The sequence below is a fragment of the Solanum stenotomum genome, chromosome 6 (genome assembly GCF_019186545.1).
Source record: "Solanum stenotomum isolate F172 chromosome 6, ASM1918654v1, whole genome shotgun sequence".
NCBI classification, from domain to species: domain Eukaryota; kingdom Viridiplantae; phylum Streptophyta; class Magnoliopsida; order Solanales; family Solanaceae; genus Solanum; species Solanum stenotomum.
Window position 1 is genome coordinate 57,427,017 of NC_064287.1, and position 64,302 is coordinate 57,491,318.

At 31.2% G+C, this 64,302-nt stretch overlaps 9 protein-coding genes across 11 annotated transcripts; 3 read left to right on the forward strand and 6 right to left on the reverse strand.

The window, feature by feature from the left end:
- Positions 1-2,936: 2,936 nt before the first annotated feature.
- On the reverse strand, positions 2,937-4,136 carry LOC125869326 (LOB domain-containing protein 2). Its single transcript, XM_049549899.1, has 2 exons — positions 3,516-4,136; positions 2,937-3,015 (listed from the first exon to the last, which is right to left on the reverse strand). The coding sequence occupies exons 1-2, from the start codon at positions 4,129-4,131 to the stop codon at positions 2,954-2,956; spliced, it is 678 nt and encodes a 225-aa protein (XP_049405856.1). The 5' UTR covers positions 4,132-4,136; the 3' UTR covers positions 2,937-2,953.
- A 3,840-nt stretch (positions 4,137-7,976) lies between these two features.
- LOC125869325 (basic leucine zipper 34-like) lies at positions 7,977-10,261 on the forward strand. Its single transcript, XM_049549898.1, has 5 exons — positions 7,977-8,711; positions 8,803-8,893; positions 9,033-9,159; positions 9,687-9,838; positions 9,954-10,261. Exons 1-4 carry the CDS (start codon positions 8,164-8,166, stop codon positions 9,836-9,838), a joined length of 918 nt encoding a protein of 305 aa, XP_049405855.1. The 5' UTR covers positions 7,977-8,163; the 3' UTR covers positions 9,954-10,261.
- A 2,174-nt stretch (positions 10,262-12,435) lies between these two features.
- On the forward strand, positions 12,436-15,036 carry LOC125869327 (ras-related protein RABA1f). Its single transcript, XM_049549901.1, has 2 exons — positions 12,436-12,767; positions 14,418-15,036. Exons 1-2 carry the CDS (start codon positions 12,547-12,549, stop codon positions 14,848-14,850), a joined length of 654 nt encoding a protein of 217 aa, XP_049405858.1. The 5' UTR covers positions 12,436-12,546; the 3' UTR covers positions 14,851-15,036.
- Positions 15,037-15,478: 442 nt separating this feature from the next.
- LOC125868972 (E3 ubiquitin ligase BIG BROTHER-related-like) lies at positions 15,479-16,201 on the reverse strand. Its single transcript, XM_049549528.1, has one exon. The coding sequence runs from the start codon at positions 16,199-16,201 to the stop codon at positions 15,479-15,481; it is 723 nt and encodes a 240-aa protein (XP_049405485.1).
- Positions 16,202-17,565: 1,364 nt separating this feature from the next.
- Positions 17,566-19,565, reverse strand: LOC125869105 (protein ULTRAPETALA 1-like). Its single transcript, XM_049549663.1, has 3 exons — positions 19,391-19,565; positions 18,272-18,578; positions 17,566-17,740 (listed from the first exon to the last, which is right to left on the reverse strand). Exons 1-3 carry the CDS (start codon positions 19,563-19,565, stop codon positions 17,566-17,568), a joined length of 657 nt encoding a protein of 218 aa, XP_049405620.1.
- A 4,807-nt stretch (positions 19,566-24,372) lies between these two features.
- Positions 24,373-29,521, reverse strand: LOC125866994 (secretory carrier-associated membrane protein 1-like). 2 transcript variants are annotated; one of them, XM_049547397.1, is made up of 13 exons: positions 29,166-29,518; positions 28,232-28,291; positions 26,968-27,078; positions 26,798-26,860; positions 26,431-26,464; positions 26,199-26,321; positions 25,559-25,621; positions 25,382-25,475; positions 25,220-25,265; positions 25,063-25,130; positions 24,822-24,870; positions 24,678-24,743; positions 24,373-24,593 (listed from the first exon to the last, which is right to left on the reverse strand). In XM_049547397.1, the coding sequence occupies exons 1-13, from the start codon at positions 29,226-29,228 to the stop codon at positions 24,507-24,509; spliced, it is 927 nt and encodes a 308-aa protein (XP_049403354.1). In that variant the 5' UTR covers positions 29,229-29,518; the 3' UTR covers positions 24,373-24,506. The 2 variants fall into 2 exon arrangements, with proteins under 2 accessions (XP_049403354.1, XP_049403355.1); XM_049547398.1 differs by lacking the exon at positions 28,232-28,291 and having other exon boundaries at positions 29,166-29,521.
- A 625-nt stretch (positions 29,522-30,146) lies between these two features.
- On the reverse strand, positions 30,147-39,503 carry LOC125866993 (protein STRUBBELIG-RECEPTOR FAMILY 3-like). Of its 2 annotated transcripts, XM_049547395.1 has the most exons (17): positions 39,477-39,503; positions 38,847-39,042; positions 37,944-38,073; positions 37,797-37,868; positions 37,377-37,442; positions 37,175-37,246; positions 37,025-37,096; positions 36,868-36,939; positions 36,734-36,799; positions 36,571-36,636; positions 34,943-35,343; positions 33,836-34,239; positions 32,719-32,990; positions 31,934-32,072; positions 31,132-31,268; positions 30,894-31,050; positions 30,147-30,705 (listed from the first exon to the last, which is right to left on the reverse strand). In XM_049547395.1, exons 2-17 carry the CDS (start codon positions 38,950-38,952, stop codon positions 30,610-30,612), a joined length of 2,328 nt encoding a protein of 775 aa, XP_049403352.1. In that variant the 5' UTR covers positions 38,953-39,042; positions 39,477-39,503; the 3' UTR covers positions 30,147-30,609. The 2 variants fall into 2 exon arrangements, with proteins under 2 accessions (XP_049403352.1, XP_049403353.1); XM_049547396.1 differs by lacking the exons at positions 37,797-37,868; positions 37,944-38,073; positions 38,847-39,042; positions 39,477-39,503 and having other exon boundaries at positions 37,175-37,235.
- Positions 39,504-49,277: 9,774 nt separating this feature from the next.
- Positions 49,278-52,908, forward strand: LOC125867983 (uncharacterized). The gene is made up of 6 exons (XM_049548578.1): positions 49,278-50,169; positions 50,254-50,474; positions 50,786-51,005; positions 51,625-51,710; positions 52,018-52,109; positions 52,190-52,908. Exons 1-6 carry the CDS (start codon positions 50,086-50,088, stop codon positions 52,429-52,431), a joined length of 945 nt encoding a protein of 314 aa, XP_049404535.1. The 5' UTR covers positions 49,278-50,085; the 3' UTR covers positions 52,432-52,908.
- A 2,818-nt stretch (positions 52,909-55,726) lies between these two features.
- LOC125867691 ((R,S)-reticuline 7-O-methyltransferase-like) lies at positions 55,727-58,348 on the reverse strand. The gene is made up of 3 exons (XM_049548256.1): positions 58,022-58,348; positions 57,136-57,630; positions 55,727-56,175 (listed from the first exon to the last, which is right to left on the reverse strand). Exons 2-3 carry the CDS (start codon positions 57,439-57,441, stop codon positions 55,876-55,878), a joined length of 606 nt encoding a protein of 201 aa, XP_049404213.1. The 5' UTR covers positions 57,442-57,630; positions 58,022-58,348; the 3' UTR covers positions 55,727-55,875.
- Positions 58,349-64,302: the final 5,954 nt, after the last annotated feature.

Sequence of the window (64,302 nt, forward strand, 5' to 3'; positions counted from 1 at the left end):
TATTTGGCCATTGCATCTACAACTTGATTAGCCTCTCGATAGCTGTCACGACCCGAGAGTACCCCCTAATCGTAACATGGCGTATTTGACCCCGAAGGGGTCTTATACGAGCCACATAGTCATTCATTGCATTCAATAATGAAAATAGTGCGGAATAAAAAAAAAACTTATTTACATCCACACATTTAAATTTCCTTAAAACAACTTTAAAAACACACAGCGGAAGTCTAAGTCTCACATGACCATCTTAGACACAGTCACAAAACATAAGTAGGGACACGACCTTTACAATCAAAAGAAGTCTATTAAGTCTATTACATGAACAAAAGAACTTAAAAGTCTTATCCTCGAATCCATGAGGACATACCAAGTCTTGGAGGAAAACAATCCAACACTTCAAACTAGCTAGGAGAGATCACTTGCCGGAACCTACACTTATAATAAAAATATAAAGAATATGGGTTAGTACACAAAATGTACTAAGTATGATGACCATNATGTAATTATGTATTATAATTTTTAATATATTAATTATTTCATTTTTCTTTTTTTTAAATCTTTTTATTGGTGGTCCCAATTTCTTTAAAGCTTTTTCATTTTTCTTTATTTTGAGTTCTTCTTCTTCTTCTTAAGCTATCACTGCATTTGTCGCCGTTGATTGTTTGATGGAAGCACATCCAACACTCTACCCATAAAAATGAACTCTTAAAAATAGAAAGGGTGGAGAAGATGATGACACTTTCATTGAAAAGTCAATAAAGTTCATGATTTTTCCGTTTGAACTCGCCGCAGGATTCACCGGAGAAGATCACTACCGAAAAAGATTCATGAGAAAGATAATGATTTCTATTAAAAATTTTATGACATTTATGCATAAAATTCATGATTATATTGTCTAAATTTTTCAAAAGTTCACCGAAGAAAATGATTTCTCAATCTTTGTCTTCTCTATTCTCACCGGAGAACTACCAACAACCACCACAATGTTATTTTTATGTCTCATATCATCAATAGCATATTTGATTAATCAATTACACACAAAAAATACTAATGAATTACATACATACTTATCATGATTTTTAAAAATTTTTACAGATCTTAAAATTTTTATTTGTTCCATTGATCATAATGGTGTTGCCCATCGCCTATCACCGCTACCAACATCTCTATACTTCATAATCGACTTATTGACTCCTATTTTCTCTTTAAGTTTTTATCTTTTCCTTCAATTTATGAACAATGGAGAAGAAAGAAGAAATAGATTTTAAAAAGAAATATGTATGGTGAGAGAAGGAAGATGTCCAAGTTTTTAATTTTTTGCAAAAGTTAAAGAAAATATCAAGGAAAAATGTTTTAAAATTTTTAAATAATATTATTTATGTGTGAAAACGCGTGTACAACACTTTTTTTTTTTACACAAAACTGAGATTGTCTTCGGAAGGGGGTATTAATATCATTTTGAACAAGATTAGGTGTGTAATAGGTCGCCACAATAGTTCGAGCATGTAACTGACTTTTCAGCACAAGTTTAGGGTGGAATTTATGTCTTTTCCCTTATTAGATACAAGATTATTTTTACGGAAAAGGGTCAAAATTATTTCTGAACTATATGAAATAGATCACTTAATTCTCTGTTATATTTCGGGATCAAAAATACCTCCGTTGTTATCCCAAGAGACCACAAATACCCTCAAGAGTTAACAATATGTCAAATTTTAATGATATCGCAAGCCATGCGGGACTAATCCCTCCACCTAATTGCCAACTAGGATTCCACTAACCCATTCTTATATAACCCATCAATTCATCCCCTAAACTTAACTAACATTCCCACTAAAATTATTAAGTCGATAAAGAAAAAAGTTTTTGAAATCATTATCATATGCTAAACTTGTCACTTTTAACGTTGTACTAAAATACTCCATTTTGCATGAAACTTATCATTTTTAACGTTGTAATAAATTTGTTAGGTGGGAAAATTACTTATTGCTTGATTTATTATTTAGGCAAAATATAACAGGACTCTTCTTGATGAGGATTTTAATTTGTAAGTCAATACATAATTAAAAAAAAGAATGAATTAAATTTTAATGAAGTTTGGGAAAAGAATTAGATTTCAGATATGACTATATATATTTTTTCTAATATTTTTGCTTGTTTTGATTGGGTTAGATTTTGACTCGTTGAGTTATACTTTTAAATTTTTAAGAAGCTAAAAGTGCTAAAAAAACAAATAAATTAAAAAAAAGTTATTTTAGAAAATTAAGATGCTTGGAAAAATTTATAGGAAATAAAAGTGTTTTTGCATAGTCAAAAATTGTGTTTCAAAAACTAAAAAAGTAAAAAAATAATTCAAAAGAACTTATGAATTCTTGGGAAAACATAAATTACTGAAAATTTGACAAAATTGCTTTTCTAATAGGTTACCTAAATACAAAATACTACTCTCCAAAAATACTTTTTCCAAAAAACACTTCTAATAAAAAATAATTTTAAAAAAGAAATACTGGTTGATTTGATGTAATCTCATTGTATCATTTGTCTTCAATTACTTATTATTCAATACTCCTGTATTATATTTTATCTTACCTTTTGTTAGTAGCTTTACCCCATATCCTACTTCTCTTATAGATTTATCCTTCAAATCACCAATGCACAATATTAGATAACAACGAAAAATGACACAATCTATTCAAACATTGAATTCATCAAAATATTCAAACACAATATGATATAATATAATATAAATACGATATATTATGAAATAATATGTAATAACAGAGCGTAAATGTTTCACAAAATAACATTTAACTTCTCATTGAAGAGACCGTAGAACATATGATATTGTGCAATATTTTTTGTATATATGCACACATCAAATGGCTAGAGAAAACAACAAAACATTATAAAATCAAAAACATAAACAAAACAAATGGAAAAACTTTGAGGATTTTCAAGAGTTGTCTTCCCACAGCATGCTTTCCCTTGGCTTTGAATTAATTGGATTATATTGACCTGTATTTATACCAAAAAATAAAAACAAATATTTAGGTTTTCCCTTAATTATAACATAATTCTATAACCATATAAATATCATGACATGTTTAATACTATAAGTTATAAAAAAAATTTAGCACTATACATAGACGTGCCCAATCAAACATGACTTAAAATAAAGACATTTTAACATATTTGCCTGCTTGATTAAAATAATTACAATCACTAGCTAAATATATATTAATTATGTATATTCTATGTATATCATCATATGCAAAAAGTATTACTAATATTTTGATTATTATTTTGGTGAGTGGCTATACCTATATATGCATGTAACGATCCCTAAAATAAAACGAAGAAGTAAAAATTAGTTACAGTAACTACGTACGTACCTAGAAAACTTATTTAATATATATTGATAGTATAAAAATCTTTAACACTATATATTGGTCCATAAAAGTTATTTATTTTTATTTTTAAAGAAAAAAAAAAATGTTGCTAGGAATATATTCTACCTGTTAGAAAATATTGCTGGTTGAATTCATTATAGACTTGTTGTTGAGGCACAATAACTATAGAGCCATTACTATTTTCTGTTCTTAATTTTTCAATATTTTGGACATGATGTAAAGGATTTTTAATCTTATTATTATAAGATGACCATGATTCCACATTTGAATTATCATGATTTATATAATTAATATCATTCCTCTTAGTATTAATATTCCATCCATTAATCAACCCTTGTGTTGTTGCATCATATATCATGCCGTTAACGTTATTATCAGTATTGTTATTATTACTGCCCGCTTGTAATATTTGTTGGTATTGACTTTTGTACAACTTTAATTCCTCATAAACCCTTTTGTACTCTCCATATGGGCCTAAAACCGGATCTCTTTGCCTACAAAACGCTTCCCATATAAGCGATTCAATCGCCCTTCTCCGATCATCTTCTTTTAGATTTTTCACGATTTTCGTGATATTACTGACCCCAAACACCTTATGTACCGCCTTGAATTCGCGAATTTTCTCCGCGGGGAAATAAGGAGCTAGTACACACTTGTCCGTGCATTTCTTTCTTTGATGCTTGCACGATGCGCATGCAGCTGTTCCGCTAGGTTTTTGCATATTTTTTATATAGCGCGAATTCAAGTTCAATAAAAAAGAGAGTAATTATAACAACAAATTAAAATAAAATAGGTACTATGGTTTTTAATTTTTGTTGGCTGGAAAAGTAATACAAAAGGGAATTAAAGAGTACTTATATACGTAAATTATTGTAAGGTGCAAGAAGAAAATGTACCTATAGTCAAGAGCATGAAAAGATGGCCATAATTAAAGAATTAGAATAAAAAGGACAATAGGTTGATATATAGGGTTGTATATAGGTAAATCACATGAATAGTAAGTGCATGATACAAGTTAATTATTTTAAAATTTGCAGACTAATCTTGGTTAATTAATATATTAATTAGTAAATTATTTTATAAAAAAAGATTCTTAGTTAGAAGTTCTCATTTGCATGAGACCTGTCAACCGAATGAAATTTTATAGGGAACTTTCCTAAATCCCATTAGTGTAGGAGCTAATTATTTATATACAGGCCTAGTTTGTAATATTACGTATCTTATCAGATTTTGGTGCTTCCAGATACGTCCAGATACATGGGTCAAATTAAGGTGTAATTTATTCCACATACATTGTATCCAAGTGAATTCGCATGTATTTGGGATACATATCAAAACTTGCTCACCACTCTCCCATGTATCTGGTATTAAATGCATGCAAATCACTACAGATACAATACATGTATCTAATGTGTATTCAGTGTGATTCGCATATTGTACCTGGGGTACATACGAATCTCGCTCACCTCCCTCCCCATTCTTGCTCGCCTCTCTCCTATTTTTGTGTATTTGATAGAAAAAATACACGCATTTAAGTGTAAGATACGTAGAAAACTCTTAATTAATGGTAAAATACATAATATTTTATAAGTATATATAGTAATAGTATATATGATAGTGAAGTATGTCTGATTAGAAAGTTTTTTTCAATTTTGTACAAAATATTGCACGAAATTATCTTAAAATAGGATAGTCTTTAATTTTTGTCCCTTATATTTTGCGTTTGCATTTTTTTTTTTCCATAATCGATTGAAGTATTGCCTCCTGGAGCATACATTCTATAATTATATATTATAGTCCAAAGAAGTTCAACTTTTAGATGGCTTGAACAATAAGATTAAATGATCAAACTAAGATGGACAGACACCTAAAATAATAAATGAGCAGATTACTAGATTAAATCAGATAAAAAATATTTTCACGAACTAATTTTATCACGTCTAAGCAAAAATAACATCAGAGGTTAATTAGGAAATGAATTTCTTTGGGTTGACAATGAGATCAAGGCACAAATATTTCAATTAAGGATATAGCCATTTTATATTTAGCATTGTCCTTCCTTTAATTTGTAACCTTTTTTTTTAAAACTAGTAAAATTGTAACAATATGTTGATCTTACATAAAATGTGTAATGAAATATATTTCACCAATATCTGGACCCCTTATCACATTCGTCCATTATTCCTAAAGTGATCAGAGTGATTATTTACATCAAATCAATATAATTTATTACGAATAAGTGACTTAATACTGATTTAAAAAAATATATGTTAAAAATTATGGTTAAATAAGAAAATTATATTCAAACATATGATAATTACATACGTGTATAATGTATTGGCTTAACGTAAACATTCAATATGAATGAGATATTACCCTTTGTGTTTTAGCGTACATTGCTTAAAGGTCAATTAATGGCGACAGATCTAACAATAGGAAGCGAGTTTTCCAGAAGTCAATAATTTTGATTCAATAAGAAATTTATTCCATACGTAAAAAAAAATAAAAAACTCAAACTCATAAACTATTAGGTTAATCACTTAAAAAGAAAACTAATAAATCTCTTGTTAACTATCATGATTCATGACTAGTGCCTCTTATTATTAAAAAAATATATAAAAAAAGACAACTAGTTTTTAATTGGGAATATGGGAGGAAGGTACAAATAAAGAAATGAAATAGAAACATATTGGCCTACATGTGAAGTTAGTTTAGAGCCAAAGTGAGAAAAAATGCATAAAACATTCACATGGCAAGACATAATATCTTCTTCCACATTCCACAGCTCATCTTCCACATTAATATTCCATTACTTTGCTTATATTTTTATATCATTTTTAAAATAATAATAAAAAATTAATGTTCCCAAACATATCGAACATATAGAGTAGATACTCACGTTAAGTGATAAATTAATTATTCCTTCTTGCATGTATAAATTATTCTAGTTGAAATTCGATTTATCTTACTCATAATTAAGGATTTAATCTTATAATACTTAACTAAAGAAAAAACTATGTATATTAGATCGGATTCAAACTATTTTTTCTTAAAATTAAGTAAAATCCCTTTTATTGATGCGAGTTAAATGGACTCGCTCCTATTTGTATATTTATAAGAGAAGAATATTAGTATTCCGAGCCGGCTATCTAAGATATGAATGGACAAACGGATATAAGAGGAACCACATTATAAGTTATGAGTTCGATTAAATCGTGCCGTTCTAAAAATTTTCATTGATCAAGCGGTGCTCAATAGCACGTGCATGACAGCTATGCTTGAAAAAAGAGTATGTAGAGGAATGTTCTTTCTCAATTCCTCTTAATCATAATTATGCATGTTAACGAGGGTGACATAATTGGTTCTTCCTCTCTTCTAATTTCTTTATCGATACTCTTTTCTTTTTAATCCGTTAGAAAAATTATATTCATCTGTACATACATTTTTGTTTAGGTTATCAAGAGTCGATGACCTTTCTATCATTAATTAAGATGTATTGGTTAATATATAATCAGTCTCTTAAATTTATCAGAATTAAACTGTATGTTTTAATTGAATATCTCAATTCCTATTAAAGTGTTCAAATTAGATATTTCTAGTTCAAAATTTGAAAATCATTTTATGTGTATTCTCATTTATTTATCAATTAATTAAATTATCTACATAAAATATGTTTTTTTTTATATGCTTCTTCACCGATTTGGTGATTTGTCCCTTATATTTATACCAAAAAATACAGGGTAAAAATACATTTCCACAATTATATTTCATTTAATCATACACATTCACTTTCAATAGCCGTATAAACTCAAATATTTTCTATTTGAACTTGACACACATAACTAAAGGAGATAACACTTATATATATATATATATATAATTAACTTAAATTCTCAAAATCGAAAGTGTCTTATTGAATTTTTTTAGAGAGTCCTACCTTACCACTTGACTAGTAAGGGAAAAGCCCTTTACTAAACTAAGAAAATAGAATAGATAGGTTTTTTTTCGCTTCTTCGTCAAGCTTTCGAGCAGCTCTTCAGAAGAATTAAGATATTCAATTGAACATAACTGAGTTTGAATATCTTGACAAATTTAACAAAACGACTTTATATTAAACCATTATAAATTTCAAATGCATATAATATGTGTAAAAAATAATTTACATTTCTTAAATTTCATATCTAATCAAACACCGGACAATAATTTATGTCAACTAGAAAAATGCTTTAGATGATGAGTGATGAGCACAAGGGTACATGTGGTGTAAGTCCTCTATATTATTAAACTATTTGCTACTTTCTAGTAATACAGTTAAGACTCCAAACTTCCTACCAGCTGTTTGATAGCTGTCCTAACAATCTCCCCATGTGATACCTTCTTAATACCCCCCTCTTTAATTTGTCAATTTATCATATTGTAGACAAATTTTAATTTTCTTTGCTTCTTAATGAGACAAATATTCAAACTTATAGACATTGATAGCTCATAAGACAATGTCATGTGTATGTTCTCTTCAAAAATCTTTATCTTTTCTTTCACTTCATCACTTTGTAAAAATTTAGCCTTTGAGTTTCTCTGATCGGATCAGATAGCCCTTCCTTCCTTCAGGCAAGTATCTAAACTTGATATATCTAATTTCGTTTCGATCAATAACTTAGAGGTTTGTTTGAATGACTTTTTCTTTATTTATTGGTGTAAAGTAAATTGTAATTTTCTTGAAATTCCATCGATTTTGATAAAAAAAACAAGAAAAATGGCACACTTACCACCAAGGGCGCCTAACATGACACAAAATTGGCCGGATTTTTCGCTTCATCAAAAAATGGATAACTTAGCTCCGTCCGCTCATAATTTATGGGCGGATGAATTCCTCGACATGTCGTCGAGGCGTGGGTCCCACCGGAGATCAATGAGTGACTCCATTGCTTTTTTGGAGTCGCCCATGGTCGAAGAATGCCGGAGGCTATCCAGTACTACTCCGGGATCCGGTGGGACCACTAACGGTCACGAGGAATTCGAGAGATTCGAAGACGAACAACAGATCATGTCCATGTTTAACGACGACGTCCACGACATGTCGTGTTCCAACCCGTCATCGCCGTCCGATTACATCAACGTTAATGAAGATAAAAAGATGAACGGCCCTGATCAGATGATGATGCAGCTTAAGAGTGATCAAAATGAGGAAGTTGAAAGTTCATGCAAGACTAATGAGGAATTAGCCACAGCTAATCAAAATGCAAGTACTAATAATATTGAATATTCTTCTGAAAGAGTTGTTGATCCCAAGAGAATTAAAAGGTACTAATTATATACTTGATGGAATCGTGATTATGACTGGATACGAAGTTTAAGAAATATGAAAAGACTGAATGAGCGGTAATTATGACAGGATACTGGCAAATAGACAATCAGCACAAAGGTCGAGGGTGAGGAAACTACAATACGTATCGGAGCTCGAACGTAGTGTTAGCACTCTTCAAGTATGTGAAATTATTTATCAAATAATTTTATCTTAAATTTCTCTTAATAATAATTTATTATTTCTTTCTTTGAAAATATTTTAAATTCAAATAAAATATTATGCGTACCTCTCTTATTTTCTTGTTTGATTTATTGAAGGCTGAAGTTTCTGTTCTATCACCAAGAGTTGCATTTTTGGACCATCAACGTTTACTGCTAAATGTTGACAATAGTGCCCTCAGGCAAAAAATTGCAGCTCTAGCCCAAGATAAATTGTTTAAAGATGGTAAGTTTTTTTTTTTTAAACCTCATAATCATAATCTTTCATATTTGTGTCTATTAGCTGGTTATTTTTAGTTTGTCCGATTAGTGCTTACGTCAGAAATTTATAATTTACAATCTATATATAATATAATTTTGATGAAAGATGTTTAATTGATCATCTGCGATATATGTGGTGCCGCCATTGTCTCTGATATGCATCAATAATTAAACTACGAGTCCCGATTCAATATGCATATAAAGAGATTAAACTACGAGTCAGGATTCTATATCCATTAAGAATGTCATTTTTCTCATTTTAAAGAAAAATTCATATAGTCAAACGAGTCCGAGATCTCCCCATACATCACAAAAAGGGTGGAATCCCTTAATTCTTGTATTCTACCAGCGGACCAAATGCAATCCTATGCCTTCTGAAGATGCACTCTTTACTATATGCATATATATATATATATATATGTGATTTTTCCTGAAGTTAACGAGTGCACGTGCATTCCGAATTGATGTTCACTATTATATGCATGTATATAGCTCATCAAGAAGCATTGAAAGTGGAAATAGAGAGGTTGAGGCAAATTTATTACCAACAGAACATGAAGCAGCAAATGGACAACAACACTACACCACTTGCTGATTCAACTAATACTCCTCCTGAGATCAAAGTACAACTTAGTGTCAATTAGGTACTTCCTTCGTTTTAATTTATTTATCCTGTTTCAACTTGACACATCATGTAAGAAAATAAAAATAAAAACACTTTTGAATATGATAATCTTAAATTAGCTGTTTAATGTGCAGGAAAGCTAGACTATCTGATGGCATTTAGCAAAATTCATGTGAGAAAATCTCCTTTATCTGACAAGATAAGATCACTGAATTGATCTCTCATATTTTCTGGGACCATAAAAATCTTATTTTACTATTTAGTCAATTTTTATTGTTTTTTATGTTTAATTCATTTTAATTCCTTCAACCACATACAAGAAATAATGTATTATTGAAAGGGTAATAGTGGAAATTTTTATTTGGATGTATGAAAGAAGGAAATTGTAATTGATTTTCACTAATTGTCAAGAGAGAATTGCAAAAAATTAAGTGTTGATTCCATGAAGAATATTTTTTTTTTGTTTATTTCGGTATATATATGTCAAAATAATTATAATGTTAACAAATTGGAGAATATCTTAATAAAAATTTTGAACACTAAATAATAAATATGCAACAAGCATTGATAGGCAAAGCAACCTGAATATTGCAACCTAAATGACAAAAGTTCAATAATCGAAAACATCACTAGCTTATATGCTTTAACCTGAATAGAAAATTTTGTAAAAGTTTGACGTCTCTCCTCATAAATAAAAAATAGTGATACATCAAGAAAATACCCTAGAATGAGTTAATTTTTCTACCAAACAAACGAAAAATAGCAATAGAATTAAAGTAGGTTTAATTTCTTGTCGATACAAAAAGAGTAAATGTCCTTAAATATATGTTGCATGCAAAATAGTACTACGTAACTAGAAAAATAAACGAAAAATAGCAATATAGAATTAAAATGGGTTTAATATCATTTAATTTCTTGCTTGACAGTATTTTCAATCTATATTATTAGTTATACACCCCATCTAATATTATCCTTATACATAGTAAATAGTGGCATTAATAACAATAAGGGGTACTATTCTTATATCTTATACCAAATGATCTTTAAAAGAAATTAGTGAATATATATGTATATCAAGTCTAAAATAATTGGTACGATCAATGGATATGATAATGCAGTGAATGAGACCATTTAATTTCTCTCTTAATAGAAATTTTAGTTTCGAGTCATGGCTATAAAAAAATGACAAGGAGTATTTTCTCGAAATGGATCTAATTGCATGGTGTGAATTCATATTAACGGACTCCAATATAAATACCGAAGGCCAGATAAGAAAAAACCCCCAAAAAATCTGAATAATTTGTAGGTATGCATGTAATACTCATTTCACAACTAACAGTCTGAGTTATACACTGCAAAGAATTGGATACAAGTTGATTTTGTATGTTGATTTTGCACAAGTTGAGTTATACAATGCATTTTAATTATCGACTTGTATGTTGATTTTGCACAAATTAAATTATCGATTTTTTTTTTACAGAAATCAAGCTTAAAAGAGTTTTGTTCAAACTTGTCATGATTCATATATATAACATCAACAATAACATACTCAGTATAATTTCTCAAATGGGGTTGATTACAAAATAGTTCATTTAGCATCAGTGCTTTGGAGTTTATAATAGTATATACAATGTTACAACTTATACATATTTTTTGACACTAGCTAGCTAGTTGTTTTTAACTAATGAGTACTTGTAGAAAAAAAAACTACCAATTGATGGACTTAATTATACATATATTAAAGTTGTCTCATTTGGTCCATTGTTTTTATAAGGAGTGAAGTAACTACGAGTTTGATTGGACTTTGGAGTATAAAGTGGAGATCAAATTAAACAAATGGTACCTTAAAAGAATCTCAATTTTATCCTTTAGGTAACTCAAATGGTTTGATTTGAAATCTTCATAATAGAAATTCAAGTTCGAAAACCTTTGTCTGTTGTCACAAGGGTTGACGTTCAGGGCAGTTCAGATAATTTGGATTGAAACCTCTATAATTGAAAGTCTCGAATTTGAAATTATCCTTTGTCTGTTATCATAGGGGTTGACCTTCTAGGTCAATTTCGTCGCATAGATATTTGAACAATTATAACATCATCCATAATTGACGTCCATCACTTGAACAATGCAAAAGAATTGCTACAATGTGTGCTTTTGAGAAATTTAGATTATGATACATATATAACACATTGATTATTTTGTTCATATTTTTTCCCTTTATATTATAGCTCCTTTATATTGATTTAACAATGACCAACATTTCTCAAGCACAAAACAACCAATTCAAAATCGTCCTATAGCACAAGTTTAATTCTACAAATGTCTGAAGTTTTAGTTATATAAGATCTAAACTTCACGTAAAAAATAATTAAACATCGATTAAATATGACCTAAATATCATACCAAAATGGTTAAATTTTCAATTATATATAGCTTAAACCTAATGTAAAAATGTATTCAAATAAACTAAAAGATGTATATGTCTAAATTCCAAATTTGTTTGTTTGAAATTGATCAAAATGGCTATAACTTAAATAGAAGTCCTATAATTGGCTATTTATAAAAGTCCTTCTTTCTCCCTGCACCACCCCCACCCCCACTCCCTAAACCCACGTCCCCACTTTCTGCATCTTCTTCTCAAATCCTTCATCTCTCTCCTTCTTCATTTTCTCTCTCTATACATACATATATAATATATATATATATAAACGTACTGAGAGACCACCAGTAATGGGGGCGTACAGATCGGACGACGATTACGATTATTTGTTCAAGGTGGTGTTGATCGGCGATTCCGGCGTCGGAAAATCTAATCTTCTATCCAGATTTACACGTAACGAGTTCAGTCTAGAGTCGAAGTCAACGATCGGCGTTGAATTTGCTACTCGTAGCATTCGTGTTGATGATAAGGTCGTCAAGGCTCAGATTTGGGATACTGCCGGTCAGGAACGGTATCTCCATTTTTTCATTACTCAATTCTAAATTTTTGCTTCTATATTGGATAGATTAGCATTTGCGGTAGAAATTAGAATAATGTGTTAACATTTGGGATCTGAAATGCTGATACAAAATTGATTTGCAATAATCGACGTTATGTAGTATAGTTTTCGTGGTAAAGTCAGATCTGATACTTTCGTTAGGTTTACTTATGAGTACAAACTGTACCAGTAGGACAACAACAATGACATATTCGGTGTAATTGCATAAAGTAGGGTCGGGTGAGGATAGTGTACACAGACGTTACCCCTACCTTGTGAGGCAGAGAGGCTGTTTCCGAGTACAATTGTTTCAGAAAATGTTGAAATGTTCTCTGATTGCCATTGGTTGAAAGAAATTTTCTTTCAGGTTTGGCAAAATATTTTTGTTGAAACGAATGCCACCTAAATATTTTGCAGAAATATGCCAATTTCTAATTTGTGTGTTGATTACACTGAACTGTAAAAACTCTAAGATTGTTAGAGTAGGAAGTGCGGAACTGCTAGGAATTTGCTGTCTGAATAATTTTTTGGTCATAGTCATTCTCATAGGAAAAGCCACTGCCTTTTGTTGTTCTTGCACCAATTCGTAATCGGAGGGCAAGAGAATTGGACAGACTGCCCTCAGAAATCAAAGACCGGTTTCTCCATATTTCTTGTCCTGAACAAGTTATCCCCCCCAAGTGTCACTGAGAGCACTTCACAAGTGAACTGTAGATCCAGGCTAGAAAGGAGTTCAAGCTGTGTTTGGCGCTCCTTCTCAAATCTCCCTTTTACTGTATTCTACTGCCCCCTCCAATGATACCCATCGTAGAGGGTTTTCAGTTAGCTGATCTAGAAATGGGCGACGCTGGAAAGCTAAAAAGAATAACAATAGGCTTAAGATTATTACTTATAAAAAACAATTATAGTCTGAAGCTGGTCGTATCTAAAGTGTCATACATTGGCATCTGCTTTGGTGGCTAAGCGTTGCAAGTCTCTTTCCCATATGAGTTCTAAGCTAAGAGAAATTTTGACTTTGCTAAACTCTGAGCATCATATGAACTTGAACATTCATGCCTGCTTTACGAAATAATCATGTAGTTTGATGGCTTTCATGTTGTTATCCTCAAACAAAAGATCCAGGGAATCAACTAGGATGATCAAGGCTACAATAGTGAACTTTTGAGTTTAAAATTACTGGCACCTTACTCATTTTCAAAAATTAAATAGAATTACTGCCACCCTACTCCCAAGGGATCTAGTCTTCATAATTAAGTTAGTGTTCACGTTTTTTTACCATGGATCGAAGATGCAATGTTCTTTCCTAATTTTCATTCATTAGGCTAACATTAATTTTTGAAATGAAATGTGATCATGTTCTTGTTATGAATAAGTTTGGTGTACACACTACTAGGAGACACTTCTCATTCCTTATCTTCTCCCCGATCTATTGTTGTATTATGTTTCCAGTCTTAACTGTCTCATGTTTGTAATTTCTATAAACTTTAACAGTCTTAAAGGTCCTATAAATATTCTTTGTTCATCTTCTTTTTACTGGTACAATTTTCCTGTCACTATGTATCTTATTTTCCAGTATGGAAATGTTTAGAATATTAATTTTCTCAATTGTGCTCTTTGCTTAAGATATCGTGCAATCACAAGTGCCTACTATCGAGGAGCTGTTGGAGCATTGCTTGTCTATGATGTCACCCGTCATGTAACTTTTGAGAATGTAGAGAGATGGTTAAAAGAGCTCCGAGATCACACAGACTCTAGCATCGTCATAATGCTGGTGGGTAACAAGGCAGATTTGCGTCATCTGCGTGCTGTTTCAACTGAGGATGCCCAGGCATTTGCAGAGAAGGAAAGTACATTTTTCATGGAAACATCCGCTTTGGAGTCCATGAACGTTGAAAGTGCCTTCACAGAAGTGCTCACTCAAATACACCGCGTTGTTAGCAGGAAAGCTCTTGAAGTAGGAGATGACCCAGCAGCACTTCCCAAGGGGCAGACGATTAATGTAGGAGGTAAGGATGATGTTTCTGAAGTAAAGAAAGCTGGGTGCTGTTCTGCTTAGAACAAAGAGTAATCTAAACCGCGGACAAGATTCTTTTTGTTTTGAGCTGAATTTCACATGACATTTGTACTTCAACCTCTAACCACATGAATTGCTTAGCACTAATAGCTTTATTCACTGGACAACCCCCAAGATTGAATATCCAAATTAGCTTTATTCATAGCATTCTTTATCCTTGTTTCTGTATTTTGCTTCCATTGGTCAATGATTTATTGTATTAGCTGGCTGCTTATGGACCTCCAAAATAGGTTATATTTGTTTCGAAAAGATTCTGAATCGCGCTATATGTATGAAACTATGAACACATTTTATCATGCCTTGTAATTGATTGTTTGATTAATTGTGAATTGAGGAATATTTTCAATTTCTTATTCTCTGTTTGTGTTAATTTTTACGCATGATTTCAGAGTATTGACTGTTTAGCATATTACTGCCTTACTTTTCGAACAATATAGATGACATAAACAGGTGACAAGGCCAAAAAGTTTCCACATAACTCAATTGAATGTGTTATAGATGTCAATTATAAACAGATTACATGGCCAAAAACTACAATGAAGAATCAGGTAAAAGACTAAAAAAGTGAATTGTGATTGCAATATGAATCATTACAGAATAATGCAGACAGTCATGTGTTTGTGGGCAAAACTGAAGCTCTACAAAAAGGACATGATTTTTCCCTCTGCAACCATTTGTTAATGCATTCAGCATGAAATTCATGGCCACATTGAAGTGTGCCAATATTATCTTCATCTTTATATTCAAGCAAGCAGATAGCACATGCTTCTTTTTCCTCATCATCATCACCATCTTCGTTGGCGTCTATGTCCATAACACAAGTAACATAACATGTACTTCTTTCGAAATACTCAGACATATCTTGATCCACAAACTCATTAATATCTTCTTCCTCCACCACCTCTTCTTCTTCTTCTTCGTCTTCAATTTCATCAGTATAGGTATCATCAAGAATGGACTGTGGCACTTGAATATTGTAACGAATGTAGTTAGTATTCACTTGCATTCGAGCTGTCCTAGTCCTTCTTCCACTTGTTTGCTGATTGCCTTGATCAAGCAGATGTATATCATACTCCATTCCTATTTGTAACTCATTCACGATTTCCTCTTCCTCTTCCTCGTCTTCTTCCATAATTTCTTCATCAGACAAATCCTCTGCATCTTCTTCTTCGATTTCATCAACAATATCGCCAAGATTTGAATGTTCTAACTTAATATGAGACATGAAACTATAATCAACTGGAGGCATGAGGTGTTGTAGTCGATTCAAGAGAGCAGCATCAGGTGGCAATGTACGAGTACAAAAACAGGGAACTTGATCATGTTGAGACATGTTTCTTCCCTGTGTTTTGTGTTAGATTACCAGAAATTAAAAAAAAAAAAAAGTTTTGAATGGGATCTACTGTTGTTAATGTAAACGCATATATATAGGAAAAAAATATTTGTAGAAATTTGATTGGGAAAGGGAAATATTTTCCTATTCACTTTTTTTCCTTTTATGGCTTTTCCCCCAAGTTTTTTTTTTTTAGAATTGGAAATTAATGGAACTCCTTAGCGCATTTATAGGAAAAAATATTTATGGAATTAGTTTTCTATAATGTTTTATTTCCTATTCTTTTCTTGCTTTCCCCCCAAGTTTCTATAAAAAAAATTATTACAATTTTTTTAAAATAATTCCAACGAGATTAGGAGAACAACCAAACACAAATTATTAATTTCATAAACCGCTCAAGCTAAGTTGTTCTACAAATGATTGAGTTTAGTTATTTATGATTTGGACATCATGCAAAACTAGTTGAAATTTAGTCATTTATAACATGAATTTTATACGAAAATGTATGAAGTTTCTTTCTTTTAAATTATCAAGTCCCGAGTCGGGTGTCGGGGTTAGGGTCGTGTCTAGATTAAGGTGTTGGGGTTGGGCCCAGTTTGAATGTCAGGTCCTGAGTCGAGAGTCAGTATCAGGTCCTGCGTCGAGTCTCTGGGTTAGATTTCCGATATGAATAATCTGAATAAAAAAAAAGAATTACATTCGAAATCTCTCAAACACAAATCAATAATACAAATCGATCACAAATACATTTTTTGAACCTGTTGGAATCATCAAAAAACTATTATGGGGTTGGCATGACCAAGTATTGACCGTGATCAACTTAAAACTTTAGAAACACAAGGGATCAAACCCAAGGTCCAAAACACCCCTAAATGTCTCGAAAATTGTGCTTAACCTTAAACTACACTACAAATCGCCCCATATAGCTAGTGAAATCATCAAAACTCACTAGTTATGAGGATAGTCATACAAGGGAAAAGAAGCAAAAATCACAAAATGACCTTCAGGATCGTTACATTAAGAAACTCATTTTCATCAAAAACTAATAATTTTTCAAGACATTCTGACAAGTGAGAAAATTGAGAAACATCTTCATATCAAACAAACCCTTGGAATATTTATCTCTACTAAAAATATTATATATATATTTAGAGAGCCAATGCAAACCATATAGATAGGAGAAATCACTCATAAAGCCAAAATAAGGCCTTTAACTATGAAATGTGAAGTGCAAATTTGAGTTAAATGTCTAAAAAGGAATGTCAACAAAAACATATTGTAAACAAATACATAGGTTCAAATGAACTAAATGTTGGAAGAACATGTCCATTCAAATGGCACAAATACTCAAGCAAAAGGGTGATTTAAGCTTTTGTGTTCTTTCTGAAGTCAATGCAAGTCTGGCAATCGCAGTCTGAGAAACAACACACTTCACATCCAAAGCACACACAAGAAGTGCAACCTCCACATGTTGGGGAACGCAAACATCCCTTACACGCACTTCGACTTGCTCGCTCTTCAGCATCATCACATGAAAATCTAAAACACAAGTAAAACAACAAAAAAACATGTTCACCAAGAATACAAGAAAAAGAAAAGATCACAATAATAATGGTAATATTTTGATAAATTCTAAACATCACTTCTTAAATAAATGATCACTAAGCTAAAAACATTACAACATTTAAATGAATGATATCACTACTCATCTAGTATCTTCTTGTAATTTTCCTAAAACAAATTTTCTATTTCCTAGTTTGTTTAAAACTCTGTTAGCTACTGTTAAGTATTAGTTCCTCAATTTCAACAAGCAGTAACTTAGTTTTAACAAATCTTTTTAGCATTACTTTACAACATCTTAGTTAAGCTACTATGTATTTTTATTTCAGTCTAAATTTATCAATCGAAGATCCTTTTCCCTTTCTCTTCTTCAATCAGTTCTTATTCTCCTCTGTTAAACACGAACAATATAAGAAAAGATTAAATATGGAATAACAAATTAAAAATAACACATTGCATGTATAAAACATACTCATTATTTAAGAAATTAAGCATGAAAAGAAAACATACTTGTCAAAAGGAATATCTGAGCACTTAAAATTAGCATTGGCCAATGCATCATGGTAGATTCTGCATTCCTTCTTAGAGCGTCGATAGAACCTACGTCTTTTATCGCACTTGGTACATTTGATAAATTCATCACGATGAACAAATTTATGTGACCTCTTGGCATGCTTTGGAGACATGTTGTAGAATTTCAGTAGTGCAGTCTTTATCAATGGAACTTTGTAACCATCAATAAAGATCCAAATATTATTTTTCCATCTGCAAGTCTCTTTTCCAGCATGTTTCTCAAATGCAAATGGAGTAAGGTTATCTAATCACAAAAAAATCAACTTTTATTAGTATCATAATTTGTATCAAATTATAAGATAATAAGAAAGGATAATTTTTTTGTTTCATAAAATGAAACAAATATAATAATAACATGCTAAATGATTAGGTGATGAGAAAAAAAAATAGTAGGATATTAAATTACTAAAACAGATAAGAGCATAGTAATAATCAAGTGATTACACCACAATACAAGTTTCAAGAAGCTATATAATAAGAGGTGAATGTGGCTTTGTTTATTGGTTCAAAAATTTAACCTAGCATTTTTCAAATAGAAATGTTGTAGGTTGTTTTTGAAAGAGTGATGAATACATCATTTTGTCATTACCATTATTGTATGATAAATCTATGACTATTTATATATTGAAAAAAAAATGAGCATCTCAGAAATTGCCTAGTATTTTTGTCTCTATTGGGATTTGAAACAGTGACTTCACAGTTCTCAAATTACTTCATTGATCACTAAGTCGCATCCTTCAAAGCCAATCAACTCACTATCAAAGCTCACTTTTTTTTTACCAATTAAATTATCTATAGAGAAAGTCTACACAAGCTTATAAGTTTACTTAAATTGTTCATCATCTAAATAAATTATAATGTACTCTAGCAAACATATAGATGAAATATTAATAAGGATACCATTAGTCAAATTTAAAAAGCACATAACAACATTTCATGATAAGCCAATGATAAAATCAACAACATGCATTTAACACAAACACATTATATTGTACAAAGGCACAAAGAAGGAATATATATATTAAATTGACGATTATATATATATATGGTAAAAACCTTCAGGGCAGCCAGGGTAACATTCACAAGCAATTTTGAGTTCACCAGAATTGAAAATCCTAAGTCTAGCACCAGCATCGCCATGTCTACGACTGGTGCATCCACACACAACCTCCACATAATCATCTCCTCTCTGCAACACACTTATATCCTGTAACTCTTCTTCGCTAAACATATCGCCTCACCGCTTCCGTTACTATTCCCTCAGTCAAAAAACAAAAAGCGTTACGTTTTATATAAAGATCAAATTTTTAATAAAATCCTATAAGAGATCGAAAAAGGTGAGTATTAATTGTGTGATGCAGATATACAAAATTGATTATAAGGGGAATTCATTGGGAGAGAGAGAAGAGAGGAGAAAACTGAGAGGAAGATGGACAAATGAGGTATTTTTATAGAGAAAAATCGCCTGGGGGTGGGTGGGTGGGGAGGGGGGGTATTACACAAAGCATGTAGGTAAGGGGGAATTTTTGTAATTTAGTACGTGAATGGATTCATTGTTTTATATATATATATATATATATATATATACATATCTAGAAATGGGAAAAAAATCTGATACATCCTTCAATTTTTGCGATTCAGAAATGATATATCTGTAGTTAATAAAGTGGCTAACATATATCTTTTTATTACACAGATGACTCAAATATACCTTTTTCGGCGAAGAGAAATGAAAAAATTGATTTTAATTTTATTTTTGATTTGTTTTATTAAACTAAAATCCATACAAAGTATATTTGATCCTTTTAGCAAAGTCTTAGAGGTATATTTGATCCTTCTCACATATGAATTTTTCTGCCTTCATTAATTTAGTGACTAATTTGCATTTATTATTCTTTATGATCACATTTATTTGTTTATTTATCTTCTTGTAAAAGCTACTATGATACCCCAATTTTTTTTCTAGTTACAACGAATAAATTGTTGAGAAAATAGTTTTATCTCAAAAATAAGTTAAATATATTCTATAGGTCAAGTTCCTGAACATCCAAAAAAAATGTATGTTGACCTCTTCGTTAGCTTTTCAAATCAAATGTACAAATCAAAATAATTTGAAAAGAAGAGCATTTCAATAAAGATCTTCTATGAAATGGAAAAAAATTTGAATACGAATGATTACAAAATATGTTCAAAGTTCTGACATTGAAAAGAAAGAAACAAAGATTGCTATGATACAATATCGAAATGCGGAAAATGAAAGAAACCCTAAAACCTAAAAGAAAGAAAGTAAAAAGATAAATAGCTAGATACAAAAATGGAACTAATAGACAACAATGACTACTAAATTAAAGTCAAAACCTCCTATTAAGAATATCAAACAAGTACCTAAACTATAGAGACACCCTCAAGAGGATTTGATACTCAAGCAAGCAATCCCATCAACATTTTCTAGTAACTATGGACTTAGCCTCAAACTCTCTTAAAGAGTACACTCAATTCATGAGAATTTATCATATCAAAATAATCTACCTAATTAAAATGACAAAGTGTATTATTTACACCAAGTTAATTAGACTAAGACGAAAGTCTAATAATAGTTATTACAAAAATACTCTTAATAAATTAAGGGTCTTCTTAGTCTTTTTATTTAAAGAGGCTTCTATTTTAAGAATAACTAATTTACATTTATAACCTCTTTATCCAATTAGATCTTTGTACTTCCACTTTAGCATGTTCTCGAACTTCAAGCCTTCATTCCAAATTCCTTCCAAACCTCCAAAATATTGACTTGATACAGAACTCTTATACTCTTTATCATGGCTTGGTGTGCATGCATTATGCTATGTGGAATTTACTTCAACATTTATAGTGCGAGGATTATATTAAGTCATTAAGGCAGTAAATATATATAGAAAAATTGGCGAAAAAATGTAAAAATATGATATTATGATTGATTGTAATGTAACCTTTCATTTAGGGTCTTTCCACTTGTAATATATATGACTAGTTTTGGTTACGTGCAACAACGTATATTTCTCTTAATTGGTGTCAAAATCTTATATACAATTTTAATTGATATGTTAGATGATAAAAATAGATATTAAAGTATATCGAAAAATACAAGTTTCTAAGAATAATGAATATTAATCTTATATTTTAATCTCCTTACACTTACATTCAAAATGGATTTAATATTTGTAAAGTTAAATATAAATTAAGGTAGTTTTGATACTATTTATAGAATAGTTACTTTATATTAAGCATGCATACATGTTTCTCTATGATGTAAAAGAATACAATATTTCTTTAAAATGTTTTTTTTTATAGAACATTCCACACAATTTTTATATTAGATTTGAGATATATTTATCTACCTATAATAATTTATACGCTTTTCTACCTAAAAAAGATAATGCAAAAGAAAAAAAACTCCTAATTGTGTGTAAATGCAAATCAATTTAATTAGTATTATATGAAGTATTAAGTGGTTATTTGATCTTTTTTCTTAGAGATACTGCTAGTGGAATTTACTTCAACATTTATGGTGTGGGCATTTTATCAAGTCATTAAGACAAGTAAATATTTATAAAAATAGTGAAAAAAATGTACAAGTATGATATTATGATTGATTATAATGTAACTTTTCATTTAAGGTCTTTCCACTTGTAATATGATACATGTTTTATTATTTAATGATTAATTAAATGATTTATAATATTATGATTTAGTGTAGCATTTTAAAGCTTCCTACTTTGGGCACGTGTGTTGCGCATGTACTCCATAACGATGAATATAAATTATTAAAAATCACATAATTTCTTTTAAAATTGTGTTTGAGTTGCAACAAAAATATGAAAAGTAAAATGACAAATGGTTATAGTGTATAGTCAACTCATAAGAAGAAACTCTTTTGTACTTAGTCATCCCCTTATTATAATTTCGATATATAAATTTTATATTTATTTTAAATGACAAAATAAAGTAGCAAAAACAAATATAGAGGCACACTATAACCTTATGATTAACTTCCTTAAAATATCTCTCTTGTCTTATAGAATAGAGTAAAAATATTGAATTTAAATTAATAGTTATACATTTCAGGAAGATAAAATATTTTAGCATTAATTAGTAGAAGATGAAATTCTCCTTCTTATTAAATAGAATGCAATTAAGTAATTCAAAATTATAACTAAGGAAACTTAATTAGAAGGAAATAACTAAAGAATTAAAGTGTAACAAAGATGACAAATTTGTCTTTGGTAGTGGTATATATTGATTTAGCTACAACTCTTCATATTCGTTAATTTAAGATTAAAAGAGGGAAAACCTTGATTCATGTACTAATTTAAAATTCTTGATTGTTCTTCACATTCCTTTTTTAATAAATAACTTACAAGTCAAAAATTAATTAAAATAATATTATTTAATTAATTAGAAAAAAATGAGAAAACCTTGATTCATGCACTTATTTAAAATTCTAGAAATCCTAATTGACTCTTGTTCTTCTACAATCCCTTTCTAATAAATAACGTACAATTCAAAAAATAATTAAAATAATATTATTTAATTAATTAGATGTTTAATTTAGTCTATGGGTAAAATGGTAATCCAACTTTTCATTTTTGGAGCTTCCCACTTTTAGTAAAGACTAAATGTGCTTTGCACATGAGTCCTGTGAAAGGTATGAATTACTGTCAAAATCACATTTTAATCAGTATCGCAAGCTTTTCAAAAAAATACTATATAATTTATAATAGATGAACAATCAATGTATTCAAATAACTTCTTTGTTGTATGTTAAATGATTAGACATTTGATAAACCTGCAAAATTTAGTTTGGTAACTAAAATAATGAGCTACATTTTTAAGTTATTAGATCCAAACATATGATATATTAGTATGTGCAAAGATGAATTAACAAAAATGATTAATGTTTCTCATTTAAATGCACAATTAGAAAATTTCTACATATACCTTAAATTAGTATCTATACTTCAAGTCCAACACCCATACAAGTATGAATGCTTCATGGAAGAAAAATTCTATAATGGAGAAAGAAAGCAAAATCGAAAAGTTGAGGATATTGCAAAGAAAGTCCTCATGCTCTGAAAAGAAAATTTTGTTATTGTTATAGACAACATATCAACATAAAATTGTTCACTGTTTAATACTACACATGTATTAAATTTACTCTCTTTTTTTTCCGCTGCTATTTTTTCTTCTTGATTACCAATTGTTTTTCAGCATTTTTTTGGTTATCCTCACTTGCAACTTCTGACTCTCTTATCCTCTCATGTTGAATTGTGCAATTTCGTTAATTCGATTTCATATTGTGAGCTTCCATCTTTGTAAGTTGGCTCTTAAATAGCATTAGAAAATGACCATTTAAATTCAAATTTTAATTCTGAAATTGATTTCTACATTAAAGTGATGAATGACTTTCCATATCATAACTTTTCAAATTCTTCCATTATGAGATTTATGATTACGATTAAAACCAATAGCAATGTACTCATTTATCAAGAAAATGATAATTTAATTATTAAAGGGCTTAGAACTTCAAATTCTACCATTATGTAATTAAAATATTAATAGCATTAGGAAATGACCCTTAAAATTCAAATTTTAATTCTGAAATTGATTTCTACATTAAAGTGATGAATGATTTTCCATATCATAACTTTTCAAATTCTTCCGTTATGAGATTTATGATTACCATTAAAAGTAATATCAATGAACTCATTTATCAAGAAGATGATAATTTAATTATTCAAGGGCTTAAGAACTTCAAATTCTACCATTATGTAATTAAAATGTTTATATTTAATCAAATTTTAATTTAGTAGAGGGGGCAAAATGGTAATTTAACTTTTCACTTTAGAGCTTTCCACTTATAATAATATATGATTAATTTAGTAGAGGGGCAAAATGGTAATTCAACTTTTCACTTTAAAACTTCCCACTTATAATAATATATGATATATGATATGATATGATTAATTTAGTAGAGGGGCAAAATGGTAATTCAACCTTTCACTTTGTAATAATATATATGATATGATACATGGTAATCCAACCTTAGATTTTATATGATATATGGTGTGAGAAGAAAGCAATCAAAGAACTCAACAGCTTGAAAGCTCAAATGCTGCCTGCCTTTGCTCTTGTGTTGTCATAGTGCCGCCATCATTGTCGATCTTGCAGCCTCTTTCTTCATCTCCGCAGCTTTGCCACTTCCTCGGAAATACATGTACACTTGCTGCAGATCGCACAGCGCGTGAAAAGATGTTCAGGTAAGAGAAGACAGTAAAAGCAATGAGATAGCAAGGATAAATGCTTCAACCTGAATAACCCATATGCTGGTCAGTGATTCAAGACAGAAGAATGCAAATCCTATGAAGTAGAATACCTGCAAGTAAAAAAGCCTTACTTGTTAAGTCAATGAAACGTCTAAAAATACTCGTTAAGTCAAGAACTTGAAGCTTACCCCAACCAAACCATTCCAGCCTAACAGATCAATTGCAGGCAAGATACCACTGTTAAACAAGGGAATACGAAAAGGTCGTTATATTTTAGCATACATACATAGTTAAAAACGTATACATATAAGTCAAAGAGTGAGATTCAGCCGAGCATGGTTTTATGAGGGTAATGCAAAAGGATTTCGTATTCTAGAATCTCATTGTACCAGCACAAATTGCTTCTTCAAATATGGCAAAACAACTTACGCTAAAGATTTTCCTTTGAAGAAGATAGGAGGTGCCACAGTAGCAATGATGCAGAATCCAATGTGAAACTACAACATGAATATGAACAATCAGTACTGTTCTCAATAATCAACTGTAATAGAAGAGGAAAAACTGAAAAGGGTGATGTAACATTTACGAGATAACATAAGAAGAACCATCCGAACTTCAGTGCACTATCCGTCCTGCAGAATAGACATAATGACATAAACATTTTGCGAGGTAGAAGAGCATAATCAAATAAATACAAGAAAGGTAATGTGAAAATTATTTACCACAATGAGGGAATACAAAATAGTACCTCATTGCACGATACAGAGGACGATACCACAGCACATAGGCTCCTGGGACACCAGATATTAAGTAGATAATAGCAAGAAGCCAGATAGTTATACCTACAATGACAAAAAGAAATCTAGCTGGTTAGTTTTCATTTGCAGATAAATTTTTTTTTGTTTAAATCTAGTTCAGCAGCAACCTTCTCCTTTGATCCAAGCTGAGGTAACTGCTATGAGGTTCCATAGAAGACAGGCTGCCAAACCTGCAAATCACCACGTGCAAAGTAAATCGATAAGTGCATTAACAAGAGAGACCAATTCGAGCTATTAAAAAGGAATTTTGATAAGCCTATATCTTGTCCTAAATCATTCTATTAGACTATTTAGCAATGTTTCCCCTGTGCTCTTTTATCTTTAGTTGGAGTGGCAGCTTTGAGATGCAATTTTTCTTAAAACATTACTACCATAAACATGACTTACAAATCTAATCCAAAAGCTATCAAAAAAGCAAGTTTGTATATTCTAGATCCACATTTGAGTGTCATTTAAATCAAGTTTGCTGCCTGAAAAATGGGTTTGTGATTTAGAAATCTCAAATGCAAATGCAAATGCATTAATACTCCTGATAGCTGGAAAACAGTAGTACATATTTTGTTTAGAATAAAGCCAATCAACTATAAGCAGAAAGAATTATCACTATGCATCTTGACCTCCAGTAGATATGTAAACTAAAAGGTTGTAGAATAGTTGCTAGCATGGTCAACTGAGAAGCCTTACGAGTATCTGTTCACTAGGGGGCTATGCAGAAGACATTAAAGGGAGTGAGATCGATAGACATACCCAACCATGTAAAAAATGCAACATACTGCAACTTCTGTAGATGGATTGGAATTTCATTTGCAATATCATGATGAATAATGGGGAAGAAAGGTGGCCAATTCTTTTCCTCTATGACAACTCCAGCTGTAGTGTATAACCAAAAAAATATCAGCTCACATGTGGGGAAGAATCAATCAAATAGCTTAATTTAGTTCATATTTACAAAAATGTATACGTTACACCGGAGAACTACCTCTTGCTATAGCATCTTCCCTCCTTTTCAAATCCTAAATGAAACCAATATAACAGCCAATTAACAGAATATAAAATGCACAAAGAGAAATATAGTCTATGCCATAGATTGTTTTAAACACTAACTTGAGGAATGTAGCTAACACAAAATGATAAAAACCGTCTCCCTACTACTAACACAAAAGCAAATGAGGTATAATAGCTTCCAGAGCTAGACACAACATTCACATGATATTCATACTTGATGAACCTCTGAATTGACAAAAGATCGTTGACACAAACAGTGAACTTAAGTTGTTTCTAATATGTAAGAAAAGCAAAAGCATGATAAGTACCAGCAGCCACAATAGGATGTAACACAAGCTTACCTGTTCTAATTTTTTTAGTTCAGCTTCTTTAGCTTGGAGTTCTTTCTCTTTATTCTTCAGATCCTGAATTGTTATATGAGAGCAGTGTTATTCAACCCTATCCCTCGGCAAACACACCAGTAATGTGGTAAAAAAATGTACAAAAGTTAAAGTTGACGATTCTGTTTCACCTTCGGATTATCAAGAGGGATATCAACTGTTGCACCACGATCATAGTCAGCAGGTTCATGAGGAAGAGGTGAAAGCCTTGAGTTTGTAGCAGGAGGAACACTTGCAGGATTCTGAAGATTTAGAGAATAAAATAGTGCATAAGCAAGATAATACACAATCATTAATTGGTATGAGAACAGAGACATGCAAATCGATATTCTAACAAATTCAGGATTTAAGATCAAGCCCTCACATTAGTATGTAGAAAAGAAAAAGAAAAGAAAAACTCAAGTTCAGTTTTAACATGATAAAGTATTTCTGTTACATTTATATTAAAGTTCAAATTAAAGTAGATCATAAACCAGAAGCTCACAGCAGTCCCTAAATTAGGTCATGAGAAAAGGACGAGGAGGAGGAAGAAAACACAGCCTTTATCCTGAGGTAGTGTGGGTAGATATCTTGATGTTTTGACTAATACAACGGGCAAACACCAAGGTCTCAGAATTAGCTACAGAATACCATAGGAGAAAGGTTAGACAGGCAATACACCGTAGAAGAAGAATACTGACAATAGGAGAAACGGTAGGTGGTTTAAAATTTGTAACAGGACAACATAAAAGACAAATTCTAACTCCCTCCTTTTGTAAACCATTCACCAGTTGTAGCTGAAAAATGAATTAGCATCTTGTGTATGCATTACAAAGAATGCCTGATATGTTTAGAAATCCATTGTTTCTTTCTAGGTAATGGGGGTCCTCTCACAAAACAAAACCCTTAGCCTTTGCCTTTTCGAGCAGGATCCATGTCTTTTCAGGATCTTTACTCATTTACAGTTCTCAGATTAGCAGGTTGTACTACCTCCTTCTAAACTTTCTTTGACATTCTTTCCTTTCTGCAATCTGGGATGTCCAAAAATGCTTGACTATATTTCACTCCTATACATCTTTCACAACTTTCAAATATTCATATACATTAAACTATGTCTAACTATTTTTTAACCAATAACCCTCATCCTGATATTTTCAAATACCATTAAATATAATATATTTAGTACACACACAAAAGTATGGGTAAGGTCTCCGTACATCCTGCCCTCCCCATATCCCACTTGTGGATTACACTAAGTATACTCTGTTGTACTAAATATATATAAGTCAAATTAAAATCTTAAACTCCGCACACCATCAATACCTTCATATAAAGAGGGATAAAGAGACCATTAGTTCTGAGCAACTCAGAGTTCCAAACTGAGAAATCAAACCTCGAGGAAAGTAATAAGCTTACCATCATATAAAATGGACCGCTACCATAATTTGATTGACCCTTTCCTTGAGTTCCTTGGTCCTTAGAGAAAAAAAAAAAGAGATTATTTTATGAAGAAACTTATCTAGAATGCACAGAACTAATCATGTAGGTTATAGAAATGAAACATGCCAAATTTTAGAAAACTTTTACAAGAAAGATGAGCTTTTTGAGACTATAGCACACTAATGACTTTAGCATTCAAATAATAAGAAGAACCAACCCAACAGAATTATGATGATCCTCCCCTCTTTAATTACCAATACTCACAAAGATATGGCACATGCGCCTAACTCAACCCCCGTAGGTAACTCGTGAGGTGAGGATTACTCAAGTCCATATAAGCAGATCACTCGTCCATTCCCCAACAATGTGGAACTCTAACCCACTCTAACACCCCCTTCACGCCCAGTCCCAGCTGGAGCATGGACCGGGAACCCAAACAAAGATGGGTATTGTTGTTCAACAACATACAAATTCTCTCTAAACCTCCAGCAAAATCATTCCATACACTTAAACATGACAAAATAATCCGATTGCAACCAGCTTTCTAGTCAGTAAACGAACCCGTAATGCAATATTCTTTACCCACAGCTCAATTCTACAATATGAATTGCAACAAATCCAGTTCAACAAAATTAAATTAGCTAGTCCTAAAGAACAAAAACCCTCAGAATTTTTCAGTATATTCTCCAGCTAAATGACTCTAAATCAAAACCCAAAATGCAATTCACAGATCAGGAAATTAGACCAAACAAACAAGCTTAAATCAACCCCAATTTTTTCCATGGACAAATACATTGTTTCCAACACAAAAAAAAAAACACATTTTTTTAAACCCAGAATTCAAAACCCACAAAAATTCATCCAAATTACATATACAAAAATCCCCTGAAAGAGATTTAATCGAATTTACCGAAAAGGCGTTATCTTCCTGTCCTTCATCAAACGGATTGTCATTGTAATAACGTCCAGCCATGAGAGATATACAAATGCAAACAGATCTTGAAATTGAAGAAATACGTATAGGGGTTTAGATTAGGAAAGTATGAATAAACGTGATGGTGTAGATTTCTTTCACTTTTTCAGATGTATTTATTTACTATATTTATAATTCCTTTATCTGAAAGCATGTCGACATATTCTACTACTTTCCCAGAAGAGATTTGGGGAAATTCATGTCAAAGAAAAACTGAAAAATGTCATTCCCGGGAAGATAACAGAGAGAAATCTTGGGGTTTATATAGGTTTTGAGTTTTATTTTTAGTGTTGAGGGTTGGTGGGGAAGATGGTTCTTGCAAATTTTTTTTAGGACAAAGTTCAATGTCATCGAAAATTGCGATGGTGATAAGTATACTTTTATTCTTTTTTCGTTTTTGGTATTGATAGGGAGCGATTTACCCCTTAGTGAGATTTTTGGCATGAATATAAACTATTCGAGCTTCAAAACAAATAGAATGAAAACAATGTTCTTTTCAATGATATATTAACGTATTGTATACTTTGGACTTAGATTCGTACATCTTTCGAACTATGTCATATTGAGTCGCACATATTATGAGAACTTTCTCCTTCGTATTGATATGGATTCGGATTCACGTTAAATGTCATGTGCACCTCATCTTTAAAAGCTTACTAAGGTAGAAACCTGATAGTCCTGCTTAACTCACCCTCCCTCAGCGTCGCAAACTCACAATTTTAGTTGATTGGTTTTATTCCAAACACATGAGGGATTGAGTCATAATTTTAGTGCCAAAAAGTTGAGATCATTCTTGTGAGTGTGTGCATCCTTTTGCTAACTCTTCAACAAAGATTAGGTAGATGGAAAGGTCTTTTTTACCTATATTGAACTTGTATCTTCTATCTAATTTACATATTGTTACATGGTTGAGTGGTTGTAGGTCTCCAACTCCTTAGGTAATGACTAGTAGTAAATAACTTTGGCATGTGCAACAAGTACATGAGAAAGAATGAAGGTATCCTTGTACAACCAAATGAAGTTTGTACATGTTGCAGCAAGTAAAGATATACAACTTCAAGAAAATATACCATTTTGTCAAGATCAATGAATTATATGCATTGGTGCTCACATGTAAGCCTAAATGAACATTAAAATGATGCAGCTTGACAAGAATCCGATGAGCAAGCTGTTTTTACAGGTCATTAAGTCGCCTGCATGTGTTGGTATTTTCATGAATCGCGCTTCTTTGAGGTGCATTTTGCTTCAGTTTGAAGTTGTCTTTAGCACGGTGCTTGGCCTGCAAACCGCCTTTCTTTTTCCGAGTATCTCAGCTCCTTCGAAGAAGAAATAATCTTAGTTTCTCACCGGCTGAATTCCCAGTATGCGCGTCTAACTCAAATCATTCACCATCAGATCTTTTGTGAGATTCTCTTCTTATCATTTGTATGAGGTCCTGAACAACTTCAGACATTGGTGGCCTGAATTCTCGCTCATGCTGTATAAGAGTTTAAAAGTTAAGTGACATTTGAAGGCAAACCTATTCCACAACTAGATCCTAGAAATATCCTTCCAACCGATTGAGATGACGAACAATCTAAGACTATTCGGTACACTCAGCGATTAGACAATGCATATTAGTAAGCATTTATGTGTTTCACATGAAGGAACAACAGAATAACTCACCTGAACACAGCGGGAAATTATGTCAGCAAAGTGTGATAGTGATTTAATGGGGTATTTTCCATCGAGAGCAGGATCAACCATCCTTGTCAAGAGATCAATATCATGTAGCTGAGGGATTGCCCACCTGACCAAGAACTGCTCTCCTCGACTCCGTGTCCTGAACATGATATGCAGGTGTGTTAACTGAGAAATGAGGCACAACTATATTAGCTCAAAAAGATGCAGAAGGCTTTTTTACCGGTCATATGACATTCTGCCTGTTATTAGTTCCAGCATCACCACACCAAAACTGTAAACATCACTTTGGGAAGTGTAAATCCCTGACTCAAATTCGGGAGCACCGTAGCCATATGTTGTGAGAAGTTGTCCCGACAACTGAAAAATCAGTGTAATGTCAACTTGATATAGTTTTTAACATACCTTAGATTGAACGTAACAATAATCAATCCCAAGACTACTTTATCAAAAGAACAACAAATAACAGCAAGATAGATGATCCACATGCATCCTAGAGCAACTTTCTGTTCATATAAAACACATCATGAGAAGAGCACCTTCACCATTTGTCTTTACTTACAACAACATACCCATTGGAGTCTGGGAAGGGTAGAGTGTACGCAAACCTTACCCCTACCTCAGATGTAGAAAGGTTGTTTCCTATAGACCCCTAATCTCACATTAAGCGATGTGAAATGCTCAACACATTTTGAGCCTCGCTTCAGGGCTCAAGCGTGCTTTAAGCGCGCCTTTGACAACACCTTCACCCTATCCTACAGGGTGAGAACCAACCATTTCCCAAAGAATATACTTTACACATTTACAGGAATTCATTATTACTGCTCCTTATTCCAACATCTTGTTGAAAACACTTTGACCATCACTACTGTTCCTTTTTTAAATTATTTATTCAGCTCCCATGTCCACTTCTATCAAACACTAGGAATCCATTTTTCTTTCCACTTGCAGCTCATAGAGGAAACTAATAATCCAAGGAAGCATTTCAATTCTTTCTACTCCATAACATTAGGGTCACAAGTTACCTGACTCACAGCACCAGATGATATAAGTGGAGCCAAACCACAATCTGAAACATGTACGGCCAACTCCTCATCAAGCAGAAGATTGGCAGACTTGAAGTTTCTATGAATAATAGGTGGCTCGCAGACTTCATGGAGATACCTGCATTGCATCAAACAAGAATGATTATTAATTAAAAACATGCTCTAGCAGTCTACCTCACTTTTTCATGCAAATCTTGAAATGAGAATCAGACTGCTTAGCAACGGTGAAGTTGTCTCTGTGTGACCTATAGGTCACGGTTTCGAACCTTGCAAGCAGCCACTAATGCTTGCATTAGGGTAGGCTGTCTACATCACAACCCTTGGGGTATGGCCCTTCCCCGGACTGCTAATGCGGGATGTTTTGTGCATAGGGCTTCCCTTTTACAGCATAGCGTGGCAAACCAATTAATTTAATTTTCTTCATCTTTTTCTTGAACATTCAGAAGCAAAGAAAGGAGAGGAAGCAAAAGACAGCTACATCTAACATTTTACATATAGTTAAGACCATTCCAAGTCGTTTGTGTGGCTTTCTATCATGTAATATACACAACACAAGAAAGTTAGGACTAAAATGAGCTTGTTATTGAATTTGCCACTATATCAGAACCATTTTATTGTTTAGTGTTTAATAGCACTGATTTATCATATGGTATGTGCAGAAACACTTATTATAGGTCCCAAAACACTAATACACACACGCATGAACGCGAGCGTGTACAATTATGATGTGCATAATTAAATGTATGTAATGTTATTTGACATACTCTAAAGCTCTTGCAGCTCCAAGAGCCATCCTCATGCGAGTATTCCATGAAAGTTGTCTCTTGAATTCATCGTCGAAATGCAGTGCATCTTGTAGTGTCCCGTTACAGCAATACTCATAGACCAGAAGCCTTTGACCATGCTCTGCACAATAGCCCATCAGCTCAACAACATTAGCATGACGAATTCTGTCAATATTGTTTACTAGGTCAAGAAACTCATCATCCTTTTGTTGATCACAAACTCTTTTGTCCAGTTTTTTGACAGCAAGCAACTGCAGAAGCATCCAAAAGGAGCATGTATCAGAAGTGAAATGTTGCAACCACTTGAATGATGTGGTGCATAGTGCAAGAGAAGGAAGAGCGGTAAGATTTACATGCCAGAGAAATGCATATACATCCCCAAGGAATTTATATAAATGAAACAGCATGCATATACTTACTTTAATAGTTAAAATCATGACCAGAAAAAAGATGCAGCAGTATCTGGCGGTTCCTCTTATAAAGTGAGACAAAAGTCAAGGCAGAAAAATAGTAATATCATATAGCTAGAAGGCTGTTTTTCATTTTAACAAATTTGTAATACACTTCTAGGACAAGATTTCGTCGATGATGTTGGTTACTGGAAAAAAAAAATACTAGTTGAAGATTAATTTGGAACAAGGAGGAAAAGAAAAGAACTAGAAGAAACCTAGAGGAAAAATATTGCAATTACAACTTTTGTCCTTAAGCAGGTCTCAACTAGCTAAAGTAATTCAAGAAACATTATATCAGATACAATAGGTAGAACTCATTTAATAGATTTGCTAAGGAGTGCTCTAATTAAGGATATATGAAGGTGAATTTTCCATTACAAACAGCCTTTTTGCAAATAATTGTGCTTGTATCACAACCATTCTTGATAAATCTAAGCAATGTAACAATTTATACTAGAGATAAAGAGGCAATTTTGATGCTACTTGCTGATAATTTAGCATTCCAGAATACCAAACATGATGGAGAAATAAAAGTAAGGAGAGAAAAAGCGGTAAGTCAAGACTCTCGCAATCTAGTGGAAGTAGGAAACCACGGTTAATAAATTGGTACATCATAATATATTCATGCCGATTGAAAGTTATACCTTTCCATTAGGAAGCTCCACCCTGTATACACTACCCAGCATTCCTGATCCCAACAGATTATCTTGAGAGAAGCTATTAGTGTATTGCTGAAGTGATGCAATTGTGTAAGATTTCACAGAAGTTAGTGGAAGTGGCCTGGTTGGAAGCCTCGTTGCTGTATCTTCAGCAGGCGCAATCGGCTCGACAATAACTCTCTCTTGTGGAAGAGTAGGCGGAGGCGGAGGAGGAGGAGGCGGAGGTGGTGGCGTCAAATCAATATCCAATCTGCCAAGGTTTATCTCACTATCATCCTTCTTTGGCACAGCACTCATGGTTTGCACATTTACCTGCTGCTCATCTTGTGGCTTTGGAATGGGAGCCGGTCTTCTTGGTTGCTTTTCTTTTGTCGTCACAACTAGGGGAGCTGTTTAACACATAAGAAAACCACTTATCACTAAAGACTAAAGAGTAGAAGGTTAAACTTTGAGATTCATTAACTTTTCAGTTCTAAATGCTGCACAACAGACATCCAATACAACAACATACCCAGTGAAATCCCACTAAGTAGGTTCTGGGGAGGGTAGAATGTATGCAGACCTTACCATTACCTCGTGGTGGTAGAGAGACTATTTCCGAAAGACCCTTGGCTCAAGTGCATCAACACAACAGACCCAGTATCTTTTTTTTTCAAGTAACTAAGGGGTCGTTTGGTAGAATGTATAATAGTATTGAAATAGGGTGTATTAGTAGTGCCGAGATTGGTAATGTTGGGATTAATTATGTTGGGGTTAGTTATGCTAGATATAGTTTCTTATCCACGGTTTAGTTTGATATATTAAGGACAGTTCTGTCTTTAACCATACTTATCCATGTATTAATAACCATTGTATTACTAATACCATGGTTTGTTAGGTATAAGTTATACACCCTATAATATTGAATAATATTAGTTATACATATGCTGAAAATCCTAGCAAACAAAGGATTAAATAATACAATCACTAATACATGTATTAATTTCTCTAATACATCCTACCAAACGAAGCCTAAGGGAAAAAAGTTGAACTTTAGGAAACAGTGATAAAAGATATCATAAAATAATATAGATATTGAGTATTTTGAAGCACCTTTTTCTATATCATGGCCAGGTTGGACTAATGAACCACTATCTCCAAGATTCTCTCTAGCACCCATATAAGGGGCTATTTCATGGTGTTTGGGGGTTCTTTGAGTCTCGTGCCATTTCCTGAGGCACTTTGGCAGACAGAGAAGGATTGCTAAAACCAATATGATAAATGACAAAACTGCTGCAATTGATATCCAGACCACCCTTTTAACAGATAAAGACTTTTTTTTTCCTGTTGAACTTGATTCTGCAGATGCTGATGGTCCATCGGCCTGTGTTTTAGGTTTGCTTTGAGAAGATGGCGTCTGTGCTGAAGTTGGAGACCCAGAAATGGGAGGTGCTGTTGATGATGTGGGTGGAGGTAAAGGAGCAGTACTACTGTTGAAAAGATTTCCATCTTTTCTGCACGAAAAACAAAACCGGTAACTAAGACAGTACAAACCATCACTGATCATAATCGACAAGGCATGCATCAGATGGTAACAAAATGATCCAACAACTGATACATTGATCTTTGCATATATCAAATATATCTACCAACTTGTACCATTTAAGTCAGCTTAATAAATAAGACTGCCTGACTTCCATGTTATTTTTGCCTCCTGAAAGTTAAGGGCTCGATATATGATTAAGGTGGGTGACCTAACTAGAGTATAGCCACTATGGAATGTGAACTTAAATTATGATCAAGTTTAGACCAGGAACCAGCTTGCTAAACTAAATAACTTGCAATTTTGTCTATTTTACAGGTCATGAATATCATAACTTAACTATTTGTATGTTTTCATATGCATACTGTACTACGGTTTATAAATCTATACCTATATCTGCAGTCTATTTATTGTGTCTATATGAGTTGCTTACTTCCAAGTTTTGAGGGACTGGCCATATGATAGAATTCATGTATTTAAATGACAAGCTTGTCAGGATTCTTTTTTTCTTTTTTCAGGTCAATTTCTTATTCGTTTTATTCTTACTTTTACTCATTGAGCTTTCATTTATGCTAAGGGCAAGTTTAGGATTCATATCCATGTCAGACATTAAGCCTATATTTTTGGTGTACAAAATGACCTTGCAGCATACAAGCTATGTTGCTCGGACTTTCCAAATATATTGTTGCACCAGTGTCGGATTACTTTGGGAGGATCCAATACGAGTCTGAGCAACATAGCATACAAGTACATCCATTTTTTACTAAGTAAGATTTCAGGAACTTGTAAACAAGAAGTTTCTGAAAGGTTTACTTGTGTGTATGAAGCATAGCACAGACGATACAAGTTCTCAAGCTTTAAAGGGGGGTATTGGGAGCTAGAAAAGTTATATGTTTGGTTATAACCACTGGTAGATAGTACAAAAGTGAGGCATTATTGGAAAATAAAGAGCAGTATTAAGTAAAATTGAACTTGATAAGATATTTGTTTCCGCGGTTTCGACATACATGCCTATTGTCTTCTATGATTATATATCTTTTTTGTGGGATATGTTACATGTCAAATGATATCTCCAACAAACGACGAGGGATACAGTGATATCAAATGTGACCAAGATTACATTTTAAGATACAAGATGTTGACTCAACATAAACAAAAAAGAAACAGGTATATGAAAGCATAAAATGAATGTACTTACTTGAAATTGGGAATAGAGAACAACTTTTGAGGTATGGGCCCAGAAAACAAGTTGTTTTCCACATTCCTAGAAAGGACACAGGGAGGGTGGAGAGATGTTAGTAAGATTCTATCATTCTAGTGAACTGAATTATATTCGAGTAAAATCTAGTTTGGAAGAGTACAAATTTGCAAGGGGAAGATCCTGCAAAACATCAAGAGTTCCAGAAAGCTGATTATTCTGCAAATATCTGGAAATCAAGAAGTTAGTTTTATCATATTGATCAAACTATAAAGTTACAAACAAACTGTTACTCACAGAGTGGTCAATGAAGACAAATTTCCTACAGATGGTGGCAATGATCCACTTAAATTGTTACTTGACAAATCACTGTTGAAAGATAAACACCCAAACCAGTTATTCATATGAAAAAAACTAAATGGAAGTATGTAAATGCTTTTGTTTGCTTTCATACAGATTGACCAAAGCGGTAAGGCCTTGAAAGGAATCAGGAATTTCTCCAGTCAAATGGTTGCCATTCAGAGACCTGACACACAGCGAAATACCTGAGTTTGATTCTTCATGAAGAAAGCAACTTTTAATCTACACTATAAATGATACTTACATAGCTGAAAGTTGACTCAGGGAAGACAAAGAAGTAGGGATACTTCCAGTGAATGCGTTAGCTGAAAGAAAACTGTCCAAGGTAAAGAATATCAACTGTTTTACTCAATAATTAAAGCTAGGTTTATCAATATGTCCTCTTTCTTTTCTTTCTTTTTCCCGTGTTTCTGGGGATCCTTCATAAGTCAAATGGTAGAACTTACATATTCCGCAAGGTAACTGGCAGATTAGACGGAATGCTTCCGCCAATATGGTTGTTGCTCAGATCTCTGCCACAGGAGATGACCACAATTAGTATTCACATATCATAACAGTGGCCTCAACTGGCAAGTAAGTACTCCAACTTTGAGTATGCACCAGACACCTCAACTCGTCTCCTCTGAGTCAGTTCAACCCTCCGACTTACAAAATGATCATCTAAACACCTCCAAACCACGAGATGCAGTGGGGACCAGTTGAAGTGTTTAGTTTCCAGTTGAGGTGTCTAGATGTCCACTCTCTAAGTTGGAGTGTTTACTTGCGAACTGAGGCCAAGTTTGAGTGTGTTCACGTATTATGTCTATGAAAAACACATGCATACGAACAAGCAAACTTTTAAGCTAGGAGATATGTGAGAAGCTTACATTATTTTGAGAGAAGAAAATGAGCCTAAGTTATCCCCAAGTTCACCTCCCAAGTTAGCAGCATTGAGTCGACTACAACATGATAAGTAAGATTAGCATTTCAGTTCCACAAAAATCTACGCAATGTAGTAAATGGTAAGTCCTTACATTGTCAGTATGTTTCCATTGTCGCATTCGACCCCTTGCCAAAGTCCATTACATGGGTCTCCACCAACAGCATCCCAGCCCGGAAGGGATGGCGATCCCAGAGAAGCATATAAGTTATTAATTGCAGCAACTTGACCAATACAAAAGGAGAATTGTTAAGAAATTCCAAACATAAAGAAGAAAGTGCCGAAATTGATCCATGAAACCATATAGATATTTAGAATCCAATCAATTACAGAAACAAACCATGTGGAAATTTAGAACCCAATCAATTAACAAAGGCTAACTATGAACTTCCCTGAGAGGCAATCAACCAGAATAGGCGCAAAAGCTGTTAGTCCTCAACTTGCAAACCCAATAAAATGTCAGGACAATGCAAGTGAAGGTACAAACATTATAGGGAAATCTTAGTAGCTGAGCTGGTAGAACTTTCACCTTATTGATGAGAGTTCGATTCTCCACCTTGTAATCTCTCGACCATTTACCCTATCCCCAATTTTTTTTAAACAAAAGGTACAAACTTTATAAGAAGCAAGAAGACTACCTACTAGTTCAAATTTATAAGGACAATAAGCAAATGCAGTCACTTTTGAGCTCAAATCAACAACTAGCTTAGATAATTACATATTCTCACATAATCAGCATTGCACAAAACATGAACTTGGAATTCCCTTATGAACATTTACACTGGAAATTACTTACCCGTTTGGACATGAATTTGTTTTCCCTCTTCTCAAAACATTGTTTTACAACTTTTTTTAAAAACTAAAATGCATGTCAAAACACAACTTCAGTTTCTAAATACTATTTTGCAACTGAACATCAAATACTAATCTTTTTGCCCATATATCACTCAATTCATGTCCAAACGCCTACTAAGACTTGGCGACTGTCGTTCCTTACCATCTCCAGGGTTAGCTTCATCTGAAAGCTGTACAGCAAAAGCTAAAAGAATCCACACCAAAATCTCCAAATTCAAACAGCATACAACAAATCTCTTCCCATCCATTGCCCCAAAAATACAATCTTTTTTCTTCAATGCAATTCAATCTTTCTTTGGAAAACAATTCTGCATAGCCAACACAAAAAGTTCCCAAAACTGCAAAATACCAAATAAAACAAAACATCAATGTCAGTGTATTCCTCAAGCATAAAAATGAAAGAAAAAGACTCAATCACCCACAAATAACAAAAGGGTATCTAAAAAACAACATATAAGAACCAAAAGCTAAATTCTTGACGAAAAAAATTAAAACTTTTGATAATTCAGAAAGAAAAAAGTACAAAAAATGAAAAAAAGAAAAAACCCGACCAAAGATTCAGTGAACTATAAGCAAATGATGAAAATAAAAATGGGAAAAGCAGCATGATTTTCACACAAAAGATTAAAAAAACAGAGGCTTTTCCACTGAATTAAACAAAAGCAAAGAGGATTAAAGACAAGAAAATGAAGTTTTACATGAAAGGTAAGTAATGATTAAGAACTCAATTAAACTGAGATTAATTATAAATTCAAGAGAAAAAAAAGTTTACCTTTATAATTGGTGGAAAAAAAACAGAGTAAAAAATGCTAATCTTGGAAAGTTGCAGAAAGGCACTGAAATTTTTCTTCTTCTTCTCTCATTTAAGAAATAAACAGAAGGAACAAATAGACACAAGTGAGTGACATACATATCTAGTTGATCCATTTGTTAACGTAAATTATTAATTTCATCTCGAATTATAGATAGCTTTAAAAATATCCCTTTATTTGATTACTTTAAGCTAAATACAACCCCAATCTTGTAATATTAATGAAATACATCCCTAAATTCTCGTCAAGTTTAGGAGTATTTTCAATACTTCCTTCGATTTTTATGAAGAACTTCATGTTTCTACAAGAATTTGAGATCATTTGCTATGTCATGCGGCATATCGAGAGTGTATAGGGGGTGTATTTAAGTTTAGTTAGTCAAGTAGATGGGTGTTTTTAAGGTTGTCCATAGTTCGGGGATAAAACTAATAATTTGTGTTAAATTTAAGGGTGTTTTTGATAATTCTCTTTTTTTTTTTAATAGACTGAATGAATTTTTTAAAATTTAAAGATGTATTAATTAATTTTACAAAAAAGAATTATCAGTCTCTAATAAATTTTCCAAGTATATCTAGTAGTTTTAAGAAAACTTTGGGAAGTAATTAAGGGGTAGTATTCATTTATTTTGGATAAGAAAGAATAGAATGAGTAAAAATTTAAACAGATTATTAACTATACAAATATTATTCAAAATGAAGAAAAGGTTTAAAATATTTTTAATACATTATTCTTATTTTTATTTTTTAAAACTGAACCAATTACTCCAAACTCTTATATCTTTTTAACATCAGCACTGGAAAATTCATTTTGTTTTTTTCTACATTTTGGAGTTGGTGAAAGAAAATTTTCACATTGTGCATGAAAGGCCAAGTTTTGAAGTTATAATTTCTTGTTTGATAGAAATTTTGGAGACAAATATTTGCACAAATTTCTATGCTAAAGTCAATGTTATTTTGTTTTGTGTTTGTTTCTATGGGTAGGAAAAGATAGAGAAACTTGATGTAAGCTAAGTTTTTGATCATATAATGAGTATTTTTAGTGATATATAGTTGAGCTTTTATAGAAAAAAAGAAGAAGAAATGTTAGCTACTAGTTTTAATGAGATTATTTTTAAATATATTAAAAATAAAAATTTATATGTAAGTTATGTTTTGTTTTTTTTCTTAATACGAAGTTAGAATATTTTTTTTATTTATTCTCATTATAAAATGTGACATTGCTTACAAATTTTTTTGCATATGGCCACCAAGTACAATGAACAAATTGTATAATTATAGGTGATACGGATTTTAATCAACTTAATATCTTGTATCTAAATATATTTCGATATCACTTAAAACTCAATTCAAACAAAAAAAAAAGAGTTTTACATTGATAATCAATATTTTTATTATTAGAATGTCGTTAATTTTTATTAATTGAAAAATTCATCTTTGAGATTACATCGTCTAGTCCCTTCTATATTCTGTATACTAATCTCCTGTTTTTCAATGATTCTGAATTTGAACATTTTGAATTGCTTTTGTTTGGAATGTTTTTCAACATTAGAATATTCTACAACTTTCTACCAATTACATCGATATATGAAAAAGAAAAAAAAGGTATCCAATGTTCATCTTTCTTTCACAATTTACCTTTGCATCTTTTTATTATTTTAAATCTAGAATTCACTCCACTAATTTAAATTCTTAAAATTCATCTATACTTATGTATTATAAATAAAAGAAAACTCTAATTCAAAGCTCAAATTAAATATCTTCAGTTAAGTAATTTATTTTTTCTTCTACTAAAAAATGAGAAATACAAATATTTTTCTTTTGGCAAGAGATTTAATTTATTTATTTTATAAGACAAGAGATTAATCCAATATGAAAAATAAAATAAAAACGAGAAAAGATGTTTTCCTACTTTAAATTTTTTTATATCGGGAATACAAATAAAGATAAGCATTATGAATTTATGATCAACTAATTTTATAAAATTCGTTGCTTAATGATTTTAACTCAACTTGTACCATTTATTTTATTGTTTTAATTTATTTATCGTAATTATTATTTATATTGTTAAAATATTCATCTATTTAACGTAATTTTTTTGTGATATGTTATTTAGAGTGACAGAAAAATAGATTTTGGGTCTAATAAAGAACGTGCAGATAATATTGATAACGACTAAAGTATTCCTTTCTGAAAAAAATGGGGCTCCACATGTCCTTTTTCACAGAATCTATTTTTTTTACACTTTTGTCGAGGTATCTTAATTAGCTATTGTTTGATAGCTGGATAAATAAAAATTGTAGTTATTTATATGTGAATTTTAGGGGTGTGTTTGGTACGGATGAAAACACAATGTTTTTAATGTTTGATTAGTCAAATTTTATTTCATCTTTTCTCATAAAGCAATAGTTATTCACTTTTTTTCTTTTGAATTATCATTATTGCTCAGATAGAAAAACTAAATAATCGATAGTTAAAGAAAGTAACACATTTATTACTTTTACAGAAAATTTACACACTTGATAGTTTAGTATGAAGCTCAAATTTAAAATCGAGATATTTCATTATGTTGTTACTCTCAGCTCTTTTTAAAAGATATCTTCTTAATTATCGCTAAATCAAAAGTGAGGACATTAAAAATAAAAGATAATGGCCTGTGCACCCCCGGGATTAGTCGGGGCTCAAAGAGACTCGGACACCCAGTGCAAATCAAAAAAGTAAAAATAAAAATAAAAGATAATGGCATCGAATGGACATAAAATAACCGTCCTAGCTAGTTAAAGTTTGAGCAACTGAATTCACTGATTTCTAATTTTAAAAATGAAGACTAATTAAAAAACTTTTATTAATATATTATAATCATAAGTAAAGAATCAAGATTAAAATTATTTAAAATATTTCCTTAATAGACTCGACACTTGAAAAGAAAAGTAGGAGACGATGTTGCTTTCTTTAAGAAAATAAATAAATAAATTAAGCAACAACTCTTCTTACTGAAGATAAGAATAAAGTCATTAGCAAAAATTGACCAAATTTGTCCATGTATGATTTGATTGGATAATTTTATTTAATTCTATTAGGAAAAAAGAAATGCTGATCTAATATAATATTATTCCATTGTTTGGTTAATTAAAGTCTTATTTTACCTTGATCTTTTACAAAGCTTCTATATATAAGGATAATTTTAAACGAGAGATTAATATAGATCTTTAAAAAAAAAATGTGACACTTATCAAATATTTTTTAACTTATAATCGTAATTATAAACATATTATGTGGAGGGTTGATATTAAAAAATCGTCAAATTTCAAAAAAGATATACAATGTCAAATGAAATAAAGTAATACACCTAGGACACAAATAGTTGTTTTTGCATTCCTTTCGCCCCAACCAACTTACCAACCAATAAGAAAATCCTATGAAGGTCGGGAAGATAGTGACACATAAAATGGAATTATTATCTTTGTTTGTTGATGAGAATGATCTTACGTCGGATTGGGACGAGAAATAAATTTTTATAATGCTTAGGTTTTTTTCTTTTTGAGTTAACTTTAAAAATGTGATTTATAAGTTCAAAATCTAATTTAACATGTCTCTAATTATATAATGGTTATGAATTTACTTTTGATTCTTGAATATCACACTTTAGACCAAATAATAAAACTTCGAATAAAAAAAATTGAGATTAGTTCAGACGTAAAGAAAGAGAGAGGTGTTAAATGAAAATATTTCATATTGGATTGAGATTAAAATTTTAAACTCTTTATAAGAATTGATAACATTGCGAGGGAGACAGGGGTAGACATCAAAATTTTATGAAACTTTACCAGACGTGTTCAATTATAGTTAGGGTTTTTGGATGGTACTCAACTCTAAATCTTAATTCATGCCTATATTAAAAGATAATATACCCTTAAAAAGGCATTTTGAAAATTTTGTAAATTTATGAAATATACACTCAAAGATCAAATAAAAATCAAGGAGATGACCCTCGAATCACAAAAAGAATCTTAGAAAAGAAGAACCAAGGAAATATACAAATTTATACCGATAATGTTCATCGTACTTTAAAATTTGTTATAAACCTGACGAAGAGATATTATCCAAAAAGGAGAGGATGAACTTCTAGTAACGCACGTCCCCTTTTCACTATAACGACAACAATAGCATGAACATGACACGCAAAGTTTGTAACAATCATACAAACAAATTGTAAGTCTCATAAATAGGTCATTAAAGTGATCCTATATTAAAATACTTGTCATAATATATTTATTTTACGAAGTAAATTATATCAACTTTGACCAATATTTTAAAGTGTATTTTTTTATATGAAAAAAGTTATAATTTACAATACATTTCATATAGTTTTGAATTTATTCGCCCATGCTTCCAAGTTCCACCACCATCTCCGTCATCAATGTCACCACCTCAACAACCACTCCGTTATCCACCTGTGTATGCATGAGCTACTTTTGACGAGGAATACGTAAAAGAGACGTCAGAAGTAAGATAGACTCTAAATATAGACAATAATAATATACGCAGTGTAATTTCACAATTAAAATTTAGGAAGGATAGACCAAACATTATTGCTACCTTATAAATAGACACTTAACACTAACGAAAGAGTTTTTTTTCTGGGCCGGGCCTCATTTGGTGACATATACTGGGCGCAAAATAGAGTTGGGCCGTTATATTAGTTTTGGGCCGGTTTAAGAGGAAGCCCACTTTTAGAAATTTGAACCTTTTTATATGGCAAGATATAATGATAACCATTTTTTGATATATAGATTGTAGATGTGATTTTGTATCAATGTATTTGGAAAAATATTTAAGCTACATGCTAGCACTCTGATTGGATGGTTGTCACATATTGCTATCGTATTATATTATATCGTTATATCATACTTTAATATTTTGATAAATACAACATTTAGATAGATTATTATATCATTTTATATCGCTAGACAATATCACATATCAGTAATTTGAAAATAAACATACAAGAAAAAGAATATGATATAGAGTAGAACTACGATAAAAATTAAAGGTATGATAAATTTTTTTTATAATTATTAGATAATAATTACTCCTCTGTCCCATTTATGTGACATTTTTCATTCTTTGAGGGTCAAACAATTTAAGTTTGACGGGAATTTGCGCATGAAATCATTTTTTTTTTAAATGAAAATTTATATATATTTATAAACTACGTAAAAGTAATATAAGTCACAATAATTGACAATTCAAAATATTTAAAAAATATATGAAAAATTTATGGTCAAAGATAGAATTGTTTGAATTTCGAAATTTGAAAACACATAAATTGAGACTGAGAAAGTAATAAATAAAAAATAAAGGAGAAAAGGTAATAATCGATCACACACAATTAGTTAATAGTTATATAAAATGAAACTTTTTATTGTTACCATAGTTAACAACCATCCAAAACCAGTTGTATAGTGTAAAATTTTTGTTATATTTTGAAGAATGATTACACAAAATAGCTTTAATATCAAAATTCAATATAAATAATTTATTAACACACATGTGATGATGGACCTGAAAACATAAATTAAAGGGAATTTAATTTTGTGAGATGTCCTAACAAAGGGTCCAAAAATAACAAATATTGCCATGTTTGTTTCTTTAAGTTTTGCAAAAATGATTTTCCAAAATTAGAAACTTGTTTCTTTGGAATATAAAAAGATAAGAATGGTTTTAGAATAATTCAACTAAGAGTCCAAAACATTTCAAAAACTCAGAAAAAAACAAACTTTTGTTTTTAATCTTTTGGATTAAACCAAAACAAATAATCCACAATATATCTTTTGAATATATGATTACTTTGACCTTTCTCTGTTTAGAAAATAATTCATAGATTTTTTCTTCCTCATATTATATTAAGATTCTTCCAAATATTCTTTCATTTCATGCTCTTTTATTTTCAAAAAGAAAAATTGTTATTTACCTTTAATACTTTTCCCCCCTTATACTGTGTTAGTGTAATACACGTTATTAAATAATCATGTAAATTTCCTTTCAACTTATAATATGTTGATATTTGATTTTTATAGTGAGACTTGACTAATACGAATTCATACCGCATAAATTCATTGAAAAAAAAAACACTCTTTAACATAAATTTTTTATACTCAAAACTTGAACTTAAAATCTATGCATTAGTTGATATTATTAATATCTTTCTAGCTTTAAAAAAAAAAACATTTTTTCCACGTGCTTCAATCATGTAGACTTAGAAGGAACTGTAAATGGTTCCACTTTATTTAAAAAATTATTTTCACTCTTGTCATCACTTTTTAGCATATAAAAAGAAAAAGGAAAAAAATAAATATATAGAGAGAATTTTTAATATTAATTTTTTATTTCTTAAATTATTTTTTAAGTTTTAAGATTGAACATTATGATAAAATATTCATATCAATAATTATTTTTTAAGAAATCATGAAAAAATAAATAAATAAAAATGAACGATAGAATTATTTACCCTACGCATGTTTTGAAAGGATCAAAATCTTTTATAACTTTAATTTGTGGCCTGTCGTACCAATGTTTACATAATTGATTTAGTAGGTTAAAAGAAGCTTACCACTTTTTCCTATTCCTTTTTTCAATTTATATTTATGGTCGTAATTCAATTTACAGTAATCAAAATATTCCGTTCATTCAGATGTGGTATAATGGATAAAGTTATCTTTTCCTTAATTAAAAATTTCATATTCAAATCTTAGGTATAAAGAAAATTCTTAATAGAAATCGTTTTCTCTGAATAAAGTCGTATGCGATACAAATCAGGTTAAAAGCTCTTTTTTATTAATATGTGTTTAATACTCGTTATAAGGCTATGATTAATTCCACGTAATGTTAATTAAAATGGAAAACATGTTATATCGAAATATTTTATTTTTCATAGTTTAAATTTGAAATCTTTAATTTAATTTTTTTTTTAATGTATCTTGTGGCAGTTGTCATTTGGTTGAAAATAAGTTATCATAAGATTAACAATCTCGATATAAGTTATTTCATCATGTATATACAATAACTTATCTCATCACTATGATATAAATTAATGATAGGATAAATAATCTCATAAGACAACCTAATTAATACCTTCCGTTAAACAAAAGAACAAAATAATCCTATATTTTATTTTGAGATTATTATACTCAAACAACTTCTCAATTATACTTTCATTGGTCCTTTGGAATAAGAAAAAAGTCATCTATGAACACAATAATTACTTCATTGTCCTAAGAGTCTTGCCATGAAATTGACCAAATTTTGGATTATATTCTATCTGGTTAAATTAATCATTTATATTATGAAAAAAAAAAAAGATTACCGTGTGCACTTTTCAAACAACATGCATTTATTAAACCATGACAAAATCACCATCAAATAATTAAATAATGGTACATAGTTGCCAAAAAACAACTAAATACATCCAATAATATTATGGTCAATTTCATTTTATTAACCAAACAAATTACTCTACTACCTTGCTTGAATCGTTCCTTACGTGGTCATTTGATTCGTGGATTAAATTATTTGATAGCATAATCTCTGAATTAGTTTCTTTCACTTTTTCAGGTGATATCCATTGAAATATAATTTTAAAAAATTCAATATTTGTCATAATAAATATCTAAAACGAGTAAGTATATGTCAAAATCGAATACTCTTTTTTTAAAACTTTGAAGTGATTTTTTTATCATATTAATTAATGTACGTTGCAAATTGGTTACATTCACTACACTAAAAAAGAAAACTTTGCAAATAATTCTATTACTATTATTAATGAATATATTCAATCAAAAGAAAACTTTGCAAATAATTCTATTACTATTATTAATTATTAATGAATATTCAATCAAGTAATTTTTTTTAGTAAAAATTTCTAAAATAAATCCCACCCAAACACCAACTTTACATTAATTTTAATTAAATTAAATAATTGGTGTAGGGACATAGCAAACCAATCACATGGGATCACATCCTGCAACGCGGAGATTCGGTAGTAGTTCCACCTCAATTCTATCCTTAAAAGTTTTGTATAAATTAATATAATAGAAATTACTCGTAAATTTATCTGATTTTGATTCGATATGAAATTTAAAAAAGCAACGAAAGACTTTTGAATTTAGTTATTCTAACTATGGATAAGGTATCGAATGTCCTTCATTGTTAAGGTCTTAAATACGTTACGTGGAAAGTTAAATTCAAAATTGTCAAAAGATGAAAAGAGACAGTAATAAATTAGTACTAAAAAAATAAGTAAAACAAACAAATTAAATTGGAGATAGTAATAGATTAGTACATTTTCATAATATATTAGGGATCGTTTGATACGAGAGACAAGAATTTACTAATTTAAAAAATATAGTGTTATTTATATCGACATTTTCCCATAACCAAACAACCCCTAGGGATGGTTGGGTACTTTAAAATCATTTTTAGGATGAAGAAAATGGCCAACGAATGGAGGTGATCCCATTAATATACAAGGACAAATGTGATATTTAGAAGTGCAACAATTATAGGGTTATCAAGTTGTTAAGTCATACCATAAAAGTTCGAGAGAGAGTGATGGAGATGAGGATCAATGTGTCTATTTTTGATAATCAGTTCAGATTCTTGTCGAGACGCTACTACGGAGAAGTCATTCCTCTCGTAAGGAGACTTGTAGAACAATATATTAAGAGAAAGAGGGACTTACATATGGTGTTCATCAATCTAGAAAAGACAGACGATAAAAATTCAAGGTAGGCTCTACGGAGATCGATGCTAGTAGGCTAGAGATGTACCTATGGAGTACACTAGGATGCTCAAGGACATGTATGATGGAGCCCTCAACCAAGACCAGGAAGTGGGAGCAGACTCAGATTGCTTCCTAGTGATGGAGTTACACCATGAGTTTGCTCTTAGCCCATTTTTATTTGCCTCGCTAATGTATGATTAACACGACTAATACAAGGTGAGGTTCCATAATGCAGGTTATTTGTGGATATGGTTTCGATTGACTAGACTCAACTAAATTAACAGGAGGTTTGGTGACAATCCCCGGAGTCTATCAAGTTCAAATTGAGCAGGACCAAGACAGACTTCATGTGGATCAATTTAAGTGACATAAACACATGAGGTTAACAAGGTGAGGCTTAATACAGGTCATCCAAAGAGAAAACATTTCAAGTAACTTGGGTCTATTACTCAAGAAAATGGGAAGACTAACAGGGATGTCACTCACGTATTGGTGCAGGGTGAATGAAGTAAAGGATCACATCTAAAGTCTTGTATGATTAGAAGGTGCCACTAAAATTTGAAGACAATTTTTATAGGGTGATAGTTAGACCAACTATATTTTATGGACCAAGAAGACTGCAAAAATAAGTTGAGGGTCTATATGAAACAACCCCTCAACCTCTAAATAAGAGTAAGGTTTGCATAAACTTTACTTTCCTAGACTTCACTTTGTGTCGGTGTTGGTATTGGAGTTCACTATTCATTCGACAGGTAAAAGAAATATTACTTTCCGAATTCCAATGCTCAAAGAGGTTAAAGTAATTTTGCTACGAAGCGTTTTTCCTTTAGATGGGCCTTATCAAACGTGAATTTGAAATAAGACTTTTTAAACGTGAATTCAGATTAGTTAGACCCTTAAAACGGACAACAAACACCGAGCGAAACAAAAAAAAAAAAACCTAAAGAAAATATTAATATCTTCTATCCTCGTGCCTTAATTATAGCCCCGCAACTCCCTCCCTCCCTCTGCTTCTTTGTCTCTATCCACCTTCTCAGCCTCTTCATCAGCTCACAAAAAATCTAGTGATCGATCATATCAAACAACACAAATAATGGTTTTTATCCTTTAAAGTTGATTCCTTTTCATGGAATTCCGTTGAGAGAAAAGGGAATTTATCATCTTTAGCTCTTTCTTGACGTGACACTAACTTCTTCTCCCTCAAAAAGTCCAAACTTTTTCTCATCGTTTTCTTGATTCTTCTTCTTTCTTATCCCCCCCCCCCCCCCTCCCCTCCCCCACACACAACAACCCCTCTTCTTGCGGGAAACACGGGGTAGTTTTTTTTGGAATTTTTTGGCGATGGGGTATGTCATTTTCCAAAAATTAACACATTTGTGTTGAAAAGTTTGTAGCTTTATTGAATTCAAAGAAGGGTCTTTGGTGTTCTTGAGTTTTTGAGTTTTGGGGGTTTGAAATTTTTGGTTTGTTTGTGTTCTTGATTGTGGGGTTGTTTTAGAAAAAAGAGATCGAAAAGATATCTGTTTCCTTTTATTTCTTTTTTAAAGTTTTCTTGTTAGGTAAATTTTCTTTTGAAAGTCTAAAAGGTGTTTTAATAAAAGGGTAATAAAATCCTGTTATTGTCTCTTCCCCTCTCTACATTTGCCTTTTTTCCTCTGTTTTGTGTTTGTTTTCCTTTGTGGGGTATCCTTTTATCTTATCATATAGTTACAAAGAGAGAGAAGCAATCAGTTTCATTTCTCTTTCTCTCTTGCTCTCTTTGTGTTTTGTTCATTTTCCCTTTTGAAAACAATGGAGAAAGGCTCAATGCAATCAAATCTTGAGTCTTTTTTGGATTGCACAACACCATTAGTAGCATCCCAGTTCCTTGCCAAGGTTTAGTTTCTTTTTCCCTTGCCCACTTTTTAATGAATGATCAGATCATTTGTAATTTTGTATGATGTGATTGTTTATTTGCAGAGTGATATTAGAAACCTTAATAAGCTTTGGCATCCTAAGGAAAGGGAGGAGATTGAATACTTCACATTGTCTGATCTTTGGAATTGTTTTGATGAATGGAGTGCTTATGGTGCTGGAGTTCCAATCAGATTAGATTCTGGTGAAACTTTAGTTCAATATTATGTGCCTTATCTTTCAGCAATTCAAATTTTCACCAGCAGTTCATCTGTAAGCATTTTAAGGTACCATTTTGTATGTTACATTGATATGTTGTATTATTTCGTTGTTGTTACTGCTGTTTAAGCTGACGGTCTATTGGAAACAACCTCTCTATCTCTACGAGTTAGGGTAAGGTTTGTGTATACTCTAACCTCTCCGGACCCCATTGGCTATGTTGTTGTATATTGTATGTTACAATGTTTGTACTTAAAAAGTTCTAATTTTTGTAACTGATAAGCATATTTCTTGTGCAACAACTTTTGGATAGTCAAAGTTTGTGATGATGGTCCTTTTCTTCAAGTTAAACTGGTGAAATGTTGATAATTTGTTATAGGGAGGAGACTGAGTCTGCGTGGGAAATGAGGGATTCTTTCAGTGATTCATTCAGTGAAGAGAGTGAGAGTGAAAAGCTTTCGAGATCGGATGGGGGTTCATCGGAGGAAGGTCTATTTGAGCAAGATAATCACTTGCAAATGAATAATAGATTGGGTTACCTTTATTATCAATACTTTGAGAGATCTTCTCCATATGGAAGAGTACCTCTGGTGGATAAGGTATCTTGTTTGCTCAAATTTATGTCACTCTTTTGTACTAATAAAAACTATATTTGTGATTGTTGAATATGACATTGATTCCACTAATTTGTATTCCTCTGCTTCCGACAATCTTTTTAACCCAAAATTTGTGGTATTAGCGAGTAATTCGTGTATGATAGAAGTATAAAGCTTAGTTGTATTCTTTCCAACTTGTGCTTTTTATTCCAGTTTCCGCTGTTTTCTTGTTTCTTCTTTGAGACCTTGCATTATGCCTAACACGATTTCTGATAGAATGAAAAAATGGTAATGGTTAACAGTTAATGACAGAATTCTACAAATGATCACTCCTTTTTTTGCATTTCTTATCTATTACTACTATTACCATTTGATGGTGTAAATAGCGTATCATCTTGATTCGATTCTGTTAGGTATTATAGTAGTTACTTACTTTTCCCTCTTTATGTATGCGCCTCTGGTATCATTAGCATTTATTCTTCCTTTCTGCATTAGAATTATCCAGTGCTTTCTTACTAGAACAGATTATACTATTCCAAGCAAATATAATTTGAATTTCTTGAGAAGACGCATTGTTTTGTAGTAATTTTTATGTGAATCTAACTATTCATTTTGCTTTCAGATTAGTAGCTTAGCTGAAAGACACCCTGGATTAATGTCATTGAGAAGCGTAGATCTTTCACCAGCTAGTTGGATGTCAGTTGCTTGGTAAAATTACTCTCTCTCTCCCTATCTCGCTTACGATCATGGAAGTGATGGTTATTCAGGTGCTTTAAATGTATAAAAACTTTCCCGATTGAAGTGCTTGTATTTGGTGATATTATTATACTTTCACCTTCATTGGTGTTTGAGGGGATCTTGTTTTCCATGTGGTGGATCTTATTTGATCGTATCATTTATGTCGATGCTTTAGTTTCTTATTTGTTATAGCTTCTTTATTTGCAACCAGAAAACAATGAAAGATGGAATCAAGTGAAGTTTTGTACCACTAACTTTATTGATATGAAAATTACAGGTATCCGATATATCACATTCCCATGGGAAGAACCATTAAAGACTTGTCGACTTGCTTTCTCACATTCCACACCCTTTCTTCTTCTTTTCAAGGTACTATTCATTTTGTCGCCAATGTTACTTGATCGATAATATGCAGAAGATTCTTACACTATATCATTGGGATTGTGCAGATATGGACCTTGAAGATAACACAGAGAAAGGTATTAGGAAACGTAACGAAGGGGAAGCAATCCCACTTCCACCTTTCGGTTTGGGAACTTACAAGATGCAGGGTAATGTTTGGATTTCAGACAGAAGTGGGAGGGACCAAGAGAGGATGGTGTCACTATTAAGCGTGGCCGATTCTTGGCTAAAGCAATTGGGGGTCCAGCACCATGACTTTAACTACTTCTCGGGCATTCGTCATGGCTAAAAACTCCAATGATGACATACTCTTTAAACCCCTCCAATGGACTGATACTGAAGTTGCCCTTTCTTGGCACTGAGGTCATGTTTTTTTAAGCTCGGAAGCATGAATATCCTCGAAAGAGGATCGTAGTAATGTCTTCTTTGCAATAGGCTTTTTTTTTTTCGTGATCCCCTCACCTTGATTACCAAAATGAGGATTGTAGTAATGCAATCTCTTAAACTTCAGACTTATGTGATTGCTGTATTATGTATAGGGATTAGCTTAGTTTTGAAGGGATAAATTTTGAGGTGAAGTGAGAGATTAGCGTGGACGCGTCGTATTAACTGTGGATTAATGATCATGAAATGACTATGATTAAGACCTTCATATTGTGAGCAATTCTTGCAAGCTTTTGCAAAAATGGCTCCTTATATTGTATGATTCTGTAGAAGCTCAACTCTTTTTTTTATGTATATTTTATGTAAATGTGTTTAGATATTACATTTCATTTAAAGTGGAGAAACAGCTAATATGATGTAATGTTTATAAGCTATTTTTGAACTCTTTTCCCACTAAACTAGAATTGTTTCATATATTAAGGTGATTAAAAATAGTTTTTACCTAATTTATACCATATAACTTTTTGGTGAAGAGGATTCAATTGAACCATCTAGCCACAAGTTAGCTACGCCACTTATTGAAGTCATGATAGATAGAGTTATGTAGTAATTGCATATTTGTGTAAATTAATTTAAAATAATCGAGGTGTATCCAAGCTGTCAACCCGCGTTATCTCCAAGGAAGTACATGTGTTTGATGATGACTTTGAGTAATGGACTAATGTTAGTGGATGATGTTGACTTACTTGGTTGATTGCTGAAGACATATGGGTCCATATTTATTGAATAAACCGCCAATGATTCTTACGTAGTTGGAAGTTCACACAGTATCAAATCATATTCACAACTAAAAAACTCATGAATTATACTAGTTATTGAAAAATTTTGTAGCTAAACGACAAGATTTTAGTAATGAATTAGCCATGAATTATCGAAAAAAATTATTTGCTATGGAATAATTCAGTGACGGATTGACGATGGAAAAAAAAGATGACTTCACTAAATTATTGTGTTTGCCAGGAAGCATTTTATCTTTAATGTTGGACTTCTTGACACAAATTTAAAATTTAATCGAATTTCAACTCGAATACGGAAAAGTACAACCACTAACCATAGAAAACCAAAAGTACAATCACTAACCATAAAAAACCACTCAAAGCAATCATCAGGGCGAAGTCGGATTCAGGATTAACATTAAGGGGTTCAAAAAAATAAAAGTATAGTGTCTAAGATTTAGACTTGAAACCTCAAGGTAAATTTTGAATTTCCTAAATCACTGTAAATAAACAAAATACCTTATATATACAACACAACATTTTATTGATTGAATTCGAATAAACACCCTCGTTCCCTTCTAGATCCGTCCCCACAACCTACCACAAACAACTCTTAGATACACATGGGACATTTTGGTTCCTTGCAAGTAAATAATTAAGTCAATGAGGCATGCTTACATTTGTTGTATTCCACTTGCTCTAGTTCATTTCTTACCTAAAGAGCACTTTTATATGGTAGTGGATGAAATTGACTTAGTTGTTTGATGTTCTCTTTTTTTTTTTCCTAATTGAAAATGCCAGAAATTTTATTTGAGAGCATATGATTTCACTAAATTATTGAGACAAAGAACATAACATTAATCTCTAAAGTGTAACCACTAACCATAATAAATATGTGAGAGCAATCACACCGACAAATAACTGAGAAGAGAGGGTTGTTCAAATAATATACATCCTCCACCTACTTGCGATCGTAAATTCGTCACAATGGAATTGTTCAAATCATATACATGCCACATTCTTTGAATCTTGCTCCAATTCAATTCTTAGGCCATCTAACAACTAACACGTATGCACGATAAATAAATTATGTGATCCACTTAGGGAATCAAAGAATGCACTACTAAACGTGTTATGCTGAGAGGGAGACAATTGATCATGTATTTTGTTAAGATAATTGATAGAGTCTATCGAAAAAAATAATTATATAATTGATAGAGCCTATCGAAAAAAATAATTATTTTTTTCAAGAAAATCGATAGAAGTCCTTGGTTAGTTTTACGTAAACATGCGCACAAACTATGAAGTTTGGCTGAGACAATTTCGAGAATAATCATTTTTCTATTTAGTTTACAATTTCCTAAATTGGTACAAAGTTTTAATCTTTTGACATATAACTTTTTATGCTTTATGCAAGAAAAATAGACTTCAAGATTAAGAGAGATAGAAGAGAGAGGCGAGCAAATTGTATCTCAATTGAAACTGAGATATACAAATCATATATATACGACCACATAATCTCCTCTCTCTCCCCCAACTCTCACTTGCATCTCTCCTCCCCTCCCCCCTCCTCTCTCTCTCTCTGTTTCAATTTTACACACAAATACGCATATTAGCTTTGAAATTGAAACATATATATATATATATATATACACAAATATATACAATGTATCACCCCTAAATAAATGCACAGATATACAATCCGTATCATTTTTTGTGATATACACAAATATATATATATATATATATATATATATATTCTTTATATCATCGTATCCGTTTTTTTATACACATACAATTTTTTCTGATATAGTTATATCAGTTTTTTTTTTCTGATACACATACATTTTTTCTATGCATAGATAAAATTATTGTATCAAATATATCAATCGAAGAAGATACGATTTGATGATAGGTGTATCAATTTTTTTAATACATATATATTTTTTTCGTGATACACATATACAATTGGTTGTATCAATCTAAGAAGAAGAGAACAACAAATCAAGAATGCAAAACAAAGAATTTGATATATTGGCATTAATCTAATAAGAGAATAAATTAACAATTGATAGCCACCTAGAAAGTATTAATTAAAGACTAAGAACCACAGGTATAGATAAGAATAATCATTCAGGTAAAACATTAATGGGATTTCTTATTAATCTAAGAAAAAGAGAAGATTCACGTAGTGTATTATAAAGAGGAAGATAAAGAGGACGGGGAGTGGCGAGCAAGAGAGGAAGATATAGGAGAAATTTACTATAAAACTCTAAGTATAATTATGTTATATAACTTTTTAAAAATATCTTTCAGGTTATTAGCTAGTTCTATTGATTACGAATAGTCATTTCTTAAGTGACATTGGTCTAAAATTCATTTAGATTATCGGTGTATGTATAAAAATTAAACTCATCATTATCATGTTACGAACACAAAAGATATATATATATAAAACACAAATTACACATGTAGGCCACTAAGTGAACATTACATATCTCCATTGTTGTTACATAGGATGATTATTTGGAGATAACAAATATTTCGTAAAACTAATTAAGGCACGCATGAGCTTACTGTGGATATGCCTCGATAATAGATGGCCAAGCCGAAATTTCAATGATATTGTAACGTGGAAATCCAGCTTCCTTCAACAATTTGTTCCATTCCTCTTCATTCCTTTCTTTCCCACCACTAGAGTTTGCTATCATCACCAAATCCGTTATGAATCCGATATCATCAAATAAACCTTCACCCTCCAACTTCAAAACTGCGTCAACTATGATCAATTTTCCGGTTTTTTTAGGTATCGCCTTTCTACAGTTCTTCAAGATCTTCACACAATCTTCGTCTCCCCAGTCATGCAGTACCCACTATATATGTATACATTAAAACATAATCAAGAAAATTAAAATACATACATGAAAAACTAGAGATGGATAGAAGATTTTAAGACAAATATAAAATTAATTGATCGATGGGACAACCATGTTGAACCTAGAGATTTAGACTAGATGCAACTAGTCTGATAAAGGGGCGGATCCATACTAAATGTTGACCATGCTTGAAGACATCTTTAACCCATAACATCAAATTTTGCACCAAAATAATGTGAACACCATTTTAGTGTAAATCAATTCCAATTCACAATACTAAATTTTATACCAAAAAGAAATATTCTCTTTATATTTTTCTCTTTTTTAATATTATATTATTATTTTTATTTCATTTACATTTTTAAAAATATTATGTAATACTAATAATAATAAAATAATAAAAAAAGTAATTTAGTGTTGATAAATAGTGTCATACCAAATTTGGTGAGACACTATTCACGCACCATTTATATGTATTGTCAAACTAACAAAGTGATAATAAAGGTCAGGTTTAAGTATCTATCCATATATATTTGGGAAAAAGGTCTGAAATATATCCAAACTTTGATCGAAATTGCTGTAACAATACCAAACTTTGGAAAGGACCTTTTACCCCCTGCACTATTTAATAGTGTATGTTAAAGGTATATATGTGCCCACGTGAACATCATAAATATTGCATAATTATAAATGGTAACGTGTCCACATGGGCACATATATACCTTTAAAATACACTATTAAATAGTGCAGGAGGGTAAAAGGTCCTCCATAAAGTTTGATATCGTAACAGCAATTTCTGCCAAAGTTAAAGTATTTTTCAGACTATTTTCCCTATATATTTTGCCTTTTAAGTTTCAATAGTCATTAATTCTTTTTAAAAAATTTGTATTCAATCAAACATGGTCGGATGAAGTAAAACTCAGAAAGTAATAAAATTTGAAATAATAACATTTTTACCTTGAGGAAAACAGCATCAGCATGTGGGATAGCCTCAAACATGTCACCCTCAACATGATCAACACCTTCAAACTTTTGTGCTCTTAAAACAACATGAGGCAAATCAAAATTAATCCCTTTAATATGAGGATATGCCTTGACAATTTCAAACATGGCACCTCCTATCCCTCCACCTACATCAACAAGTGTTGTTATTGAATTAAATCCATCTTTATACACTTTAATTACTTCCCTCATTATGCATTTTGTCATTGAATTCATTCCATTGTTGAGATTGTTGTTCAAATCATCATCTTTAGAAGCCATCTCAAATATTTCACAACCATGTGCTTTCTTAAATGGAATTCCACCTTCTTTTATGCAATTACTAAAATAGTGCTATGGTGCCATGAGAATTGGATTGGTTTGGAACAAGAACATTGGTGCTACACTTAGCTCTGAGTCATGTAATAGCCATCTTGATATAGGGGTTAGTCCATAAAGGGTGTCTCCGTCCTGAGATCGATTCAGAAGCACTTATTTATTACACAATAAAATTCAATTTATATGAATTTATAATTTGACGTTGCTGATAGAGTTTAAGAAAGAAAAAGAAAGACTTTGTAAGATTGTAATCTCAAATAAATTTTAGATATTTGTATGACCAGTTGTTATCTTAGAAAGTCACTTTTTTTTTATTGAAGAAAATTGAAATAAAATAACTTTTATGGAATAATTAATGTTTTCTAAAAAAAGACCAACACAAGTTGTGATCGAATGGGGTTGGAGCCCCTATGAATGAATGAATTAATTTTTAATGGAAGCATGGCTTCAAGAAATGGCCGTACAAATATGCAAAGTCATATTTAGTCAGATTTCTATATAGATAAAAATAAAGGAAATTTACCTGAGAGGTAGATGCAGTGAAGATTTTTCGACGAACGAGGAGTCTCATGATACGAAAAAGATAATCCATATGTGGAGATGATGGAGAGTGAATATTAGTGGCTATTTGTGACAAAGTGATTTTTTGGCCATTATAAGAATGAATAATATCAGCAATACGAAGTTCCATTGCACATTTTATGGCCATTGAATCTACAAAAGCAAACATATATTTTGATATTTGTGCTTGAGCTTGTAGCATTATTATTTCTTCTTCATTTATTGAATCAATTTCCCCCATTTTTTCTTCTTCATGTATTATGAATATCAAGGAGGATGAAAGTTGTTATATATAACATGTATCACTAAGCAATGGGGCTCACAAATAATCATGGGTCGATCCAACTCTTTAATTATGAGTATGACAAAATCTCAATAATTTTAGTTTACACTTTTGGTGTGTTTGGTATGAAGGAAATAAAATGTAATTATCCGGTGAAAAGAGTCACTTAACAATCCTTGGGCAAAGGTGGTTCCGCCTCTGATCACTTCATGCATGTATGTCAGTGTAGGCATACATAAAAATTACAAAAAATAATTTTCATTCCTTATATAACACGTAATAGAGAAAAATATTTAAAGAGACTGGTACAAGAGTGACGAAGAAAAAGAGTTTGCCAATGGTTAATCGTCTTGCAATCGATAGCAAAGAGAAATCGAGAAGATCTAAATTAATTTTATTGAATCATCTGATATTATTTTTGATAAGTTTAGTGGGTTTATATTTTAAGTTGATGTGTCAAAGTGAACTATGCAGACAACTTTAAGGGATCGCAAAGTACTGAAGTCTTAAAACTTTAACTAATTTTTATATACACTTCATAAAAAATTGTTTGAAGTTAATCTTGACAAGTCATGTAAAATTAACTTCAATAAAACATGTTTGAAGTTAGTCTTGATAAGTCATATCAAACTTCAAGAAAAAATATCCGATATTTGTCTTTCTTGATCACACTGGCCCGTTTAGCCATGCGATATGGTATCATGATATGATATCATAATATGAAATTATGATATGATATCATAATATGGAATTATGGGATGAAATTAAAGTTTTGTTTGGACATGCGATATTAAATTTTTGTGTTGTATATTTTCTCATAAACATAAAAATCTCATAAGTTGTAAAACTATTAAAATAGCCCCAATTGTTTATTCAATCTTATCAAATAAACAAAAATTTATAAAATCGCATAATAAATTATTACAAAGCTATTTGTTCTCTATTTAAGTAACTGTTTCATCTAATTTTAATTCATCAAACTTTAATTCAATAAAAAAATTGAACATAAATTGTGGTGTACTAGTCTTTACTATAATCCTCCCACATAGTACGGACAATATCCTCACGTTGAACTTGCATTTCTCGATCAAAACGGTAGAAGTAATAAACTAGGTGTTGGAGTAAATGAAGAGAATAAATTTATTACTCAACAATCGGTTGGTGTGAGTTAAAGTGACTATATGTTGGTGAGAATAATAAATTTTATGTCGGTGAGAATAATAAATTTTAAGAAGTAATGATGTGATTATAAATTTTATTTACATATGAAATAAATGGTTAGTAGATATAAATGTGGGATTGTTTTCACAAAATATAAACTTGTGGATCAATTTTTGTATTAAAAATGTCTCAAATCATGATATGGAATTTCCATATAATGGATTTTGGAGAATATGGAATCACATCTCATGATATGGAATTGAAATCAGCGTAAAATCGTATGTTCAAACGCTGATTCCATCTCATGATTTCATATCGTGATATGATATCGTATGACCAAACGCCTACTTAATTCAGACAAATTTCAATCGGTACGTAACGTCTGAAATTATTTCCAAATTAAAATAGATATTTTTGTACTTAGCCCTCCTAGCTTAGGTTGTCCCATCTAATAAATCCATTGAAACTTTACGACAAAAATTTGGGAACCGTAAACATCAGCTAGAAGTAGACAACTACTTAGGGAGGGAAATAAAAGAAGCCCTAATTTTAGACTATTTATAGGATTTAACATCAAGGTACGTATAACTTAATTACTCATAATTTATTTTCTCAGATAATAACTATAAATTAATAGATCATTTGGAAAATCACTCCTCCCTCCAATCTTGTAATCTGCTCGTCATGTGTATATCTTAAAAATAGATATTTCATTTTACATATTCTTTTGAAAATACTATAAAAACCTAAAATTTTTTGTTTCTCTAATTCTACTCCTAGCATTTATAGAGTGTGCTTACTGGAGAGAGTTTGATATGTTAATTAAAAATAAATAAGATTAAAAATAAATTTTGAATCTACTCCCCCCATATATATATTGTTCTTCTCACACACTAATTAAGTTTATGATGAATCTCAAGGAGAATGAAAGTTGTTACATACTTACATATAACATGTATACTCAGCAATGGGGCTAAGATATAATCAGGGGCGGACCCACATCTTTAATAATGAGTTTGACAAAACCTCAATAATTTTAGCTTATACTCTGGATGTGTTTGGTATGGAAAAAACATTATATAATTGAGTTCTTTTCAAAAAAAATTCGTTCAGTATGTATGTAATCAAATATATATTATATTAACAATGTGAATTGTGATGCATGGTGAAACTACTCCACCATTAATTTGTGGTCAAGTTCGAGTCATGGGTATGAAGAAAATTGTGTTGGGAGTGTCACCCCACAATGGGCCTTGCAGTGTTCGATCCAAATTTAATCGGAGTTCTAATGCGGACATCAAACACTGATTGAAAAAGCTAAAAATAAAATAAAATACTATATTAAAAGTATTTATATAATCGAGATAAATATTATAGTAAATGGGGGCTGAGGATAATTAGGGTGTGGGTTGTGGAGATGAGGGTTATGGGGTGGGGTAGAAATTGTTGGAAAATATATATAAAATATATTAGATGGGGAAATTATAATATTAAAATAATAATACAAGAATTAGGATTAATATTACTACAATAATATTCTTAAGTAATATATATGTATATATATATTTATATAATACTTGAGTCGTGCTAGGCACTGTCCTAAGAAACTATTTCAGCACTGATAAATACTTCTTAGGATAGTGCCTAGCACGACTCAAATATTATATAAATATATATATCATATATATTACTATAAGTGGGAACAAAAAAAGTTAGACGTTGAAATACCAAAATAACCCTATAAAGTTGAGATACTACAATGATACCATTAATAAAATATATAATTAAATAAATAAAAAATTTCTATAATTTTTTCTATAATTATTTTTTGGGTTTATGATATTTTCTTAATATTAAATGAAGGAATACACATCAATCGTCAATTTTATTTAGTTATGATGACCAAATTGTGGAGAATTTAAAAAGTTGCAAAAGTGATTTATTCAATAATGTATTATATTATTTATTTATTGAAAAGCTCCAAAGTACAAAGTTGAATTACCATTTTACCCCCACATCAAATCAAATATCCTATTAATTATATTAAATTGACTATTTTACCCTTTCACTAAAACTCTACTAACACAATATTATGAACAAAATTGTAAACATACGTTCTATTAAATATTATCATTAGTAATAAGTGCTTTTTATTAACCAATTACAAGAATTATCTCTTCCTAACTCTAATTAAATAGGTAGAATTTAAGGAGTAACAATTAATTATACTGCATTTTAGATCAAATTCATCTATACAAAAATATAATGTAAAATTTAAATGGTCATTCTATCCTTAAAAATGTTTTCTGTAATTGAATAGTTTCAGCTACGTTGAATCGAGGGTACAATTTTATTTGCAGTAGTTATTGTAAGTTATTTGGTTGCCAACTCTTCAATTTAGTACCTCTTCATATTTCAACATTTATTTGTTTAGTCTTTTGAGGTTCCATAAGATATATTTTGTATGGCCTTTTCATATTCTAATTCTTTATAAAAGCCCAAACCAAGTATTATATAAATATACATATACATATATATTACTTAAGAGTATTATTATAGTAGTATTTATCCTAATTCTTGTATTATTATTTTGATATTATAATTTCCCCATCTAATATATTTTATATATATTTTCCAACAGAAATGAGGTATATTGGAGGAGGTGAGGACAAAGGCAATATGAAATGCCACTTATAAAACTTATTTTCCTATTTTCACTAAAAAAAGAGTCAATTGGTTGTACCAGTCCAAGAAGAAAAGAAAATTCAAACATTAAACAACAAAACAAGAATGTAGAATGAAAAAAATTGATATATTGGCGTTAATTCAATAAGAAAATAAATTAACAATCAACAGTCACCCAAAAATATTGAAAACTAAGAACAACATGTGTAGATAAAAAAAATTCAGGGAAAACATTAGTGGTTTTCTTTTATTAATATAAGAAAAAGAGAGGGAGAAGAAGAAAGAAATTTTTTGGGGAGGGTGAAGGAGAGTGGTGAGCGAGAAAGGAAGATAGGAGAAATTTTCTATAAAATCCTAAATAAAATTATATTGTATAATTTTTAGAAGTGTATATATATATATATATATATATATATATATTTGATTTTGTAAAAGGTAATTTATCTTATCTTTCAGGTTATTAGCTAGTTCTATTGATTACGGATAGCTATTTCTCAAGTGATATTGGTGTAAAATTCATTTAGACTATTAGTGCATGTATAAAAATTAAATTCATCAATGTCATGTTACGAATACAAAGGAAATTCTAGAATTGCTATGTATATATAACATAAATTACACATCTAGGCCACTAAGTAAACATTACATATCTCCATTATTGTTAAGTAGGATGATTATTTGGAGATAGCAAATATTTCGTACAACTAATTAAGATACGCATAAGCTTAATGTGGATAAGCCTCGATGATAAATGACCAAGCCGAAATTTCAGTGATATTGTAACGTGGAAATCCAGCTTCCTTCAACAATTTATTCCATTCGTCTTCACTCCTTTCTTTCCCACCACTAGAGTGTGCTATCATCACCAAATCCGTTATGAATCTGATATCATCAAATAAACCTTCATCCTCCAACTTCAAATTTGAGTCAACTATGATCACTTTTCCAGTTTTTTTAGGAATTGCCTTTCTACAGTTCTTCAAGATCTTCACACAATCTTCGTCTCCCCAGTCATGCAATACCCACTATACATGTATACATTAAAACGTAATCAAGAAAATTAAAATACTGAGCTGAAAAACTAGAGACGGATAGAAGATTTTAAGACAAATGCCAAATTAATTGATCGATGGGACAGCCAAGTTGAACCTAGAGATTTAGACTAGATGCAACTAGTATGATAAAGAGGCGGACCCATACTAAATGTTATACATGCTCGAAGACATCTGTAACCCATAACATCAAATTTTGCACCAAAATAATGTCAACATCATTTTAGTGTAAATCAACTTCAATTCACAGTACTAAATTTTACACCAAAAGGAAATATTCTCTTTATATTCTTCTGTCTTTTTAATATTTATATTATTATTTTTATTTCATTTACATTTTTAAAAATATTATATAATACTACTAATAATAAAATAATAAAAACGTAATTTAGTATTGATAAATAGTGTCACACCAAATTTGGTGTGACACTATTCACGCACAACCTCTTCCCGGTGAGGATTTGATGTACCGCAGAATCCGAAAAACAACTTCTAAAATAGAGCTGGGTTGAAATCTCAAAACACTAAATTTTACAACAAAATAGAATTTGATATAACAAATAGTGTTGGATTGGAGATGGTTTGAGCATCCAATAATTTAAATTTTTGGTCCCACCACCAAAAAATTAAACCCTACATGTATAAAGAGTTTATCACTGATTCTAAAATTCTGAAAATGACACTAATACGTGAAATAATTAAGAAGATAATAAAATGAAATTGTGTTGAACAAAGAAGATACTTAGAGAGAGAAATTATACTTATTTTTGTATTCAAAAACTATTTCACTTTAATATTTCATTTACCCTTAATAAGATTAATTATAGTCACATAAATATCAATGATCAATTTTAGATCACAAATTTCTAAAAATCACTACTAAAAAATTGCTAAAAAACGATCGAAGAAAAAGCGACGGACTAAGAGATGCCGTCCGTCGCTTTTTAATTAAAATAATTATTTTTAAAATTATTTTACAAAAAGTGACGGACTGCATCTCTTAGTCTGTCGCTTTTTATTAAAAATATTTTTTGTAAATTAAACAATAACCACGCTGTCCGT

Bases quoted from the DNA above. Each gene is read 5' to 3' on its own strand.
- LOC125869326 (XM_049549899.1), bottom strand. From the start codon at position 4,131: ATGCAAAAACCTAGCGGAACAGCTGCATGCGCATCGTGCAAGCATCAA. The intron at 3,016-3,515 runs GTAGAATATATT...GTATAAATACAG, and splicing joins CCAGCAATATTTTCTAACAG to GTCAATATAATCCAATTAAT.
- LOC125869325 (XM_049549898.1), top strand. From the start codon at position 8,164: ATGGCACACTTACCACCAAGGGCGCCTAACATGACACAAAATTGGCCG. The intron at 8,712-8,802 runs GTACTAATTATA...TAATTATGACAG, and splicing joins GATCCCAAGAGAATTAAAAG to GATACTGGCAAATAGACAAT. The intron at 9,160-9,686 runs GTAAGTTTTTTT...GCATGTATATAG, and splicing joins AGATAAATTGTTTAAAGATG to CTCATCAAGAAGCATTGAAA.
- LOC125869327 (XM_049549901.1), top strand. From the start codon at position 12,547: ATGGGGGCGTACAGATCGGACGACGATTACGATTATTTGTTCAAGGTG. The intron at 12,768-14,417 runs GTATCTCCATTT...TCTTTGCTTAAG, and splicing joins GATACTGCCGGTCAGGAACG to ATATCGTGCAATCACAAGTG.
- LOC125868972 (XM_049549528.1), bottom strand. From the start codon at position 16,201: ATGTCTCAACATGATCAAGTTCCCTGTTTTTGTACTCGTACATTGCCA.
- LOC125869105 (XM_049549663.1), bottom strand. From the start codon at position 19,565: ATGTTTAGCGAAGAAGAGTTACAGGATATAAGTGTGTTGCAGAGAGGA. The intron at 18,579-19,390 runs GTTTTTACCATA...TTTTGTGATTAG, and splicing joins TTACCCTGGCTGCCCTGAAG to ATAACCTTACTCCATTTGCA. The intron at 17,741-18,271 runs GTATGTTTTCTT...CTTGTGTTTTAG, and splicing joins TCAGATATTCCTTTTGACAA to ATTTTCATGTGATGATGCTG.
- LOC125866994 (XM_049547397.1), bottom strand. From the start codon at position 29,228: ATGGCTGGACGTTATTACAATGACAATCCGTTTGATGAAGGACAGGAA. The intron at 27,079-28,231 runs GTAAGCTTATTA...CTAAATCTTCAG, and splicing joins GCGGTCCATTTTATATGATG to AATCCTGCAAGTGTTCCTCC. The intron at 26,322-26,430 runs GTAGTTCTCCGG...TATACACTACAG, and splicing joins GGAAGATGCTATAGCAAGAG to CTGGAGTTGTCATAGAGGAA.
- LOC125866993 (XM_049547395.1), bottom strand. From the start codon at position 38,952: ATGGATGGGAAGAGATTTGTTGTATGCTGTTTGAATTTGGAGATTTTG. The intron at 36,940-37,024 runs GTATGAAAGCAA...ATCTTTCAACAG, and splicing joins CTTACCGCTTTGGTCAATCT to TGATTTGTCAAGTAACAATT. The intron at 36,800-36,867 runs GTGAGTAACAGT...CTTGATTTCCAG, and splicing joins TTGTCTTCATTGACCACTCT to ATATTTGCAGAATAATCAGC.
- LOC125867983 (XM_049548578.1), top strand. From the start codon at position 50,086: ATGGAGAAAGGCTCAATGCAATCAAATCTTGAGTCTTTTTTGGATTGC. The intron at 51,006-51,624 runs GTATCTTGTTTG...TTTTGCTTTCAG, and splicing joins GAGTACCTCTGGTGGATAAG to ATTAGTAGCTTAGCTGAAAG. The intron at 51,711-52,017 runs GTAAAATTACTC...TGAAAATTACAG, and splicing joins AGTTGGATGTCAGTTGCTTG to GTATCCGATATATCACATTC.
- LOC125867691 (XM_049548256.1), bottom strand. From the start codon at position 57,441: ATGGCTTCTAAAGATGATGATTTGAACAACAATCTCAACAATGGAATG. The intron at 56,176-57,135 runs GTAAAAATGTTA...ATACATATATAG, and splicing joins CTGATGCTGTTTTCCTCAAG to TGGGTACTGCATGACTGGGG.